The sequence below is a fragment of the Miscanthus floridulus genome, chromosome 8 (genome assembly GCF_019320115.1).
Source record: "Miscanthus floridulus cultivar M001 chromosome 8, ASM1932011v1, whole genome shotgun sequence".
In the NCBI taxonomy this organism is placed as follows: Eukaryota; Viridiplantae; Streptophyta; class Magnoliopsida; order Poales; family Poaceae; genus Miscanthus; species Miscanthus floridulus.
This window is the reverse complement of record NC_089587.1, coordinates 210,354,251-210,426,339: the sequence shown is the minus strand read 5'-3', so window position 1 is coordinate 210,426,339 and position 72,089 is coordinate 210,354,251. Positions and strand designations below refer to the sequence as shown.

The following is a 72,089-nucleotide window of genomic DNA, read 5'->3' as shown; positions in this document are numbered from 1 at the left end:
TTTAGATACTATCTATTCACACAATAGCTATGACACTACCCTATGTGAGTGTGCTCTCAAAGACTAACTAAAGAGTCACACCAACCAACCAAGCTCTCACAACTAGCTACACTAAAGAGCTTGACAACTAGTTTGCGGTAATGTAAAGAGAGTGATCAAGAAGGTTATACCGCCATGTAGATGAAGGAACCAATCAATCACAAGGATGAATAACAATGAAGACCAATCACCTCGGAATCAATGATGAACACAATGATTTTTTACTGAGGTTCACTTACTTGCCGGCAAGCTAGTCCTCGTTGTGGTGATTCACTCACTTGGAGGTTCACGCGCTAATTGACTTCACACGCCAAACCCTTAATAGGGTGCCACACAACCAACTCAAGATGAGGATCACATAAGCCATGAGCAATCCACTAGAGCACCTTTTGGCTCTCTATTGGGGAAAGGTCAAGAACCCCTCACAATCACCACGATCGGAGTCGGAGACAATCATCACCCTCCACTCGACGATCCTTGCTGCTCCAAGCTGTCTAGGTGGTGGCAACCACCAAGAGTAACAAGCAAATCCTACAGCAAAACATGAACACCAAGTGCCTCTAGATGCAAACACTCAAGCAATGCACTTGGATTCTCTCCTAATCTCACAAAGATGATGAATCAATGATGGAGATGAGTGGGAGGGCTTTGGCTAAGCTCACAAGGTTGCTATGTCAATGCAAATGGCCAAGAGTATAAGCTTGAACTGGCCATGGGGCTTAAATAGAAGCCCCCATGAAATAGAGCCATTGTACCCCTTCACTGGGCACAACACGGGCTGACCGGACGCTCCGGTCATATTGACCAGACGCTGGACCTCAGCGTCTGGTCGCCCGACGATAGCCACGTGTCCCGATCTCAATGGTCACTTGAGTTGACCAAATGCTGCGCTATAACTGACTGGACACTCAACCTCTAGCGTCCGATCATTTCCAGTAAGGTTCCAGAAATGATTTTCTTTGACCGGACGCGTCCGGTCATGCTTGTCCAGACTCTTTTAGCGTCCGGTCACTCTGTGACTTTTCACTGTGTTGTCCGACAACAGGACCGGACCCTGGACCTCAGTGTCCGATCAGTCCATGACCCAACATCTGGTTGATTGACTGACACTAGCATCTTCGCTGTTACAACTGACCGGACGCGTCGGTTCCTCAGAGACCAGCGTCCGGTCACCTTGTGGCCAGCGAGACTAACTCCTTTTCACCTCTAACTTCTTCACCCTTGCTCAAATGTGCCAACCACCAAGTGTATCACCTTGTGCTCATGTGTTAGCATATTTTCACAAACATTTTCAAGGGTGTTAGCATTCCACTAGATCCTAAATGCATATGCAATGAGTTAGAGCATCTAGTGGCACTTTGATAACCACATTTCGATATGAGTTTCACCCCTCTTAATAGTATGGCTATCAAACCTAAATGTGATCACACTCTCTAAGTGTCTTGATCACCAAAACAAAATAGCTCCTACAATTTATACCTTTGCCTTGAGCTATTTGTTTTTCTCTTTCTTCTTTCCAAGTCCAAGCACTTGATCATCACCATGGCGTCGCCATCTTTTTGTCATGATCTTCATTTTCTTCACCACTTGGAATGTGCTACCTATCTCATGATCACTTGATAAACTAGGTTAGCACTTTAGGGTTTCATCAATTCACCAAAACCAAACTAGAGCTTTCAATGGTGGAGGTGTAAGCACCACATTGAGTCTAGGACTCAGGAGTGGGGGCTTAGAGTCCAAGTTTGGACGGGGACCTAGACCCCTTGACAGGAGGGTGATGGGTTGGTCTTGTTTGTGCCTAGGGTACAAGTGGGGCATGTGTTTCAGGGTACCAGCTGGGATACATGGGTTCATGAATCGCCATGTGATACGATATGACTTGGCTATAGTCTAGCACTGTAGTAAGAACTAGAATATGAAAGATGGTAAAATGGTTCTGATTGCTTACCACCTGCTTGAAAGTAGCACAGGTGCTTACATAGAATGGTTAGTTAATGAACTAATGATGACTGCTAATGAAATTAAATATAAGGATACACGTTTAGTAATGCTTCTGTAGATGCAATAACCCAGAAGCTAGATAGCCTTGCATATCCTTGGAGTATTTTATTTTCCTCCTATCGGGTAAGTCTTGCTGAGTACATTTGAGTACTCAAGGTTTTATCCCCCTATTGTAGGTGATCGGGAGATACTTAGTGCTGACTCTTGTGTGGGGGAACCTCTTGGTGGGCTCAGTGAGGATTCTGTTCGCGCTATGACCATAGTGTTTATTTATAACCCTCATAAAATGTTTTTTATAAGAAAAGATGTAAAAACTGTTAGCATCTCTTGTATATAAATGTCCGCTATGTTAATACTCCACCATGTCATTAAATTAATCATGCTTCCTCTGTAGCTCTAATAACATTGTTATATTCTGCTATTATAATAAATTGAGGTATTATCCTGGTACTATAATAAAGTGATCTTAGAAATGACTTAAGAATGTTGTAAGCTTTATTCTCTCATTTATGATCCTAATGGAAAAATATGCATTTTAGAGTTCTCCCTTGGGGTGTGCTCGATGGAACTACGTAGCTTAGTGTTCTCTCTTGGGTACTTAGTGTTTAATAGAAGATAAGTACTCCTAAGAGGCATTAGATTATGCGGTTCTGCCACAGCTTGTGAAGAGGCTTTCCAAACCCTGAAGAAAATTCTTACCTCTGCTCCTATTAGTGCTCAACCAGATATTGATAGGCCATTTGATGTGTATTGTGATGCCTCTAGAACTAGATTGGGTTGCGTGCTTATGCAAGATGGACGTGTAATAGCTTATGATTCACGTCAGCTGAAAAAGCACGAGATGAATTACTCCATCCATGATTTAGAGCTGGCTACAGTGGTACACGCTCTAAAAATTTGGAGGCATTACCTGTTGGGAAATAAAGTACACATTTTTATGGATCACAAGAGCCTCAAATATATTTTCACTCAATCCGAGTTGAATATGAGGCAACGGAGGTGGCTCGAGTCAATCAAGGATTACAATTTAGAGGTTCATTATCACCCTAGAAAAGCTAATGTGGTAGTTGATGCTTTAAGTCAGAAGTCGCATCAGGTTGAGGAAGAATCTTTGCCCCTCACTCATTTTGAAGTGTTAGCCCATATTGCTCTAGTCTTGGATTTACTTGAGCAAATTATTGTAGAGCAAAGGCAAGATGCTTCAGAAATCCCTCATATCAAGAAGTTAATTGCCGAAGGGCATGGATCTCATTTTAGTATTGATGATCAGGGTATGGTGAAGTTCAAGAACCGATTGCTGGTTCCCTCAAGAGATGAGCTTAGGAGAAAAATTTTAGATAAAGCTCACAATTCCAAGTTATCCATTCATCCTGGAAGCAACAAGATGTATCATGATTTGCGTCACTTGTATTTGTGGCCAGATATGAAGCAGAATATTACTAAATAATCTCATAATGTGATATTTGTGGGAGGGTTGAGGCAGATCATATGCATACGCCTGGTTTTCTATAGTCCTTACCTATCCCTGTTTGGAAATGGGAGGATATTTCCATGGATTTATTGTGGGTTTGCCCCACACAGCAAAGGGGTATGATTCTATTTGGGTCATTGTGGATCGCCTCACTAAGTCTGCTCATTTTCTCCCAATGGATACAAGGTATTCTGCCAAGAAATATGCCAAGCTGTATTTTGATCCGGTTGTAACCTTACATGGAGTTCCTCTCACCATTGTCTCTGATAGAGGGTTAGTTTTTGTCTCTCGCTTCTGGGAGCAACTCTAGAAGTGCCTTGGTACTCGCCTCCTCAGAAGTTTAGCTTATCACTTGCAAACTGATGGTCAGACAGAAAGAGTTAATCAAGTACTTGAGGATATGTTGAGAGCTTGTGTCATTTCTTTTTCAGAAAAGTGGGATAAATGCTTGACGTTAGCTGAGCTTTCTTATAACAATAGTTATCAAGAAAGCATTCGAATGGCAACTTTTGAGGCTCTATATGACAAGAAATGTAGAACACCACTTCACTGGGTTGAAGTAGGAGACTGTGGTTATTTCGGGCCTGATTTTATTAAAGAAGCAAGAGAACAAGTCAATGTTATTCAGAGTCATTTGAAAGCAGCTCAGAATCGTTAGAAAACATATGCGGACAAAAGGAGAAGACCTTTGCAATTTGAAGATGGTGACTATGTGTATTTAAAGGCATCTCTAATGAGAGGTGTGCATTGGTTTGGAGTATGTGGGAAATTAGCTCCTCGCTATGTTGGACCGTACAAAGTCTTGGAACGGTGTGGTTCTGTTGCTTACCGTATCTAGCTACCGGAGATCTTGTCGGCAGTCCACAATGTTTTCCACATTTCCCAACTGAAAAAGTGTTTGCGAGTTCCCGATGAAGTGATGGAAATTGAAGGGCTTCCTCTCCAACCTGATCTTTCTTATATTGAGCACCCCATCAAGATCTTGTATGAAAAAGAAAGAGTGACTAGAAACAAAGTGGTGAAATTTTACAAGGTCCAATGGCAAAATTATTCAGAGGATGAAGCAACTTGGGAATAAGAAAGCAATATTTTTAAATATTATCCCCATCTCCTTTCTAGTTCACCAAGGTAATTATGTAAATTAAAATTTATTTCTTATCTCATTCCCACACTAGGCACACACATGAAATCTCAGGACGAGATTTTGTTTAAAGGGGTAGAGCTGTAACACCCTCGATGTTACACCCTAAACAAACCACAAAATCATGTCATGAGCATCATGTTTATGTGATAAAGCATGTGATAAGTGTGTAGATCAATTTCTTGTAACCTAAAATGACTAATAAAAATGTTAAATGAAAGTTGATTCAATAGCTGATGCATATCAAGTAGGGTTGAAAATCAATTTTTATTAAGCAAAAGTATTATAGAACATGTGTGTGACACCTAAATAAGGTTTGAAGTACAAACTTTGTAGATGACAATGCAACTCTTGCTGTAGAAAAAGAGCATTGCTAGCTCGTATTTCTAATGGCCTAAAAATGGAACCTAAAACAGAATCTAGCTCAAGACAGAAGATTTTTAAGTTTGAAAACAGGGTGACGACGTTATATTGGTGAATTAATGCTGTGCAATTTAGCTAGGCAGTGGTGTCATGTTTTAGCTCATGTTGGTAGTTTGATATGCCCGCTTTAGCATAGTGAAGGTGGCTTGGTCTCAACTTCCATAGTCTGATTGTTATTGATTCTTTAAAATTCGTACACGTCACCTGCTCGGTCTGTGTGTGCGGTCACCAAGCGCTTGTGCTTGCTATGGTCATCCTGGTTGGGCCACATGCGTGAGGCCGCATTGCTGGGCTAGGGTCACCCTCGGCCAGTCGTGGCTTGGCTATGGCCTAGCCGCTAATGGCCGCTGCCGCGCGGAGCCACTGCTGCTGCTCGCCTAGCCGTGAGGTGCTGCTGGCAGCCCCGCTGCTCCTATCGCACTGCTGCCCCTACCCTGGGCCATGGCACAGCTACTGCTGGTGTTGTCGCCTTGCCATCGCATCCACACCCCCTACACCTCCGCGCCGCTGCTGGCCTAGTTCGGTGCTTGCCACTGCTATGCGCACATGGCTGGGCTCACCGTCGTCTTGTCATTTATGGCACTGCGGCCACTCGGGGCATGCCCGATCATGGACGCACGCGGTTGGTCTGCAGTGTCTATGCACGTGTCTCCCCAATCGCATTGGCTGCGTCCCACCAAGACGAGGTCAAACTGAGCCCCACCTCTCTCTCTCTCTCTCTGCTTCCATGGCCAGCTAGGCCGCGCCATTAAATCCATTAGGGAGAGATCATCTTGAGTTGATTCGTCGTGTCACTGGCTTTGCCATCAAGTCGCCTGGCCACCCGACCCCACCCTGCCTTGGACCGAGCCTAGCCAAGCTTCAATTTGTGTGCGTCAAAAGCCAATGGCAGTTTCCCATCCAACCCCTCGTAGCCAATTCATCTGCACCACTAGCATCTCCTTGACTCCCTCTCCACCCTACGTGCGCCAGCAGAACCGCTACCGCCTCCTCGGCGCCGCTAACACGGTCATGTCCACTGTGGCTCATCACTGAGCTCGTCGCGCGCATGTGGCCAGCCCATTCCTAGCCTCCTCTGCTACAACCACCACACCGATCGAGCCTACGGTAAGTCCCTGGTGCTCGCTCGCTATCCGGTTAGGTCCTTAGGTGCCCTGGTCACACCCCAAAACAATCGTGCCACCATCGCGGATGGCCGTGCATCGCCGCAGCTTGCTCCAATGAGTCCCGCCGCCCCACGTTGCCACTTAGCGTAGGTGTTTAGGCCGTAGTTGGTGGTCGGCCGACCGATAGGCCTGTGTGAGCCTCTGGTGGCCGGCATAGCCCGCCAATGCCAATGCTCGCCATGCTACCATGCATGGGTTAGCCGGGTGTGTGTGGGGAAATTAGAGGAAGGCTACGGGGTTAAGTGAAGAGGTTAGAGAGAGAAAGAATTAGTAAACGGATGGGACGTAGTTTCAGAAAAGATCAGGGTCTCTTTTGAAAAAGAGTTGTGCCCGTGCAGGTTTCCCTCTTGGGCCACGTTGATGGGCCAGCAGACATGCGCGGTATGCGCGTTTGTGGTCGATTTCAATTTTTTTTTTCTTAGAAATGAGTAATAGCTTTCTATTTTAATTTCTGAGCTAGAATTGTATAATTAATATAAATTTGTATAGGTGTCCAAAAATTGTAAAACTAATTGTGTTAGGTTCCTAAAATCATTGTCTACCTAATAGTGTAGTTAGTCCATACATATTTGTGTTGATACTAAAGGCTATTAAATCATTTGAAAGTGCTTAATCTTATTAAGGTAATTATTGTAGGAATTTTTGTGGTAAATTGATGATAGCTTTAATCCTAAAATTTTTACAGTAGCTTTATTATATCATTATGTGCTCACTGTAATTTATGTAGCCTGAGAGTGGACTAAACATTAGGATAGTTAAATGTTCTATGTTTAAATATACATTAAATCTTTAATAGAAATAAAGGCATACCATTGAATTGCAAAACTAGGTGCTTGTTAGTTGAACTCAATATCTTGCTTGATGAAGATGATAGTTAGCTTAGTATCTTAATCATTAGTGCTAGCTTAGTAGCTTAACATGTGTATTCTTATTTTAAGAGTTGTTGCCTAAATACTGAATTGTTGCATCATCATCATCATCACATGCATATAGAGAACGAGTTGGTGGAGATTGTGACCACCGGCGAGCCCGAGTTCGAGGAGATCGTCGAGGAGTACGAGGATGAGATTCTCATGTAGCAGGAGGTCCCGAAGCTGCCATTGACTGACTCAGCTGACACCGTGCCTACCCAAGGCAAGCCCTAGTGCATAACTCCTATTTTTTATAATCACCGTAAATATATGTGATGTGCATTTATATTACAGGAATTCTATAGAAACCACACACACACACACACACACATATATATATATATATATATATATATATATATATATATATATATATATATATATATATATATATATATATATATATATATATATATATCCATCCTAAGAGTCCTACTAGTTCAGGTTCAAATAGCTGCTATGCTTAGGTTGTCGGTAGCGTGAGTAATCTGCCGTTACTCACAATAGATGATTATTATTACTTTCATAATAAAAAAAGATGAAGAAAAAATGGAGACTAGGTAGGGATATGGCATGAGTTATTGATGGGTGTAACAAGTTGTGTCCCGCGGCCATGGGGCTTAGCTTGGTTACACTATTTTCTCTGTCCGTGTCGATTGAGGACCGTCCGTTGCTGTGGATAGTAGTCAGGCCATAGATTTATTATCCTGAGCACATACTTGCTTATGGGAGCGAAAGGCTCGTTGCGCTCTTGTTGTGGGTTCCGGCTATTTCTGGACCGACTGATTGGAGGTGGGGAAAGGTGAAGGTCTAAGCACCATGCTAAGACCGGGTCTCAAGTGTAGGGCTTGGAGTCCAAGTTTGGACGGGGACCTGGACCCCTTGACAGGAGTGAAGTGGGTTGGTCTTGTTTGTGCCTAGGGTACAAGCGAGGCGTGTGTTTTAGGGTACCTAGCTGGAATACATTAGTTCGTGAATCACCATTTCCGTGAAACGGTACGACTTGGCTATGGTCTAGCACCGTAGTAAAAATTAGAAGTTGAAATATAGTGAAATGGTTCTAATTGCTCAACCATTTCTAGAAAGTAGAACATGTGCTTACCTAGAATGGTTAGCTAATTAAGTAATCATGACTGCTAATAAAACTTGACCCTAAGGACATACTTTTAGTAATGCTTTTTCGCAAACAAAAGAAAACAACAGACCCTATTGCCTATCATGTTCCTTGCGAGTCGGGAAACTATTCCCACTAGTCGGGTAAGTCTTGCGAGCACATTGTGTACTCAGAGTTTATTTTACCCTATTGCAGGTGCAGCTTGAGGAGTTAGCTCTTGTGTGGAAGATTCTTCTAGTGGGCATAGATGGATCCGTGTATCGTTTCTGCTAGATGATTATTACATTTCTGCTGTTTAATTATCGCACTCTAAACTTTGGTATTGTAATAAATAATTTTCAAGACTCTCTGTTGTATGAAATAGAATAAGTATTGTAAGCTCATACTCATTATTGGATTTTGGATGTAAAACATGGATTGTTTTGAGTTCTCTTTTGGGGTGTGCTCGACGAAACTGTCCGATATAGTCCACTTTCGGGGTGCTTAGTGTCTAGTGGAAGACAAGTGTCTCCGAAAGTGTGTTATTCTAGGCAGTTCTGCCACAATATCTGGATTTGTTGTTATATGTTGTAAAGCTTAGTTCTCATAGCCTTTTTTCTGCCAATACTCACAGATTGAGGACTATGACTTAGCCTACAAAGGGTGTAGTTTTAAAGCCATTCTAAACCAGACAATGTATCAATTGGGTTATGATTGGAAATATGCTCATGAATGGCCAACACTCATTACGGAAGGATTTCAGGCAAAGCTGCTTGTGACTAAGAGGGGAGACCCACCGACTTCTTGAGCACTGTTAAACGTCGTTAGTAGACCATGTGCTCGTAGTTGTGAAGGAGAGTGCACTAGTTAATGCGTTGGTCTTCATTAATGATATTTTTGGATACCATATCGGTGACCTACACTTCACCGAATTGAAAACACGAGAAAGTCAACTTCATTTGGTAGTAGTGATGACATACTATGTTTGCATGAACTTTGGGGAGTACTTGGACATATAGTGTGTAATGACTTGATTTAAATTTGTTATGGTTTGTATGAAATTTGATTGTGGGATGGATGATCATTGTAATATACAACATCTTACTTAATTAGTTTCACTCTTAATATGTGCGTACAATATTCAATGCAAAGAAACTATAAAAGAAAAGAAAAGAAAAAAAGGAAAAAAAGAGATTCATACCAACCAGGACTGGAGGGGTAATACGTGGCAGCGCCTGGGGCCCGGGCTGGAGCCGCCTTTACTCTCGATTGGTATTGACTAGAAGTCCCAAATCAATCCCGGTTGAGGGGACCGGGATTAAAGCCGGGCCTAACCGGGACTAGAGGGGATTTTTCAATTGGGACTGAAACCCACTCCTGCACTAGTGCGCGTCGGGGTCGCTACGCACCTCCGCGCCCACAGCCTGCGCCGCGTCTTCCCGCTCCACCTCCTTGTCCGCGCCCAGCCTCACTGATGCGTCCTGCTTGGGACAAACCGATGGGTCGCCAGCTTAATTTGACTTCATAGCACATGCGAGGAAGGACGCGTGGCGAACCGCAAGGAGTTGGCGCAGCGTGGTCTTGTCCGTCTCGTGCTCCGTCTGGGCGTTCGCCCTGTTCGCTTGGCTTATAAGCCGTACTTTTTTAGTCAACGAACAGTATTTTTCTCTCACAATAAATCAACCAACAGTACTTTCAGCCATGGCTTATTAGCCAAACAAACAGGGCAGTTGGCGTCCACAGCCACACGCGCCTCCATGGTGAGCCTGCCCGTCGACACCTCGGTTGCCACGCGTGGCTCGTCTCAACTGGCTGGTCGCCTCCACATATCATTATCTTAGTCCCTCAGCAGCGCCCACCGCTCCTCTTGGTGTGGAGGGTGCGTGGTGGACATGGTTGGGGCAGTCGTGCTCACCGTCGGCATCCTCCCATCATCGTTGCAGTCCTCAGCGAGGTGGAGCTCAGCGACGCCAAGCGGCTAGAGCACAAGAGGCTAGCATCGTAGGACGAGAGAATGGCATAGGAGGAAATTGAAAAAAATTAGAAATACAACTGAATTGGGGCAACATGGTCATTTCATCCACCTGGACACCATTATTGGTGAAATCGGATGAGATTGATCAGAGGACAAAATAAAAAAGTTTAGACCAGCCTGTGACCGGCACCGGGTAAGACTATCTCCAACAAGGGAGACCTAAATACAGCACCTATTCTAGCTTTTGGGTCTCCCACAGGAAAGGGTCACGCACCCGTAAACTCGCCCTCTCCAACAGCGACCGTGCGACTCTGCACTCGGCCGCCGCATCCTTCTCTCCCCTCCTCCGCCGCGCTGTAGCCGGAGCAGCGGGGCTCTCCTTCTCTGTGGTAGCTGCGGCGGTCGGGGATGGGCTCGCGCGCGGCGTACTCGGGCGCGGCAAGGCCGCTGTGCACCGCCACGGGCGGCTGCGGCGGACCGGGGCGGCCTCCCTGCCCCGGCGTCCGGATCCAGCGGTCCCAGGGCCGGATCCGCGTGGCGCTCGGGGCGGGCCACGCCTGGGTGGGCGTTGGGCGACACCCATGGCGGCGGCGGCTCCGGCCCAGTTCGGCGCCGGATCTGCAAGGGGCTGCGCCCTAGGACGCGCGCGGAGACGGCAGCCGTCGGCCAGGGGCGCCGGTTGCGGGGCTCTTCCTCTTCCTTGCGCTCGATGGTAATGGCGGCATTCGGAGCAGCGGGCCGGCGGGGCGCGCCCTTGCGCAAGCCGCGTGGGTCTCGGCAGGGCCGCCTGCTGTGGCTGAGGTGGCGCCGGCCAGTGCCCGTGCAAGTGTCGGGCGGCGGCGTAGGGGCTCCTTCCTTCCTCCTCCGCTTCCTCCTTTCCTCCTCGACCTTGGCAGCGGCGGCAATTTGCATAGGGAGGACAGAGGGGATACTTTTTTACGTAGCGTTTCAGCTATACGTCGTGGGTTTGAGTCGACAATGTTTTTTTTAGATAAAGACACCGTGAGTGACGTATTAGCAGGTCTCGTTGCTGGAGACAGTCTCGAAGCCTCTAATCTCCGCGCCGCACCTGTCAGCCACAGGCACCACCTATCCGATTCCCGTAGCTCATCTCGAAGCGGTAGCGTCACGCCGGCGTCGCCGCGATGCTCCTCCTCCCGGGGCGTCCAGTCCTCCCCTCGCCGGCGCTGCCATACTCCCCCTCGCCGTCTCCATCCCGTTTCCGCCCCCTCCCCTGCACCAGCAACGCCCCCACCTCTGCTTCCACCGCCGCGTCCGCCGACGCCACCGCCCCCTCGTCCTTCTCCGTCGAAGACTACCTCGTGAACAGGTGCAACCTCTACCCCAACGTGGCCGCGCGCGTGGCGCCGGAGCTCTCCGCCATCAGGTCTCCCTCGAAGCCCGACGCCGTGCTCGCCTTCCTCGCCGACGCGCTCGAGCTCTCCCCGCCGCTCATTGCCGTCGCAGTGGCCCGCGACCCGACGATACTCACCTGCAGCGTGCCAAGGATGCTCGCGCCGCGCGCGGACGAGCTCCGCGCGCTCGGGTTCACCACGTTCCAGATGGGCCTGATCGTCGTGCGCTGCGGCGCGGCCGCGTTCCGCTCACGCGCGCTCGTCTCCAGTGTCCAGTTCTGGGTCCCGTATCTGCGTGGTCGCGTCGACAAGCTCGTCGCCGCGCTCAAGGGCAACCCGGGCCTCCTCACCGCCGACCTCCGGACGGTCAAGTCCACCATCGCGCTGCTCCAAGAGGAAGGCACCCTCACGGATGGCGACGTCGGCTGGTTCGCCATCTCCTACTGCTCCAAGCTGCTTGTCGCGAGCCCGGACGAGGTCGACACCATCCTGGCCCGCGCCGACGAGTTCGGCGTGCCGCGCAAGACGCGGGCGTTCAAGGACGCGATCATCGCGGCGTTCAGCGCCACTCCGGAGCGGCTCGCCTGGAAGGCCGCGTTCTTCAGGGACGAGCTCGGGTGGACGGAGGCGCAGGTGAAGACGGCGGCTGCGAAGATGCCGACGCTGCTGACGGTCTCCGCGGAGCGGATCCGGAGGAACTGGGAGTTCCTGACCACGGAGGTCGGGATGGACGCGGAGCGCGTCGCCAGCTTCCCGGCGCTGCTGAGGTACGACCTGGAGGGGCGGCTCGTGCCGCGGTTCCAGGTGATGAGGGTGCTGCTGGCGCGGCGGCTGTGGCGCGGCAGGGACTTCAACAACATTGCGGCCATCACGGAGGAGGATTTCGTGGCCAAGTTCATCAGGCCGTTTCTTGTCAAAGTCCCAAACTTGGCCAAGATCTACGAGGCCGCCGTTATGGAGAAGGAAGAACGGTAGCGGATAGTGTATCAATCAGTGAGATACTGGACAAACGGAGAGCTGATGATCCCTGTAGATAGCTAGGCATCTGCTGATATGCAACTCCGGTGTAGAGTTCAGTTTTGATAAAAGGATTAGATGCCTTTAATACAAGATTAGATAAAGCATGAAACTGATGAACTGTGTAAACTGACAAATTTTTTGAACACTGGTGCTTCTATTGTGAACGTGTGGTACAATTGCCATTTTTCTATATAATTGTCTGCGTCATAATTTTATTTTTCAGCTACGCCATATTGATCTGATTGCATCAAACTTTACTTATTTCAGTTGGCATCAGTTCGATCACTGAGAAGGTTTAATAGTGCAATGTGGTTTTGATTAGTGCTTGATATCCCAATTCCCAACGAAGAACGGACTGGTTGATATTCTTCATATGAGCCCAAAATCAGGAGTACACATTGCAGAGTTCACTATTACTAATAGTACACTGACAGCAAAGCCGGCTTCCATTACTACAAATTGCAGATAAGCAGATTCTGTCAACGACTGTTAACTGCAAAATGGGGATGATGCGTAGCCAGGTTCAGGCTTTCAACCTCACACCGACTTCCTTTGGGGGGTTTCTGGTTTCCGTGTTTGCACAAAAGTGCTTTAGTAGCACATTCAGGGTTTTTTTTTAACTTCCCGTGAGAGCAAATTTAAGCTGGTTAAAGAAAATCCTCTCATCGACAAAGTCAGGATTCAAGGATTTCTCAGCCTGCAAGATTGAGATTTTCTACCTTAATGACAATGCCCTAGGGAGGTCATACCATACCCCCAGCAGGTCAAGTTTGTTTGTTTTTATAATGTGTGTGTGTGTGGTTTCCGTGTTTGCGCCAGCAAAGTGAAAATCAGTTGATCAAGTGAGCGGCTTTGTTGTTGTTAGTAATACATACTCCATAACGTGAGCACGGAGTTTGAGTTGAAATGTACACGTGGGGCAGTAATCAGTAGGTTATTACTTCCCGATGCCTTCTCACCTGTACATATAATTTCTGATTTGCAAAGTAACACGGTACACCAAACACTAAGCCAGGCTTGCCCAATTCATAATTTCATATTTCATATATGCATAAAACTGTTGACCAACCAAATGAAACTGGATACGACCTGGACAGGGCAATGGAGTCTGATGAGTTCTAGCATTCACTTCAGAATTACCAATACCATGACAAACAAAGCAACAGAATGCATTTCAAGCTCGCATGCCCTGTAGCTCAAGAATTTGCGGTGCAAGCGAAATAAATGAAAACAAAAGGCTACACCACGGAGATAAGTTACAAGTTTACAACGAGAAGAGTCGTCACATCACATAACGATGAAAGAGAAGGCAGGTGAAATGCTCGAGTTCAATCCCAACAAAAATAATAGGGACTTTGTCTGTCACACGGTTAATACTAAACCGTAGACAAGTAAGAGAGCACAACTGCGGCTACATACGTTAAATGGGACTACGCTAGCGGACCCTTATAGCATTAAAACATATAACATAATTACAATTCTCTAGATCTTTACTGAAAGAACAAAACAGCAGGGATCTTCTCAGATCTATGGAGCAGCTGCTTAATGTTAACTTCCATGTACAGCACAGGTTATATACCACATACTACAAGCTAAAAGAATTATGAGCAAGGACTGAAGCACTTCACACAATTTCTCGATCTCAGGTAGACAAGTAGATGCAGGAAGGATTACATTTTCAATCTAGCATGCTCTAGAGGCAATTACATATCTACATATAGCATTTCCCTGTGCCAGATGGCCAATAAGATCTTCAGTGATTCCTCAATTCAATAACCAATTAACCATATTTGTTTGGAAACACATCCAAAAAAGACAGCGAGGACAGTTTCAGTTTGAAACTAATGTGTAGAATTCCAACAAAAAGAAAGTGAATTAGACAATGCAAGAGTCGGTCACCTTGCGATGAAAGAAAAAGGAGTGAAAATTCTTCCAAACATATCCAAAATTCTTGAGTCCAGTCCAGCTCCACGAGAAACAACATGGGTGCTTTTGTGTCAAACTCAAAAAGAAAAAAACAGTTTTTTTTTCATAACTGCTGGATCAAGCCTCTGAGATCTTGGTCACTGAGCACTGTAGCAATTCCAACTCTTGCTAGTGCTGCAACTGTCGCAAAAGTTGTTTCGCCATAGCAGTGCTCTAGCGATACACATTCCTAGCTTGAAAGTGTGCAACGAGCAAGGGTGAGTCCCACAATCATGGAAGATGAAAGTCTTCCAAAATTATCCAATCTTCAGTCCAACTCCAGCCAGACAATATGAGATGTTTTTGGTCAACCAAGAGTTTGCTATACAATTAACAGTAGCAGTATGAAGGTAGGAGTGAGAACAATCCATTTTTTAACACAACATGTGGCTACAGAGAACATAAAACAAAATATGCTCACACACAATTAAACACCAACAGAGTATTGAAGAAGCAGCTTAAACAATCATCTCCATCATATTAGAATCCTTTAGATTTTGGAGCAGGAGCTTAAGATCAGAATTCAACACAAGCATTTGTTTCTCCAACACAGTGTAGGTGTGGTACAACAAGAATGAAACTGCTGGACTCTGTAAACTGATGAAATACTCTTGAACATGGCACTCCTATTGCTATTGGCGAAACCAGCACTTAGGTCTAGGGGGGAGGGGAGGGGGGAGATGTCAATAGGGGGCCATTTACTATTTAATTACATGGTAGATTAAAGGGTATAATATTAAAACATAAAACAGCAAAGTTAGGGGGGGGCTCCAGCCCCTCCCTTGCTTCACCACTGGCTATTGGTGGTGTAGTACAATTAAACTGAGGTATTGCCATTTTTACCAGAATTGTCTGCTCCAACTTCTCTGACATTCTATGTTGTTCTGATTGCATTGGAATTTACTTGCTTCAGTTGGCTTTAGTTCAATGACTTACAGGTTCGCTCTTGCATTTATGTCCGTGGCTAGTAATCCATACTCTATACAGGGGGTGAGGAATGAAAAAAAAGGTATACACTAAAACCAGGTGCTCAGCAATTGAACTATCAACCAGCTTCTCAAAGACAATAAACAGATAGCGCCAAGTAGTCATTCCATTGAAGAACTGAAACTAAACATATCAATTAGTGAGGAGTTAAGTATTTCATACAACTGCACACTAAAAAAGTTAGGCAAGCAACAGCATGAAAAAGAATTTCATAGCATGCACCTGGGGCAGTTCAAATAATTTCACTGTGCCAGATGATAAAATAGATTCTGTTGATACTGAGACAAATGGATAAGTTCGTTAGAAACAACTATGGAAAGAGGACAACTACAATTTGGAACTACGGTGAAAAGGTTCTGTTTCAACAAAGTATTGAGACCAGGCATGCCTATAACAAGATTGGAAGAGACACTAATTATCCAAACAAGCTGCATGCAAAATGAGTATGCCATGTAAAGAAGCGAAAGAAGAGCAGCAGATAGCCAAACTTTGGGCCTTCCAAATGCTCGTGATGCTACCAAGGTACAATCTTAATCATAGCATGATGAAACAATCCACAAGAAAACAAACTTAAATGAGAATGATTTAACATGTCAAAAGATGTCTCCATTTCAGGCAGTCATGGTTGGACTACAGGAGGAACCTGGCCTGCATAAGCAGCAGCATAAGCATCTGCAAGCCCCGGAGCACTGTCCTTGCAAGGATCAAGAAACCTCTTCATAAAATTTTTCTCAGCCATAACAACAGCTGAGAAAAAGTCAACATCTTTCTCAACCAAGCCCTTCGCCTTAAGAGCTTTTAGCACATAATACCGGGGCATAAGACGCCTTGGCAAGCTATAGCCGAGGATTGCTGGCCTACGCACTATGTACTTGGAATCCAGACCAACCTCCGTCTTCAGGAAATCTACCACACGAGTCAGCCTGCCCTCTGAAAAATTCAGAACGTTTGGCAACTTCCGCACAGCAGCGCCCAACTCAGCCTGAGAGCATCCAAGAGTCTTCTTCAAGAAATCTGACCTAGCATTTATCTTCCCAGGACTTATGCTGTAGATGGACACAAGGGCATACTTGAACATTGTTGAACTGCGTGGCACACCAAGCATTTCGGCACACAATGCAATTTCCTTGACACGGTCTGTCTCCAATGTGAATAAGCGTGGGGCGCGCAAAAGGAGGTTGGCAATATCAGAATCAGATAGACCAGACTGTCGCAGGAATGACACAATGGGTTTGACAACACGCTCGAGATTTTGAGTGGGCAGGTACGTACTCCTCTTGAGGGCGGTGTGTAACTTGTCGTAGGAGCCCAAGAAAGAGAGATAGAATGCGAGGCGATGGACCATACTAGGAGATCGGGAGAGATTGGGGGCGACGGAGATGAGACTGGAGATCTGGGGCGGGGAGAGGCCGATGTCGCGGAGCTGGGCGATGCGGGGGGTTAGGGTTTTGTCCACATTGCAGCAGAGGAGCCGCGGGTCCCGGGCGATTCCGGCGGTGAGGTCGGCTTTGGAGACGCCGATTCCGGCGAGGAAGGCCCGGACAGCGTCTGGATTTGCGGAGGACTTGAGGTGGGACAAGAATCTGGAGGCCTTGCGGGCCTGCTCTTGCGTCAGGCCGCAGCTGGTGGTGAGGTAGTCTTCGACGACGAACTGAGAGGCGGGAGCGGTGTTCTTGGTGCTGTAGAGAAAGAGGCAGTGGAGGCGGAGGGAGGATGCGGCGGGGAGAGACGAGGCGGCGCGGACAGCGGAAAGGAGGTGGCCTCGGAGGCGGAGCATCGCTGCTCGCCGGAGCCGTTTGGGTGCGGCGGCCGACGCTGTGGTCTGCGACTCTCCTCCGGCCAATGTGGTAGACGGAAGACGTTTCGGTTTTGTTACTGGGCCGGCCCAATCAACAAACTACAAAGTCCAGCCCATTTGGGTTCGCGAAACAGCGCCAGCGGCATGGAGAATTACCAACTCGGAACATGTTGTTGATGGCTACAAGGTGTTGATACCTCTGCCGATCTTGACGAACTCATGTCTAGCTGCTGCGGCAGCGGAGATAGTCGCCGCAAGACAGGTCTCGGAATCGAATGGTTTGTGTGTGCAAGGGGATTAGGAGCATGTTTGGATTGTGGCCAGGAAGCCATGCCAAAATTTGGTCAGCCAACAAAAATCGACCACCGTTTGCTTTAATGCCCTAGTTGGTTGGATCCAAGCCACTGAGCACCGTAGCAATTCCAACTCTTGCTAGTGCTGCAACTATAGCAAAGTTGTTTTGCCATAGCAGTGCTGCAACTGTGTATTGCCACTTTTGCCAGAAATGTCTGCTTTAACTTTTCTGTCGTTCTATATTGAAGTTCAATGACTTAACAGGTTCACTCTAACATTTGTGTCTGTGGCTAGTAATCCATACTCTACACAGGAGCTGAGGAATGAAAAACGCACACACTAAAAACTAGGTGCTTAGTGATCGAACTACCAATAAGCTTCTCAAAGACAATAAACAGATAGTGCCAAGTAATCATTCCATTGGAGAACTGAAACTCAACATATCAATAAGTTAGGAGTTAAGTATTTCATAGTTCATAAAACTGCACACTAAAAAAGACAAGCAGCAGCATGAAAAAGAATTTCATAGCATGCACCTGAGGCATTCCAAATAATTTCAGTTTGCAAGATGATAAAATATCTTCTGTTGTTACTGAGACAAATGGGTAAGTTCGTTAGAAACAACTATGAAAAGAGGACAACTACAATTTGGAACTACGATGAAAAGGTTCTGTTTCGACAAAGTATCGAGACAATGAACACCCTAGTGTTGCACAACTTGTCATTTCTTCTGATCCGATTCTCCTCTTGCAATTTGGATGGGTTTTCTAGTGGAACTAACATGATCCGATTCATAAAATTTGCAGCTCCGCATTCATTGACTGAATGAAATTGGCAACGGATCTGGGCACAAGGAGAAGTCTTATGAGCTCAAGCGTTCACTTCGTCAGAACGTTTAACATGAGAAACGCCGTGATAAAAAGCATGCCACCTTGAAGGCACTGTGATTCAAGAAACAACATCAAAATTAATGGAAACGAAATGCTATAGCATAGAAGTGAATTTCAGCAAGAACGAGTCAAGTCACGTGATGGTGAAAGTAAAACAAGGAAAGCAAAGTTTCTTGTGTCCAACTCCAACAAAAACAATGGGAACTTTTGTGTCAACCCCGATGAGGTTATACAGTAGACAAGCTACGTCACTGGAGCTAATTTAAAACATAAATTGAAATATGCTAGAACACCCTAAATTAATTACCAGAAAAATATAAAGTAACATATATATACTGGAATCGTTAGATCATGTTAGGATTGTCTAGTTTATTTTTTGGCTTAGAGGAAAAAAAAAACAGGACAGCTCCCAAAAGGCTTATGGGGCAGGTTGTTAATGGTTTGATCATAAAGAAAAGCATATCTTCAGTGGATCAGTGCATGTGCCAAGTAATCATTTTCTACTGCAGCATCAGAAGGCAGAAGCTAACGAACCGAAGGTGAGGAATTGAACACTTCATACAACTGCCCAAACAAAGGTAGAACACTAGAAGCACAAATAACTGACATTTTTCAATCCAGCATGCACGGGGAACTTTCAGTGCCCGATGACAAAAAATGCAGTTTAACAACTTCTAACAAAACAAATAAAAGGGAATTTCAGTTTGGAATTACGGTGAAACATAGGTGCCAACAGAGAAATTAAAATAACACAGGATATTTCTACCATTGGGTGATCAATTAACAATCATTCCTTTAACTATAAACTGATAAGATACAATATGAGGGATTCATAGCATGCAAAATAATTTGGCGGCATGCTTCTATCAAGACTGGAAGAAACACCCATTATCAAAACAAGCAGACAGCATAATGGGTAAACAGAGCAAAGCAGGAAAAGTATAAGCAGCAGACAGCCCAAGTTAGGTCTCCGAAGTCCTAAATACCTCGATGATGCAACCAAGCTATAAGGGCAATCACGGCATGGATAACATTTTGCCTTTTTAGCAGTCCTAACTCTTGCTCGTGTTGCAACTGTAGTAAAAGTTGTTTCACCATAGCATTACTCTAGAGATACACAGCACATTCCTAGCTTGAATACACTGCAATTCAAGAAATAAAGGACCAAATAAATGGAAACTATATGCTAAGCATGGAAGGGTGTAGGTGTGGTACAACAAAAATGAAACTGTTGGACTCTGTAAACTGATGAAAAACTCTAGAACATGGTACTGCTATTGCCAGTGGCGAAGCCAGGACTTAGGCCTAGGGGGAGGGGAGGGGGGCATGTCAATAGGGGGCCATACTGGCTATTGGTGGTGTGGTACAATTAACTGAGGTATTGCCATTCTTACCAGAATTGTGTGCTTCTACTTTTCTGACATTCTATATTGTTCTGATTGCATTGAACTTAACTTGCTTCAATTGGCTTTAGTTCAATGACTTGCAGGTTCACTCTTCCATTTATGTCTGTGGCTAGTAATCTATAATCTATACAGGAGGTGAGCAATGAAAATAAAAGGTACACACTAAAAACCAGGTGCTTAGCAATTGAACTATCAATCAGCTTCTCAAAGACAATATACAGATAGTATCAAGTAATCATTCCAATGCAGAACTGAAACTAAACATATCAATAAGTGAGGAGTTAAGGTATTTCATACAACTGCACTAAAAAAGTTAGCAAGCAGCAGCATGAAAAAGAATTTCATAGTATGCACCTGGGCCAGTTCAAATAATTTCACTGTGCCAGATGATAAAATATCTTCTGTTGTTACTGAGACGAATGAGTAAGTTCTTTAGAAACAACTACAAAAAGAGGAAAACTACAATTTTGAACTACGGTGAAAAGTTATGTTTTAACAATGTATTGACTATTGAAACCAGCAAACATATAGAATTAGGGCATCATCACGAGGGAGTGAAAATATTAGCAACCAATCTAGTACATCTAATAAATCGATAAGGAATTCATAAATCGAAACCAGCCGAATCTAAAGATTCAGCCAGCTAAAATAAAAGAATTCAAAAGCATGCCTATAACAAGACTGGAAGAATCACTATTTATTCAAACAAGTAGCATGCAAAATGAGTAAGCCATGTGAAGGGGCGAACGAAAAAGCAGCAGATACCCAAACTTTGGGGCTTCCAAATGCATGTGATGCTACCAAGGTACAATCTTAATCATAGCATGATGAATCTATCCACAAGAAAACCAAACTTAAATGAGAATGATTTAACATGTCAAAAGATGTCTCCATTTCAGGCAGTCATGGTTGGATTACAGGAGGAACCTGGCCTGCACAAGCAGCAGCATAAGAATCTGCAAGCCCTGGAGCGCTGTTCTTGCAAGGATCAATAAACCTCTTGATAAACTTTTTCTCAGTCAGAGCAACGGCTGTGTAGAAGTCAACATCTTTCTCAACCAAGCCCTTCGCCTTAAGAGCTTTTAGCACATAATGCCGGGGCATAAGACGCCTTGGCAAGCTATAGCCGAGGATTGCTGGCCTACGCAGTATGTACTTGGAATCCAGACCAACCTCTGTCTTCAGGAAATCTACCACACGAGTCAGCCTGCCCTCTGAAAAATTCAGAACGTTTGGCAACTTCCGCACAGCAGCGCCCAACTCAGCCTGAGAGCATCCAAGAGTCTTCTTCAAGAAATCTGACCTAGCATTTATCTTCCGAGGGCTAATATTGTGGATGGACGTGAGGGCGTGCTTGAACATCGCAGAATCGGCGTGGCACACCAAACAAGTCGGCACACTCCAAAATTTCCTTGACACGCCCTAGCTCCAATGCGAGCATGCTCGGGGTGGCCAAAAGGATCTTGGCAATATCAGAATCAGTTAGGCCAGACTGTCGCAGGAATGCCATATTGGGTTTGACAACACGCTCGAGATTTTGAGTGAGCAGGTACATGCTCCTCCTGAGGGCGGTGTGCAAATTGTCGTAGGAGCCCAAGAAAGAGAGGTAGAATGCGAGCCGGGGGATCAAGCCGGGCAAGGCTAAGATGGTGGGGGACGATGGAAATGAGGCGGGAGATCTGGGGTGGGGAAAGGCCGACGTCGCGGAGCTGGGCGATGCGGGGGGTTAGGGTTATGTCCACCTTGTAGCAGAGGAACCGCGGGTCCCTGGAGATTGCGGCGGCGACCTCGGCTTTGGAGATGCCGATTCCGGCGAGGAAGGCCCGGACGGCGTCAGGATTGTCGGGCGACTTGAGACTGGGCAGGTACCTAGAGGCCCTGCGGGCCTGCTCTGGCGTCAGGCCGCAGCTGGTGGTGAGGTAGTCCTCGACGACGAACTGAGAGGCGGGAGTGGTGTTGGCGGTGCTGTAGAGAAAGAGGCGGTGGAGGGGGAAGAAGGATGCGGCGGGGAGAGGCGAGGCGGCGCGGACAGCGGAAAGGAGGTGGCCTCGGAGGCGGAGCATCGCTGCTCGCCAGCGCCGTTTGGGTGCGGCGGCCGACGCTGTGGTCTGCGACTCTCCTCCGGCCAATGTGGTAGACGGAAGACGTTTGGGTTTTGTTACTGGGCCGGCCCAATCAACAAACTACAAAGTCCAATCCAACCACGATTTCAGTTGCTCAAAAAAAAAAGTCCAACCACGATTTCACTATTTGGGTTCGCGAAACACTCGAGATTCAGCGCTAGCGGCATGGAGAATCACCAAGGCCGTGTTTAGATGGTAAGTTTTTTCACTTTCTTTCCATCACATCAAATTTTTAGACACATACATGAAGTATTAAATGTAGATAAAAAATAACTAATTACACAGTTTGATTGTAAATTATGAGACGAATCTTTTGAGCCTAGTTAGGCTATAATTGGACAATAATTGTTAAATACAAACGAAAATGCTACCGTGCCAAATACTGATTCGTAACCTCAATCTAAACGAGGCCCAACTTGGAACCGAATTTCGACAACTGTACCCACGTCTCCTCTAGATGGCTACATGTTGTTGATAGTTGATAACCTCTGCGATCTTGACGAACTCATGGATGGTGTGGCCAGGAAGCCAGGCCAAAATTTCAGCCAATAAAAATTGGCCACCTTTTGCTTCAAAAAATACCCTAGTTTGTCAGGCCGATGAAATTCTGGCAATGACCATAGTAGTACGAAGGCGGGTAGGACGCGGGCGACCAAAATATTGGCCCTGATTTGGCTCAGGTAGTTTTGTGGTTAGATTTTAAAAGAATTTATATATTTGAATTTGAATCTAAATATCTCTCAAACATATTGGATTCGGGAACTGTTTACACCAAAATCAATTAAATAAGGCCTTGTTTAGATCCAGCGTATAAAGTTTTGGAACGTCACATCGGGTGTTACATAAGGGTGTTCGGATACTAATAAAAAAATAAATTACAGAATCCGCCAGTAAACCGCGAGACGAATTTATTAAGTCTAATTAATCCGTCATTAGCGCATGTGTTACTGTAGCACTTTATTGTCAAATTATGAACTAATTAGGCTTAAAAGATTCGTCTCGCAAATTAGTCGCAAACTGTGCAATTAGTTATTTTTTAGTTTATATTTAATACTCCATTCATGTGTCAAACATTCGATATGACAGGGTATAAAGTTTTGGGTGGGAACTAAACAAGGGCTAATATGCAAAACAAGATCTCAACTGACTATCTTTTATTAAAATAAATTTTGCTAATATACAGGTCTCACATGTCATACATATATATAAATTTCCCCTCTTTTGGGCCGCAATCCAAATATATATTTTGCTGCTTCTAATTTAGCCAAACTTTGGCTCAGCTACAATCAAACACAATTTTATTATCTCTGTTTTGATATAGCCCTAACTTGAACATGACTAAATTTTGGTGAGCCTTTTTTTCCACCAACCAAACAGCCTCTAGTCCCCGTAAGACATGGCTCGGAATCGAATGGTCTCGTTGTGGAAGCGGATTAGAAGCTCTGAGCGTTGCCAGGCAATCCGTGAGGTAGATGACATTCTGGATTCTGCAAGGGAGGGGGGGGGGGGGGAGGGGGGTGTCTGAGCCACATTTGCCGCCTGAAACAAAGGATAGAAAAGTAGCAGCACCCAACGCACACACACATAAGCCCCTCTGCCAATTATATATACAAATACATAATAACCCCTCCGACGAGTATAGATAGTGCACAAAACTTCTTCTATAACCAACAACCAACAAGGGGGGTGGGGAAGATCACGCTAGCATTTCGTCCAACTCGGGCCTTGTTTAGATGCCATCAAAGTTCCAAGTTTTTTCACTCTCTCTCCATTACATCAATTTTTAGTCGCTTGTATGGAGTATTAAATGTAGGTAAAAAAATAACTAATTACACGGTTTAGTTGGAAATCACGAGATGAATCTTTTGAGCCTAGTTGGTCCACGATTGGACAATATTTGCCAAATAAGACGAAAGTGGTACTATTTATCAGGTTGAAAAAAGTTGCAATCTAAACAAAGCCTCGCCTTCAATCCAGTGTGGTTCCATCTTTACAAAGCTTCTTCTAGTACCGAAGGTGTACATGGAGGGCTTTCTTCTAGAAACATGATTCCTTCCCAAAGAGTGTACCTTCGAACAACAACTAACTACGAAGGGAAGGTGCGTGGGAATGTGGTTGTGTGGGAGTAGAAGAGCTCAATCGTCCGGACACATGATTTATAGGCCTTTTTGCTTGAGTGCCTCCCAGGCAGCAGGCGAACCAGGCACGCATCATAACCCCAAATCGGACGCCTGGGAACGCTGCTCGCTGCAGGCAAGTTTGCCCGGCTGAGAAGCAAACAGGCCCTACGAGTAGAAGCAATGGCAGATGGATCTAACAGTGGAAAATAAATAAAATTGGTGGTCAGTGGATCCAATAGCACATAACACTATCGAGTCAACCAAAAACCTAGCAATGATGTCATAATGTCGCTACTGGGTCAAACCAAAAAGCGGCCGTAAAATACCACTACCTATCCCAGCTATCACTTCCGGTCGGTGGACAAATCCGGTACAGATATGTCACTACCCTGATGATAACGATCTCCAAACATTGACCGGTCCTGCACTTATGACCCGGCGGTGAAGCACAATCACTGCCGGCTTCAGCGTACCCGGCAATGATGGTTCGACGGTAATTTCCTATTCTGTCACAGTAGTGTAATTTTGTGCCAAACTAGAAATCAATATAGTTTAAGTGGCAGACAGGTAGAAACCAATTGTAGTTATATGGCTACAGATTAAACTATGATTGCACACACTCAGTCAAATTATCTCCGTCCTAGAAAAAAAATACAATTCTAGGTGCATACTTGGTTTAAGTAAATAATAAATAAATAAATAAATAAAAATATTAATGTTACGACACCAAATAAGTTACTATGGAAATATATCTCATGATAAATCTAATGACACTTGATATCATGAATATTAATACGTTTTTATATATAGTTGGTTAGACTTAAGATAATAAGGTACTATACTAGAATTGTATTTTTTGAGATTAAGTCCACTTTTAACCCATCAACTATTGTGTTGGTCTAATTTTAACCCTCAAGTACAAAACCGTCTAGTACTGGTACCCCAACTGTCAAAACCGTTCACTTTTAACATCTGGGCAGGGGCAAGGCTGTTTTGACCGAGGTTGAGCAGTTTTGACCACGCCTCCCTCCCCACGCTGCACAGCCTGACAAACCGATGTTGAGGCCTCTATTCTTCCCTGTGAAAGTGCGTCCAGCCCTTTAGTGGGTTTTGGATGATTCAATGACAACGTGAATTAAAGGTCTAACCCGTTTGCTAAGTGTGAACAGGTAATAAGGTATCTCACAGGCACTTAATAAAAGTCAAAATAATGTGTTGTTGTATAAACAATCTAGTTCAAGCACAAGACAACAATGCAAATGGAATTCATGTAAATGCTTATTTATTGTGGGATTTCCATGTACTATATGAAAGCAAGCTCATGAGTATTAGTTAATGAGACATGAGGGATTGCATATGGAATGGTCTCATATTTGAAGTTTGCTAAATTGAAATGAAAAAGATAACAATACATATGAATGGATGATTCAACACAAGATGTGACTTGGTGGCTTGAGATGGTGAAGATAGCAAGAAAAGGCTTCGAGGTACTAAGCAAGGGTGAAGGGCCAGCGACGGCTTGGCGGCCGAAGAACCTAGCTAGGGTGAAGAAGGAAGTACTTGCATTTAGTTCAGGTACTAATCAAGCTATGATGTTCATGTTTATGTGGAGGATCAAATCACTATTGGAGTGTTTGATGGAAGTGACTTGATACATTTGGGATTATTCAAATTTGATGAATGGAATCAAGTCACATGCTCAAGATGGCTATGCTCAAGTTAAAAGATCAATATCAACATGTTAGCACCCTTACTTGATGAAGATTGAAAGGGACGGCATCAATTCAAAAGAGATCAACTCAAGTGGTATAAATTCTTTTTTCCTTTGATCTTGAGTTTATTAAGTATGCCGTACTATTAAGAGGGATGCATCATGTTGATAGATAATGTTTCATAAGTGCTCAAGTCAACCCATGTGAGTTTTGAGTATTTGAGAGACAAAAGAGCTAACTGATTTCTTACTGGTCTGGCAATACCAGATGTGTCCAGTATTCATACCGGACGTGTCCGGTATTTGTCCAGCAGCTGTAAAATTATTGTTCTCGGGTTGGTTCATCGGGAGTTCCGACGTAGGCTGGGAGTTCCGACGGTCGGGAGTTCCCGCAATGGTCGGGAGTTCTGACGTCTCGCACTTTAACTGTCTTGTAGGGTTCACTGTCCTGGTCATACCGGACGTGTCTGGTATTCATACCAGACGTGTCCGGTATGCACAACCAGAGGCCAATGGCTAGTTTTCAAAAGCCTTGAGGGTCAGGAGTTCTGACGTGAGTTGGGAGTTTCGACGGTCGGGAGTTCCGACACCTCACTAACTTTAACTCAGTTACATGGTTTTCAAATTTGCTGAGGGTCGAGAATTCCGACGTGAGTCAGGAGTTCTGACGGTCGGAAGTCCCGACATTCATCGGGAGTTCCGACGCCTCACAACATCACTGTAACTTACTTACTGTTGGCGCATTGTAAGTAATATCGGACGTGTCCGGTATGCGGTATGGCAACGGCTATAAAACGGCTAGTTTTTCATTGGGGCTATAAATACCCCCAAGCCTCTACCTTTGGAGGCTGCTGATTCTGCTGATACACACATGTTTTTTAGCCTTGCCAACTCTCCTAAACCCTCTCTTAGTGAGTGTGTGATACAAATTGCAAAATTCATTTGTGGGTTAAGAGAGAATTTGAAAAAGAGAGCAAGCCACCACTTGAGCACTTGTGCATATTGTCAATCTCGTGATTCGCATTTGTTACTCTTAGACTCTTCGGTCCTAGATGGTTAGGCGTCGCCGGAGAGCACCCAAGAGATTGTGGTGTGCCACGAAAAGTTTATAACGGTCGATTCCGCTACCTCGGAATCATTTAGTGGAAGGAGGAAAAGGAGTTGGAAAAGACTCCGGCTAGAGTGACCTTCGTGGTACCCTCTAGGGCTGACCTTCGCTGGGTCGCCCGTAGCCCCCCTCAATGGAGAGTAGGACTCGAACGAGTCCGAACTTCAGCAAAACAAATATCGTGTCTCAATTCACATTTCATTTGATATTTGTATTGCTCCAGCTCTTGTGCAGGTTCTCTGTGTATATTGATATCTCTAGTAGGTACTTAAGAGTTGCGTTTGAGATAGAGGTCCCTGGAGATTGCGGCGGCGACCTCGGCTTTGGAGATGCCGATTCCGGCGAGGAAGGCCCGGACGGCGTCAGGATTGTCGGGCGACTTGAGACCGGGCAGGTACCTAGAGGCCCTGCGGGCCTGCTCTGGCGTCAGGCCGCAGCTGGTGGTGAGGTAGTCCTCGACGACGAACTGAGAGGCGGGAGTGGTGTTGGCGGTGCTGTAGAGAAAGAGGCGGTGGAGGGGGAAGAAGGATGCGGCGGGGAGAGGCGAGGCGGCGCGGACAGCGGAAAGGAGGTGGCCTCGGAGGCGGAGCATCGCTGCTCGCCAGCGCCGTTTGGGTGCGGCGGCCGACGCTGTGGTCTGCGACTCTCCTCCGGCCAATGTGGTAGACGGAAGACGTTTGGGTTTTGTTACTGGGCCGGCCCAATCAACAAACTACAAAGTCCAATCCAACCACGATTTCAGTTGCTCAAAAAAAAAAGTCCAACCACGATTTCACTATTTGGGTTCGCGAAACACTCGAGATTCAGCGCTAGCGGCATGGAGAATCACCAAGGCCGTGTTTAGATGGTAAGTTTTTTCACTTTCTTTCCATCACATCAAATTTTTAGACACATACATGAAGTATTAAATGTAGATAAAAAATAACTAATTACACAGTTTGATTGTAAATTATGAGACGAATCTTTGAGCCTAGTTAGGCTATAATTGGACAATAATTGTTAAATACAAACGAAAATGCTACCGTGCCAAATACTGATTCGTAACCTCAATCTAAACGAGGCCCAACTTGGAACCGAATTTCGACAACTGTACCCACGTCTCCTCTAGATGGCTACATGTTGTTGATAGTTGATAACCTCTGCGATCTTGACGAACTCATGGATGGTGTGGCCAGGAAGCCAGGCCAAAATTTCAGCCAATAAAAATTGGCCACCTTTTGCTTCAAAAAATACCCTAGTTTGTCAGGCCGATGAAATTCTGGCAATGACCATAGTAGTACGAAGGCGGGTAGGACGCGGGCGACCAAAATATTGGCCCTGATTTGGCTCAGGTAGTTTTGTGGTTAGATTTTAAAAGAATTTATATATTTGAATTTGAATCTAAATATCTCTCAAACATATTGGATTCGGGAACTGTTTACACCAAAATCAATTAAATAAGGCCTTGTTTAGATCCAGCGTATAAAGTTTTGGAACGTCACATCGGGTGTTACATAAGGGTGTTCGGATACTAATAAAAAAATAAATTACAGAATCCGCCAGTAAACCGCGAGACGAATTTATTAAGTCTAATTAATCCGTCATTAGCGCATGTGTTACTGTAGCACTTTATTGTCAAATTATGAACTAATTAGGCTTAAAAGATTCGTCTCGCAAATTAGTCGCAAACTGTGCAATTAGTTATTTTTTAGTTTATATTTAATACTCCATTCATGTGTCAAACATTCGATATGACAGGGTATAAAGTTTTGGGTGGGAACTAAACAAGGGCTAATATGCAAAACAAGATCTCAACTGACTATCTTTTATTAAAATAAATTTTGCTAATATACAGGTCTCACATGTCATACATATATATAAATTTCCCCTCTTTTGGGCCGCAATCCAAATATATATTTTGCTGCTTCTAATTTAGCCAAACTTTGGCTCAGCTACAATCAAACACAATTTTATTATCTCTGTTTTGATATAGCCCTAACTTGAACATGACTAAATTTTGGTGAGCCTTTTTTTCCACCAACCAAACAGCCTCTAGTCCCCGTAAGACATGGCTCGGAATCGAATGGTCTCGTTGTGGAAGCGGATTAGAAGCTCTGAGCGTTGCCAGGCAATCCGTGAGGTAGATGACATTCTGGATTCTGCAAGGGAGGGGGGGGGGGGGAGGGGGGTGTCTGAGCCACATTTGCCGCCTGAAACAAAGGATAGAAAAGTAGCAGCACCCAACGCACACACACATAAGCCCCTCTGCCAATTATATATACAAATACATAATAACCCCTCCGACGAGTATAGATAGTGCACAAAACTTCTTCTATAACCAACAACCAACAAGGGGGGTGGGGAAGATCACGCTAGCATTTCGTCCAACTCGGGCCTTGTTTAGATGCCATCAAAGTTCCAAGTTTTTTCACTCTCTCTCCATTACATCAATTTTTAGTCGCTTGTATGGAGTATTAAATGTAGGTAAAAAAATAACTAATTACACGGTTTAGTTGGAAATCACGAGATGAATCTTTTGAGCCTAGTTGGTCCACGATTGGACAATATTTGCCAAATAAGACGAAAGTGGTACTATTTATCAGGTTGAAAAAAAGTTGCAATCTAAACAAAGCCTCGCCTTCAATCCAGTGTGGTTCCATCTTTACAAAGCTTCTTCTAGTACCGAAGGTGTACATGGAGGGCTTTCTTCTAGAAACATGATTCCTTCCCAAAGAGTGTACCTTCGAACAACAACTAACTACGAAGGGAAGGTGCGTGGGAATGTGGTTGTGTGGGAGTAGAAGAGCTCAATCGTCCGGACACATGATTTATAGGCCTTTTTGCTTGAGTGCCTCCCAGGCAGCAGGCGAACCAGGCACGCATCATAACCCCAAATCGGACGCCTGGGAACGCTGCTCGCTGCAGGCAAGTTTGCCCGGCTGAGAAGCAAACAGGCCCTACGAGTAGAAGCAATGGCAGATGGATCTAACAGTGGAAAATAAATAAAATTGGTGGTCAGTGGATCCAATAGCACATAACACTATCGAGTCAACCAAAAACCTAGCAATGATGTCATAATGTCGCTACTGGGTCAAACCAAAAAGCGGCCGTAAAATACCACTACCTATCCCAGCTATCACTTCCGGTCGGTGGACAAATCCGGTACAGATATGTCACTACCCTGATGATAACGATCTCCAAACATTGACCGGTCCTGCACTTATGACCCGGCGGTGAAGCACAATCACTGCCGGCTTCAGCGTACCCGGCAATGATGGTTCGACGGTAATTTCCTATTCTGTCACAGTAGTGTAATTTTGTGCCAAACTAGAAATCAATATAGTTTAAGTGGCAGACAGGTAGAAACCAATTGTAGTTATATGGCTACAGATTAAACTATGATTGCACACACTCAGTCAAATTATCTCCGTCCTAGAAAAAAAATACAATTCTAGGTGCATACTTGGTTTAAGTAAATAATAAATAAATAAATAAATAAAAATATTAATGTTACGACACCAAATAAGTTACTATGGAAATATATCTCATGATAAATCTAATGACACTTGATATCATGAATATTAATACGTTTTTATATATAGTTGGTTAGACTTAAGATAATAAGGTACTATACTAGAATTGTATTTTTTGAGATTAAGTCCACTTTTAACCCATCAACTATTGTGTTGGTCTAATTTTAACCCTCAAGTACAAAACCGTCTAGTACTGGTACCCCAACTGTCAAAACCGTTCACTTTTAACATCTGGGCAGGGGCAAGGCTGTTTTGACCGAGGTTGAGCAGTTTTGACCACGCCTCCCTCCCCACGCTGCACAGCCTGACAAACCGATGTTGAGGCCTCTATTCTTCCCTGTGAAAGTGCGTCCAGCCCTTTAGTGGGTTTTGGATGATTGAATGACAACGTGATTAAAGGTCTAACCCGTTTGCTAAGTGTGAACAGGTAATAAGGTATCTCACAGGCACTTAATGAAAGCCAAAATGATGTGTTGTTGTATAAACAATCTAGTTCAAGCACAAGACAACAATGCAAATGGAATTCATGCAAATGCTTATTTATTGTGGGATTTCCATGTACTATGTGAAAGCAAGCTCGTGAGTATTAGTTAATGAGACATGAGGGATTGCATATGGAATGGTCTCATATTTGAAGCTTGCTAAATTGAAATGAAAAAGATAACAATACATATGAATGGATGATTCAACACAAGATGTGACTTGATGGCTTGAGATGGTGAAGATAGCAAGGAAAGGCTTCGAGGTACTAAGCAAGGGTGAAGGGCAAGCGACTGGCTTGGCGGCCGAAGAACCTAGCTAGGGTGAAGAAGGAAGTACTTGCATTTAGTTGAGGTACTAATCAAGCTATGATGTTCATGTTTATGTGGAGGATCAAATCACTATTGGAGTGTTTGATGGAAGTGACTTGATACATTTGGGATTATTCAAATTTGATGAATGGAATCAAGTCACATGCTCAAGATGGCTATGCTCAAGTTAAAAGATCAATATCAACATGTTAGCACCCTTACTTGATGAAGATTGAAAGGGACGGCATCAATTCAAAAGAGATCAACTCAAGTGGTATAAATTCTTTTTTCCTTTGATCTTGAGTTTATTAGGTATGCCGTACTATTAAGAGGGATGCATCATGTTGATAGATAATGTTTCATAAGTGCTCAAGTCAACCCATGTGAGTTTTGAGTATTTGAGAGACAAAAGAGCTAACTGATTTCTTGCTGGTCTGGCAATACCAGATGTGTCCAGTATTCATACCGGACGTGTCCGGTATTTGTCCAGCAGCTGTAAAATTATTGTTCTCGGGTTGGTTCATCGGGAGTTCCGACGTAGGCTGGGAGTTCCGACGGTCGGGAGTTCCCGCAATGGTCGGGAGTTCTGACGTCTCGCACTTTAACTGTCTTGTAGGGTTCACTGTCCTGGTCATACCGGACGTGTCTGGTATTCATACCAGACGTGTCCGGTATGCACAACCAGAGGCCAATGGCTAGTTTTCAAAAGCCTTGAGGGTCAGGAGTTCTGACGTGAGTTGGGAGTTTCGACGGTCGGGAGTTCCGACACCTCACTAACTTTAACTCAGTTACATGGTTTTCAAATTTGCTGAGGGTCGAGAATTCCGACGTGAGTCAGGAGTTCTGACGGTCGGAAGTCCCGACATTCATCGGGAGTTCCGACGCCTCACAACATCACTGTAACTTACTTACTGTTGGCGCATTGTAAGTAATATCGGACGTGTCCGGTATGCGGTATGGCAACGGCTATAAAACGGCTAGTTTTTCATTGGGGCTATAAATACCCCCAAGCCTCTACCTTTGGAGGCTGCTGATTCTGCTGATACACACACATGTTTTTGAGCCTTGCCAACTCTCCTAAACCCTCTCTTAGTGAGTGTGTGATACAAATTGCAAAATCCATTTGTGGGTTAAGAGAGAATTTGAAAAAGAGAGCAAGCCACCACTTGAGCACTTGTGCATATTGTCAATCTCGTGATTCGCATTTGTTACTCTTGGACTCTTCGGTCCTAGACGGTTAGGCGTCGCCGGAGAGCACCCAAGAGATTGTGGTGTGCCACGGAAAGTTTGTAACGGTCGATTCCGCCGCCTCGGAATCATTTAGTGGAAGGAGGAAAAGGAGTTGGAAAAGACTCCGGCTAGAGTGACCTTCGTGGTACCCTCTAGGGCTGACCTTCGCTGGGTCGCCCGCAGCCCCCTCAACGGAGAGTAGGACTCGAACGAGTCCGAACTTCGGTAAAACAAATATCGTGTCTCAATTCAGCATTTCATTTGATATTTGTGTTGCTCCAGCTCTTGTGCAGGTTCTCTGTGTATATTGATATCTCTAGTAGGTACCTTAGAGTTTGGTTTGAAGATAGAAATCGAAAGGAGCAAGTTCGGGGCTGTTCTACAGAAACCGTGCATACCGGACACGTCCGGTATTCATACCAGACACGTCCGATATTAGAGCTCTGTGCTAAAATATTTATTCGCAGTTCTAACTTTGTGTTGCAGGGTTATAGCTTCTAGATATATTCTTTATACCTTGTACACTATGTAGGCTAACTTGTGAGGGGTGGTATTACTCTTATTTGGAGTTTCCATTTTGGAAACTCCCTTTACTAATTGTTTTCCGCATTTAAAGGTGTTAATTTTCAGAAACGCCTATTCACCTCCCCTCTAGGCGGCATCCTAGGTCCTTTCAATTGGTATCAGAGCAAGGTTCTCACCTAAAGCTTCATCGCCGTGAGAAAAGGATTGTCGACGCCTATCGAGTTGGAGCCGGTGCTTCTCCAAAATGATGGTTCAAACTTTCTACCTTGGTCAATACATGTACTCAATGCTTTTAGAGACATTAGTCCTCTTGTTGAGCATATTGTGGATGCAAGCATACCTCTTTCTATAGTTGATTGGAGCAACTACAAAAATTTGTCAAAAGAGGAAGAGATATGCGTGCAACTCAATGCTCAAGCTATTAATATTATTTTGAGTACATTGAGTGTAGAGGTTCAAGATGAGGCAATCTTCAATGGACAACCACCTCCGGAGAGTGCTCATCTCATTTGGACTAGACTTTTTGATTTATATGGAAAATCCAAATGTGATGATGCACTTGAGATCGAGTCAATGGAAAGTATGTCCATTGTGTCATCATACAGCAAAGAAGCCTCACAAGACCTCAAGAGCACCGAGCCGGAGCAAGAAGTGCAAGCAGCTCATGACCTGCTGTCTGCCTGCACATACCGGACGTGTCCGGTATGCCTACCGGACGTGTCCGGTATGGCCGAGGCAGCAGACCAGCAAGCAGCTGTTTGCAACGATGCTCAAGCCCGGTGGCGACCAAGTGATGAGTCAACCTCAGTATCTCATGATACTCATCACTTGTGTCTCATGGCCAAGAAAAGCAAGAAAAAGAGTAACAAGAAAGATCAAGAAAAGGAGAAAGCACAAGTAGATGATCAAGATGAGAGTGATGTTGAAGTTGAAGACAACTACAACCTTGATCATCTCAACCGCAAAGACAAGTTCATCATCATGAAGATAGTTGAAAAGAATGATGAGCTTGAAGAAGAGATTGAGAAGCAAGAGCAATCACTTCAAAAGCAAGAATTGTTTCTCATCTCCAAGATGGAAGAACTAAAGGCTCTAAGTGAAAGGTATGAAAAATTGTCAATTGAGCATGCTTTAGTTACTAACTCCTCTTCTAGTGTTTCACAACTAGAGAAGGAAAACTTTGAGCTCAAGGCAAGGCTAGATGAACTATCAAGCAAGTATAATGTGCTACAAGCAAACTATGTTCATCTAAAGTGCTCTCATGATGAAGTAGTAGAATCAAGCATCATGCTTGAGGTGGCTCATGAGGTTGTGATTACATCGGTAAAATTTTCTCAACCTCTCACACATCCACTCACTAGTACACCATCTCAATTAAATGTTTCTTGTACTAATGAGTGTGCTCCTCAAGCAAGCCAATCTTCGATTGAGCTAAATCTCATAGAAAACATAGAGCTCAAAGAAGAGGTGAAAAGATTAAAGAAAGATGTGATTCGATTGAAGGGTAAGGAGAAAGCACAACCTTCTCAAGATAACCGTGATAACATGGTGAAGAAGCTTGAGAAGGGTTCAAACCTTGCTTCCTCCAAAACCCAACAAAGGAATCACATCTCAAGCAAGGCCAACACAACCAAGAGCAAGAAACATGGAAAAAGGATGTGCTATGGTTGTGGATTGTATGGACATGAGTGGGCTATGTGTCCACACAAGAGTTGGGCCGACAAGGTTGAAGCCGCCAATCAAAAGGCTTCTACCAAGGAGGCCAAGCAAATGAAGAGTGATGGACAAAGCACTTGTCTCATGAGCAAGAAGTTGAGGGCATCCTACCAAGAAATGCCCAATGTACAAAGAGGCAAGAAAGGAAGCCCAAGTTGCAACAAGAAGATGCTATGGATGCAATGAGATGGGCCACAAGGTTGATAGATGTCCATACAAGCAAAGCAAGCATAGAGCAAACAAAGGCCGCATATGCTATGCTTGTAGAAGAAAGGGGCATCTAAGCTATGAATGCCCAAATGGTAACTCCCTAAGCCGAACACATTTGTTTATAATGATATGCTTAGGAAGACCACAAATGGAGTTAGCACTAGCAAGGTGATGTGTTCACCACAAACTAGTGCTAAAGCCATTTGGGTGCCTAAGCACTTGTTGACTAACTCAAAAGGACCCAACAAGAGTTGGGTACCAAAGTGTGCTTAGGTTAATGATGTAGGTACTTGGTGATGAGATGAAGGCTTCGGGGTGGTTGAGCAAGCAATTTGACAATATTCACTCAATCTATCAACCAATTCTTATCATAATCTCTTATATGGTTGACCCAAGATAATTCAATGAATATATCATATATTTCATCCTCACCATTGGTAACAAGTACCTAAACCTTTTAGGATAGCCACTTTGTTCGTTTCGTGTTCTATAGCTCACAAATAGGTACATTTGTGAAATAATGAAAGTGGCTAATTAGATTCAATTAAAAGAATTTTACTTTGCCATATGATGCTTTTAACGGCTCTCTAGTAAACCAATTCATTTGTTGAGATGCAAGTTACAATAAATACTAGAGCTAAACGAAGAATCACAAGCAAGCGAATTAATTGGTTCTGTCCTGCACCTATCGGACGTGTCCGGTATTACTATCGGACGTGTCCGGTATGGCCAGGGACAGAAATTGAGTGTTTCTGTTCTGTGTATTCCGAACGTGTCGGTATACCTACCGGACGTGTCCAGGTATTGTAGGAACCAGAACACTAATTGGATAAGCAACTGAGTTCTTGATCCATATATTTCATATATCCTCAATTTACTCAGAAGCTTGTGGTTTACCAAATCTAAGTGGATTGTGAGCATCTCTTATACTCAAATTTACTTATGGCAAATTATTTGGTTGTGGTCAAAATAGGAAAATTGGCTCTCAAATTCTTAATAGAATAAAGTGCTTGTTGAAAGTCATTCAAATTACTTGAAGCACTTATTTAGGGGGAGCTAAATTTCTATTTTGCACCATTGTGGACTAACAAATTTATCTAGCATTCTTTGTAGTTCTTTGGATGAAAATGTATCTAGCATGATTATTTGGCAATTGAGGTCAACATAAAGATCATCATGCTATTTATCTTCTTAGTGGTATTCTTGTGGGCTCAAGGCAAAGGTATGTGTTTACATACATACATTGTAAGTGCATCTAAGGCCCTTTATATGTTAGAATGTGCATTTGTGTGACATAGGAGAGATGTTTTTCAAAACCCATAACTAGCATGTGTAGGTGGTGTGAATTTGAAAAACTATTTGAATCTTGGTCTTTGTGACCTAGCCTTGTCATGTGATGATTATAGCTCTCCTTGATTGTTTGATTGGCTAATCACACATGGCATGGCTTTCTTAAGTCCACAATCTACTTTGTCTCACTCTATCTCTCTCAAGTAAGCGAAATCTTGTTATATGCCAAATATTTGGATAAGAGAAAATCATTTTATGGCATTGGATAAGAAAAGTGATGATACTCAGTTTGGATCAAGATTATATACCTTTTTGGACTGAGAAATAACAGAAAAGGGGATTGGAAGAGAGAAAACACATTTTGGAATAACTTGGGCCAGCCCGCGTATACCGGACGTGTCCGGTATGCTACCGGACGTGTCCGGTATGAGCGGGGCTATAAAACTGAGCGTACCCCTTCGGCCCAGACAGGCTTGTCTCCTTCCAACCAACCCAGCCGCCGACTTCTTCCTCACCTAGGGCGACCGAGGACTTCACCAAGAAAAAGGAGAGAGGGAGATTGCATTGGAGAAGGCTTGCATCAAGGTTGAAAGCGCGGGGATTTGGATTTCACATCGCCTTCTCATCTCTCCTCTCAAGGTACCCTAATCACGGACCTCGTCCGATCTACATGGTCAATGCATGATTTTGAAATTCCTTCGGTCAATATGCTGCATTGGTGATATAGAAGCAATGCCCAAAGTTTGGAATTGATCCGTGATGGTTTGAATCAAGGAACCCTAGTTAGGGTTGCTGGGCGCCCATATCGGACGTGTCCGGTATGCTACCGGACGTGTCCTGTATGGCCCAGCAGAGCAGCTCCTCTGCTTCCTTTTGATTCAATCCAATATTAGAATTGTATGTTAGGCTTAGCTTCTTTTGTATCTTCGTTTTGCAAACCTATTGACAGTTGTGTGTCAAAGATGGATGTAAAACCATGGATCAAAGATTCTACGTCTAAATTGCAATTCGAGATTAAATTTTGGGCATGTATCTGAAATTTCTTGAAAATCTTTGGATACAGGACAGCAGCCATGAGTGGACGACTAGGAGCCGAGGTCCAAGCACAGGCATGATCCCGCACTTGAAAAGTACAAGAAGGCAAGACTAGGAAATGCATCCTAGGATTCAAGCCAACCAGCAGGAGGTCTACCAGAGCTGCCTCTAGTGCAGCAGCTCAGTATGCAGAGGGATCAGGGAGCTCTTCTTCTGACACTGACACTGATGAGTTCAGAGTGGAGTCTAGAGAAGAAAGAAAGAGGAAGAGCACTGACAGAGGATCAGATGGTGATAGCTCAGATGAGGAGCAGGAGATTGAGGAGGAGGAGCCAGTTCCTCTAGTTCAGCACCAGCCTGGTCAGGGTATGCATTATGGTCTCCTTGAGACACGTTTGCCCAATGTGCCCTCTTATGTTCCTAGAGTTGACTACAGGGGAAAGGGTATGACCAGGAAAGCTAGAGATGAGCGAAGGGTTGATCCGAGAGGCTTACCTAAGGTTAGTACTGATCACCGCTTCCAGACAGCTTTTCACCTGGACTTACTACTCTAGTGTGATTCTCACCAGGAACCCAGTGATTGCCAGGTCTCAGTGGATTGACTGGCAGTACATTAGAGAGTTGCAGAAGGCCTCAGTTGATCATGCCATTGCTATTTGCCAGCGCACTAGGGTTTATGAGATCATGGAGTTCTAGCATGACTAGGAACACAGAGGTAGTAGCTCAGTTCTATGCTACTCTGTTCGTTGAGGAGGATGAGAGGCGGATGCACTGGATGCTTGAGGGCCAGTGGTACAGTGTTGACTATGATGTTTTTGCCGCTCAGCTTGGCTTCTCAGAGGATGATCTCTAGAGGGACAGGATCCACACCGAGCAGGTGTTACCTCCTGAGCAGCTCGCCTATATGTATCCACCAGGAGGTGAGAGAGGAGCAGTGGGGAAGGTTCTAGGTCTTCACCCTACCTTACAGGATACCTAGGACAGGATGTTCAGGAAGACTATTGACTGCAAGGGTGGAGACAAGGGCAACATTGCAGATTACTCTAGGAACCTGCTCCACAGGATGGCACCTGATGCTCGGCCTTTCAGCGTATTTGACTTCATTTGGTCAGAGATCAGGAGTGTGGGAGAGAGGCCACTTAAGGGATGTGGATTTGCTCCCTATATCATGTATATGATTGAGCAGGTGACAGGGCACACATTCGAGTATGACAAGATTCACAAGGCCCTGAAGATTGTTGCAGATCTGCCTGAGACAGGGTTACCTCCTAGCAGGACCAGGAGGAGCAGCAGCAGCACCAGAGGCAGATGCACCTAAGAGTGGTGCACCAGCAGGAGCTTCACCTTCACCACGTGCTCCTTCACGTTCTACTTCATGCCGTGGCAGTCCTCCCTCGCCTATCCTACAGGCTTTTCAGCTCCATATTTGGGATGTGCCAGGGACATCCAGACCCGGCAAGCAGAAGGAGAGGGAGGCTAGGAGGAAGGATACTCGAACCTTGAAGCAAATTGCTTCTAGGCTTGAGCTTGATCCTCCTAGGTCTCCACTATCAGATGAGGCAGCTAGTGAGCATGAGACTGAGGAGCAGCAGCAGGCCAGATACGACAGAGAGTATGCTGAGTTCCTTCAGAGACAGCAGCAGCAGCAGGCACCAGAGCACCCTGACACTACCACTATAGGCTCGTGTGCCTACTCACTCTCAGCCACGTCCTAGTTCTATAGATGACTATGCTTCTGACTGGTGGAGTGACCTCACTGGTGGTGGCGGCTACTACGGGTCTGGTGGCTATGACCCATCTGGCGTAGGTGGTTCTCGTCCAGCTCGGTGTTACATGCTCAGATGACAGGATGCTGGGAGAGATGATGATGATGATGAGTGATGCCAGAGATCAGATACAGCTTGCAGCCCCTTTTGTCCTTAGTTTGTCATTGTTGGACCTTTGTGGTGATGGATGACAAAGGGGGAGAGAGACTGATTAAAGCTTCAGGATATTTGTTTCATTTGGCTTATCTTTGTACCTGATGCTATGTACTGCAGGCTGTAGTTTTCGTTTTTGAGCTTCATTGATGTATCTTGGGTTTGAGACAGTTTGTATCATGTGAGAGATGAGATTCACTTATGCTTTATCTATGTATCTCTTGAGACATGATCTTTATTTATATATCAGTGGTTTCTGGACTTGAGAAAATGTGTAATGAGTGCTATGTGTGACATACATGTGTTGTATTTATTTTCATAAGGTCTATGCATGTTAGAATGAAAATATTGATGTGATGCCTTTATATTTATTCTTGTGTGATATATCTTGTCATATGCATCACGGTTTCACTTTGTCACACACACATGCACCCCACGGATGCAATGATTTAGGGGGAGTCTCCTATATGTTTTAGTATGTGCAATTGACATTTGAGGTCATTTTGTGAATTCTAATCATAAGCACATATTAAGGGGGAGCCTCTCATAAATCATTGAACCCAAAAGTCTTAAATGTTTATATTCTTGTGTAAGCTTTAATCAAGTTGTCATCAATCACCAAAAAGGGGGAGATTGAAAGTGCATCTAGCCCTTTAGTGGGTTTTGGATGATTGAATGACAACGTGATTAAAGGACTAACCCATTTGCTAAGTGTGGACAGGTAATAGGTTATCTCACAGGTACTTAATGAAAGCCAAAATGATGTGTTGTTGTATAAACAATCTAGTTCAAGCACAAGACAACAATGCAAATGGAATTCATGCAAAGGCTTATTTATTGTGGGATTTCCATGTACTATGTGAAAGCAAGCTTGTAAGAATTAATTAATGAGACATAAGGGATTGCATATGGAATTGGTCTCATATTTGAAGCTTGCTAAATTGAAATGAAAAAGATAACAATACAATGAATGGATGATTCAACACAAGATGTGACTTGATGGCTTGAGATGGTGAAGATAGCAAGGAAAGGCTTCGAGGTACTAAGCAAGGGTGAAGGGCAAGCGACGGCTTGGCGGCCGAAGAACCTAGCTAGGGTGAAGAAGGAAGTACTTGCATTTAGTTGAGGTACTAATCAAGCTATGATGTTCATGTTTATGTGGAGGATCAAATCACTATTGGAGTGTTTGATGGAAGTGACTTGATACATTTGGGATTATTCAAATTTGATGAATGGAATCAAGTCACATGCTCAAGATGGCTATGCTCAAGTGAAAAGATCAATATCAACATGTTAGCACCCTTACTTGATGAAGATTGAAAGGGACGGCATCAATTCAAAAGAGATCAACTCAAGTGGTATAAATTCATTTTTCCTTTGATCTTGAGTTTATTAGGTATGTCGTACTATTAAGAGGGATGCATCATGTTGATAGATAATGCTTCATAAGTGCTCAAGTCAACTCATGTGAGTTTGAGTATTTGAGAGACAAAAGAGCTAACTGATTTCTTGTTGGTCTGGCAATACTGGACGTGTCCGGTATTCATACCGGACGTGTCCGGTATTTGTCCAGCAGCTGTAAAATTATTGTTCTCGGGTTGGTTCGTCGGGAGTTCCGACGTAGGCCGGGAGTTCCGACGGTCGCGAGTTCCGGCAATGGTCGGGAGTTCCGACGTCTCGCATTTTAACTGCCTTGGAGGGTTCACTGTCCTGGTCATACCGGATGTCTCTGGTATTCATACCGGACGTGTCCGGTATGCACGACCAACGGCCAACGGCTAGTTTTCAAAAGCCTTGAGGGTCGGGAGTTCCGACGTGAGTCGGGAGTTCCGGCAATGCGTCGGGAGTTCCGACACCTCACTAACTTTAACTCAGTTACATGGTTTTCAAATTTGCTGAGGGTCAGGAGTTCCGACGTGAGTCGGGAGTTCCGACGGTCGGAAGTCCAGGCATTCATCGGGAGTTCCGACGCCTCACAACATCACTGTAACTTAGTTACCGTTGGCGCAGTGTAAGTCATACCGGACGTGTCCGGTATGGCAACGGCTATAAAACGGCTAGTTTTTCAAGGGGGCTATAAATACCCCCAAGCCTCCACCTTTGGAGGCTGCTGATTCTGCTGATATACACACACGTTTTTGAGCCTTGCCAACTCTCCTAAACCCTCTCTTAGTGAGTGTGTGATACAAATTGCAAAATCCATTTGTGGGTTAAGAGAGAATTTGAAAAAGAGAGCAAGCCACCACTTGAGCACTTGTGCATATTGTCAATCTCATGATTCGCATTTGTTACTCTTGGACTCTTGGTCCTAGACGGTTAGGCAGTCGCCGAGAGCACCCGAGAGATTGTGGTGTGCCACAGAAAGTTTGTAACGGTCGATTCCGCCGCCTCAGGAATCATTTAGTGGAAGGAGGAAAAGGAGTTGGAAAAGACTCCGGCTAGAGTGACCTTCGTGGTACCCTCTAGGGCTGACCTTCGCTGGGTCGCCCGTAGCCCCCTCAACGGAGAGTAGGACTCGAACGAGTCCGAACTTCGGTAAAACAAATATCGTGTCTCAATTCGCATTTCATTTGATATTTGTGTTGCTCCAGCTCTTGTGCAGGTTCTCTGTGTATATTGATATCTCTAGTAGGTACCTGCAGTTTGGTTTGAAGATAGAAATCGAAAAGGAGCAAGTTCGGGGCTGTTCTGCAGAAACCGTGCATACCGGACACGTCCGGTATTCATACCGGACACGTCCGGTATTAGAGCTCTGTGCTGAAAATATTTATTCGCAGTTCTAACTTTGTGTTGCAGGGTTGTAGCTTCTAGATATATTCTTTATACCTTGTACACTGTGTGGCTAACTTGTGAGGGGTGGTATTACTCTTATTTGGAGTTTCCAATTTGGAAACTCCCTTTACTAATTGTTTCCGCATTTAAAGGTGTTAATTTTCAGAAACGCCTATTCACCCCCCTCTAGGCGGCATCCTAGGTCCTTTCACCGTGCCAGTTGCTCAAAACCGGTAAGTGCCCTGAATAAAGGTTGTAGTTCTAAGTGCAAGCTTAGGGCTAGTAACTTAAACGGGCCAGAGTGCCACAGTGAAATCTAAGAAACACGCACGCCAAAAATCGTGCATCACTTTGTTTCGGCCGATGTCCGCGGTCACCACGTCCGGTTGTTGAGGGCCGAGCGCCTGCTCGCCCTGCACCGTGCTGCCTCGCCGCGGCTGGATGAGGTCCTCCTCTCTGACGCTAGCGCCCTCATGCCCCGCGGCGTCGCCGGGGCCGATACGACCGAGAGTTCGCGTCCATCCTCACCCGCGACGCGCTGGCCTTTATGGCCGGCCTGCAGCGCGAGTTCCGCGGCGCCATCCACTACGCCATGGAGCAGCGCGCGGGAGGCCCAGCAGTGGTACGCCACCGGCGAGCTGCTGTGGTTCGACCCGGCCACGAGGCTCGTGCGCGACGGGGACTGGACGTGCACGCCCGTGCCGTCGGCCGTGGCCGACCGCGCCATGGAGATCACGGGGCCCGCCGAGCCGTGGAAGATGGTCATCAACGCGCTCAACTCCGATGCCAAGGTCTTCATGGTAAGCATACACACGCGTGCAAACTTGGCTCTAGATTGAGTACGCATGGGTGAATGGATGGATGGATGAAGCACATGTGATGTGTCGACCATTCTGAGCTGAGATGACAAGAAAAAAAATGTGGCAGGCTGACTTTGAGGACGCGCTGTCGCCGACGTGGGAGAACCTAATGCACGGGCAGGTCAACCTGCGGGACACCGTGGCTAGCACCATCAGCTTCTGCGACGCGGCGTGCGGGCGGGAGTACAAGCTCAACGACCGCAACTTCGGCCTCTACTTCTTCCACAACCACGCTGCCTTCCACGCCTGCCAGGGCGCCGGCCTCAGCCCATTCTTTTACCTACCCAAGATGGAGCACTCCAGCTACGTGCGTCGCAGTACATGCTGCACGCCCGGCCCATATGAACACGCGCCTCGGTGGTGCGTGCACGGTGCACCACACACGTCCATGTGCGCAGCAGTGACGTGACTCACTGGACGCTCGCTCATCGTCTCCTACAGGGAAGCGAGGATTTGGAACCGGGTGTTCCAGAGAGCCGAGAAAGCTGCTGGGATCGAGCCAGGGAGCATCCGGGCGACGGTGCTGGTGGAGACATTGCCGGCGGTCTTCCAGATGAACGAGATCCTGCACGAGCTGCGCGAACACTCGGCAGGGCTCAACTGCGGTCGCTGGGACTACATCTTCAGCTACGTCAAGACGTTCCGCGCTCACCCGGACCGCCTCCTCCCCGACCGCGCCCTCGTCGGCATGGCCCAGCACTTCATGTGCTCCTACTCCCACCTCCTCATCCACACCTGCCACCGCCGCGGTGTCCACGCCATGGGCAGCATGGTAAGCTCACCGTATATCCCCGGCGGCGGCGTCCACGCATGCGCGTGGTCGACGTCACGCGACTAACCGTGCAACGAACGAACTCAATCGCACGTAGGCAGCTCAGATTCCGATCAAGGACGACGCGGCAGCGAACGAGGTGGCGCTGGAGCTAGTGCACAAGGACAAGCTGAGGGAGGTGCGCACGGGGCACGACGGCACGTGGGCGGCGCACCCGGGGCTCATCCTGGCGATCCGGGAGGTCTTCGAGGGCCACCTCGGTGGGAGGCCGAACCAGATCGACGACGTCGCGGGGCACGAGGGTGCCAGCGTCAGAGAGGAGGACCTCATCCAGATCGGCAATGAGCGGAACCTCCGCGAGAGCCTCGCGATCGTGGACCAATACATGACAGAGGCCATCACGGCGTGCAAGGCGATGCCGTCGGACGACCTGCTCTCCAGGTTCATGAAGAAGCGCGACAGCAATGGCAGGGCATTCCTAGAGGACGTGCTCTAGTGGATCGCGCTCAACTTCATGCTCGCCACGGACCAAAGAAGCGGCGACGGCAGGGCGAGGCTAGAGCGGCTCAGCCACGGCATGTGCACGACAGTGGGTCGCCCAGGCGAACTGCTATGACAGCGCGGCGAGGCGCGGCGAGGCAGCACGGTGCAGGGTGAGCAGGCACTCAGCCCTCGACGACCGGACACGGTGACCGCGGACACCGGCCGAAACAGAGTGCTACACGATTTTTGGCGTGCGTGTTTCTTAGATTTCACTGTGGCTCTCTGGCCCGTTCAAGTTACTAGCCCAAGCTTGCACTTAGAACTACAACCTTTATTCAGGCACTTCCCGGTTTCGAGCAACTGATAGGGAAGAACAGAGGCCTCAACATCGGTTTGTCCTCCGCCCAGGTATTAAAAGTGAACGGTTTTAACAGTTAGGGCACCGATATTAGACGGTTTTGTAGTTGAAGGTTAAAATTAGACCAACATAATAGTTGAGGGACCAAAATTGGACTTAATCCTATTTTTTTGGGTCTGAGGGAGTATAAGCAAACTAAAAAAAGCAACAGCTTGTGGAGTAGGTACATCACATTGATTAGAGTTCATTAGATCTTTCAAGTTTTAAAGTTCTATCTCTAGAGCCTGATCTGAGGTTGGTCATCTAACCGAACAGACCCAATATTCTCTGTCACAATCCCTGTCTGTGCCCTATCCAAACAAAAGGATTGCTCTAACGCGCTCGTTCCACGCGCACGACGTCAGCGCCGTCTCCCTCGCGTGCACACACATGGACGGAGCTGGGGTGGACGGAGCCAGGCAGCCAGCGCGGACAGCTACGATCGGAGCCGTGGGCGGCCAGATCTAGCTCTCGAGGAAAATATTTAAAAAAATCATGAATAGTAAGAATTCGTATGCCGAGTGTTAATTAATTTTGAAAACATACAAATTGGATGTTAAAAAAGTGAGGTGCGCATATTCATCGTCCGTGGAGGAAGAACATATAGAGGATGACGAGCGGGACCTACTTGTCAGTGTCTCCTAGAATGAATTTAGGGGCTTAAAATTAGGTGCCGCTGCTAGAGTAGAAGTGAAAAATCGGTGCCATTAAAAATAAGGGGAGCACCAAATGAAAAGGGCTCTGGTTTGCGTGCCCCCCATCTGGAGTTGCTCTACGCTCCTAGCAACCCTGGCTCCCCAAAACCCGGCCCAAACGAGCCGGCTCAAGATGGCAACGGGTACGTACCCGATGGGTACTGGCCACCCGTATCCGCATCCGCTAAATCAAAATTTTACCCGTTGAGTTACCCGTACCCGCAGACAGGTAGAAAATTCATTCCATACCCACACCCGACAGGTAATTCTTACCCGACAATATACCCGAGTTCACACACCAAAATATAATAGCTTGCAGCAAAACAAATCAACAATAGAGCAGCAAAACAGAAATATGGGCCGGTGGAGTGGAGTGAGGATGAGGATTAGGGTTTGAGGGAGTTCTGGAATATATATACTCATATGCTTATATGGGCCAAATATGGGCTATATACTTATATGGGCTAAAATTGCAGAGGTTGGATATTATTTATGCGGGTTTTTTTACCCGCGGGTATGGGTAGTATACACCCACATCCGTACCCACATACCCGATGGGTACAAAAATTCGTCCAATAATGTATCCGCAGGTGCAAAATGTCTTCCATACCCGTCTCCTTATTGGGTAAAACCCGTCGGGTACTCAGGTTTCGGGTAGCCGTCGCCATCTTGCAGCCGGCAGGCGTTTGGGTTCAGACACACGCGAGCACGCCTCTGCGCGCGCCGCCGCCGCCGAAATGCTCCATCTCAAACAGCGCCTCCTCTCGGCTCTCCGCGCCGCGGTTCCGCTCCCATCCGCCTCCCTCCACCGCATCTGCCTTTGCACCACCGCCTCCGCCACACCGTCCGCCGGATTCTTCGCCGAGGACTACCTCGTCGCCAGCTGCGGCCTCACACTAGCGCAAGCCCGGAAGGCATCCAAGTACATCAACCACCTCAGTTCCCCCGTCAGGCCGGACGCTGTGCGCGCCTTCCTCGTCAGCATCGGCCTTACGGAAGCCGATGTCGTTGCCGCAGTCGTGAGCTACCCGATTCTCCTCTGCTACAAGGTAGACGAAACCCTAACCCCGCGCGTTGCCCGGCTACGCGAAATCGGCCTCTCACCTCCCCAGATCTCCCGTCTCATAACCGTTGCCCCTGAAATCTTGGCTAGCCCCGTCAAGATGTCTCGTCTCGCCTTTTACATCTCGTTTTTGGGATCCTACGACAGGGTGCATTCCGCCCTAAAGAACTGCTACTACCTGCTCCGTCAAGACCTTCAGACTGTGGTCAGGCCCAACATAGCATTCCTGCGCCAGTGCGGCCTAACTAACTATAATATTGGCCATCACTGTTTGCTGCGCTCGAGGATCCTCCTAGCAGAGTCACAGCGTGTGAAGGAAATTGCTGCGCGCGCTGAGGAGCTTGGGGTGTCGCGCAACTCTGTGGCGTTCAAGCACGCCCTGGTCACCGTCTACAGCTTAAATGCCGGGAGGCTGAATGCAAAGCTCAGTTTCCTGAAGAATGTTATTGGATGCTCTGAGGCTGAGCTGGGCAATCTGGTGTGCAAGGCGCCTACAATTCTAGCACATTCAGAGAGTAAGCTAGGTCGCGCTATGGAGTTTCTGAAGGTGGAGGTTGGAATGGAGCCGTCATATGTACTGAACAGACCGGCACTTATCAGTTATAGCATTGAGAGACGTCTAATGCCCCGGCATTATGTAATAAGGATTCTGAAGGCAAAGGGATTGCTGAGCAAAGAGATTGACTTTTATAGCGTGGTTTGTATAACAGAGGAGAAATTTTTGGAAAAGTTCATTCTCCCTTATAACAAGAGTTTTCCAGGGCTAATAGATGCTTATGCTGCTGCTTGCAGAGGCCAAGTAACCCTCGAACTATAACTGTGAGATGTTTACTGGAAATGTTGCAGGTCTATTCTGTCTCGCAAATTGATGTTGAATCTGTTTATGCAGCGAAAATGTTATCTTCTTTTCACTTCGGAAGATATCTGGTTATCTGATCACTCACATAAATATTTGACTTTTAGTTGTGGCCAACAGCCCAACCTTTCTAAATCGGCTGTGCTCTAGTGAAGGCAATGGAACCTTGGAAGAAAGTCTTGTTTTTAGTTTGCACAGAGTATATCACTGAGAAAACCATCACAAAGTGATGCTGTCTTCGATGCTGTGACATAGTAGACGTCAAAATGTATTGCCACAATTCAAGGTATTGGGCAATGGCTTGAACTGTGGGTGGTCCAGTGATGTCTCAGATCCATTGCTTGTCAGTTAGCGCTCCAGCAACAGTCCTTTGCTTCCTGGTTGGTGTTGGAATTCCTTTGCTTCCTGGTTGACATACTATAGATGCAATAGATGGACATACTATTAGATGCAATTTCTGGCCATCTGATTATTCATTCCTTTATTATGATTGTGCCTTGGTATCTCTGAAGAATTTGGAAGATCTAGCTTTGGTTCACAGCTAACTTATTATATAGATGATGAATCTATTATGTTTGTACAAGACTAATGTCATTCTGGTAGAGTCCTCAATACATCTTATGAATTAAGACGTGTGGCACTGCTCTCTAGTCTCTACTATATCGGTTTTGTTGAAGCATCCTACATTGGTATATGCGGTATTCTCATTACTTTGTTTTGGTTTTCATTATTATAAATCCACATGACAGCTACAGGAGCCATCGATAGGCACCAGCTTTGGTACACGTACTTGTTAGTCACTGTTAAGTGAGTTGATTCTGTTATTATATGTTTGGACCGTCTTTTTTTCTGGCAGTAGTTGGCATCGTTGTTGCAATTTATTTCTTCCCACAAATGCAAGGGCTGTGACAAGTTGGCAGGGTGCAGAGTTGATGCTGCCTGCTCACAGGCCCGGAAACTGTATTCTTGCTGTTCTTTAAGAGGAAAGTGCTTTGCTGCTCTGCTGTATAGTGTTTTGGCTATGTGTTCAGACTGAGCAGGGGCGCAGGGCTGTATGAAACTCTGCCCGGCTGCATCGGTTCATATTATTGTAACAAAATTGTAAAATCACGCGTTTTTTAACACGGATGCCGCAACGTGGAAATAGTCCTATCATTTTTTTATAAAAAAATAGTTCCACGATACTCCTTCCGTTCTAAATTATAAGTCGCTTTGGCTTTTTTTTTATATCTATTCTGCTATGCATTTAGATATAATAATATATCTAGACACATAGCAAAATGGATGAATCAAAAAAGTTAAAGTGATTTATAATTTGGAACGGAGGGAATAATAAATTGCTGTGCACCTGTGCCCCTCCTGGGGTCTGGCTGATGATTGATGAAGCGGTGACCTGAATTTTACTTTTATGGAGGACTGCTTTTGTGACCTGAGCTTTCCTTTCATGGAGGACTGCAAAAGCGGTGAGGGGGGCTATGGAGTAGTCGTTGATCGTTTGACAGGAGGCAACCAACCTTCACTGATTCACAGGACAACTAACTACTTCCGTGCGAATTGCATACCGCTGAGCATTCGATTTAATCGAAATCGTCTTCCAATTCGCTGCATTCACAATGAATTCCAATAATATTTGGTGGAGTTTGTTTAGACGTCAGAACTCGGCACTTCAGCGGCCATCACTCGATAGAGAGTCATCTCCTTCATATTCAGAAATCAGAAGGACGCTACCCATACGGAATGCTGATTGCTGAACCAAAACACCACCCCAGAGGCCCAGACCGGCCGTCGGCGCCTCGCGAGCGGCGCTTCCGCCTCAATACTCCGAACGCATCTCCTTCCCGCTCTCCGCGCCGGAGGCGCCTCTCTCCACCATCGCTTCCTCTACGGCAGCGCGACCGCCACGCGGCCCGCCCGATTCGTGGCCGAGGACTACCTCATCGCTAGCTGCGGCCTCACCCTAGCGCAAGCTCGGAGGGCCTCCAAGCACCTCGCCCACCTCAAGTCACCGGACAACCCCGACGCCGTCCGCGCCTTCCTCGCCGGCATCGGCGTCTCCCAAGCCCACACCACCGCGGCAATCGCCAGGCACCCGCCTCTCCTCACATCCAAGGTGGACAAAACCTCAACTCCTCGCGCCGCCCAGCTCCGACAAATGGGGTTATCGGCTTCCGAGATCTCCTGCCTCGTTACCATAATCCCCTCCATCTTTGTCAGACCCACCGAGATCTCCCGGCTCCCGTTCTACCTCTCCTTCCTCGCCTCTTACAAGAATGTGCTCGCCGCGTTCGCGAGGGCCCGCTACCTCCTTAACGCAGACATCGACAATGTGGTCAAGCCCAACATAGAGTTCCTGCTGCAGTGTGGCCTGACTCTTTGTGATGTTGCCAGTGTCTCTTTGCGCGTTGGGCTTCTGTTCACCATGGCGCCGGAGCGTGTCAAGGAAGTGGTGGCGCGTGCTGACAACCTCGGTGTGCCCCTGTCATATACCTACTGTACTGGATGGTCATGTTCGGAAGCCAATATATGCCTGATCTTTTACGGCCCCCCTCCCCCCCCTCCCCCGCGTCGCTCCCGTAGGCGACACGGGGGCTCCTTGCCGCGCCACCGCCGAGCGTCCTCCCTCCTCTCTCTCTCTCCTTGCCGTCGCCGGAGCGGGTGCCTGGAGGCGCAGGCCCGTGAGGAAGGCGGCGGCAGGGCACTCTTCGCCCGGGCGACGCGGGCGGTCGTTCGGGCGGCCGTCGTGTTCCCATCTCCGGCGTGGTGGAGGCTGCCCCGGTGCTCCGACGACCGGATTTGCCGTCCCCATGGGCGGATCCGTTGTTCCTGAGTCCGGGTCGGCGGAGGCGGCCAGCCGGGGCGAGGCGGCCTATTGAGCGGCGGTGGCGGCGGGGTCCGGCTGCGGTGGGGCACCGTTGGGCTGGATCCGGCGCCTCCTTGAGTGGATCCGACGGCCTCCCGGGTGGATCTACGCAGGGCTGGGCTTGACGGTCGATGGAGGAGGCGGGGACCGAGCTTGGTGCCCCCCACCGTGGTTCTATGGCGGCGTGGCTACGGCGGCGGCGAAGGCCGGCGCGTCGATGCGAGCGCGGCTGTGGCTACGGCTGGGGCCCGTGCGCCTGCAAGGGCGTGGCGGCAAGGCTACTCCAGCTCCCCTTCCTCCGGATCCGGCCATTCCGCGGCTGCAGCTGCTGCCGTCCATGCGGTGGCGTCGGCAGCGTCGACGGTGGGCGCTTGTGCCGACGACGGCTTCGGCGTGCGGTAGGGTGATGCGCGTGGCAGGGTAAGTCCAGGTCTGCATGTAGCCCGATCGGAGGGGGTGGCGGCCGACGCAGCTGTGCGGCTGCTGTGAGCAGCCGGCGCGTCGAGGACCCTCTGGAGAAGCTTCTGCGGGTTGGCAGTGACGACGACGGTGGCGACAGGCTACGGTCCAGCATCTTGGCTCGACGTATGTGCTAGGGGCACCTCGGGCGAAAGCCATGGCGACGGCGACGCCTGTGGGCGCCGTTTTCCTTGTTGGAGGCGTCGTGTTCTTGTGCCCCCAGCCTGGTCTTCCACGGGTGAAAACCCGGTCCTTTCCTGGACAAGCGACGGCGACGCATTCGGCGTCGTACCCTTCCTGAAGGCGTCGCTGTGGAAATTCGTCTCGGCCGTGATGTCTCCTTCGGCGGATGTCCTCTGCCTCTCGGCGCCCGGTTGATGCGAGACGGCGAGTTCTACATCGCGAAGTCGGAGCTGCTGCATCGGGGGATGTAGCTCGGCAACGATGACGCGTGTCGAACCCTCCTTCTCCGACGGCTGGGTTTTCAGCTTTAGAGGCTCGGCAATCGCCGCGGGCGGGGCGTGGGATCATGGCAGGAAGTCGGAGCTGCTCTTCGCGGGGCGTTTGTGCTCGGCAACGATGACCTGCTGCGGCCTTCTGCTTCGGGCCCGTTGGTCTGACATCTTATGTTGGGTTGTCGGTGTTTTGCCATGGGAAGTCGGAGCTGCTAGCTACTTTGCAACTATGCTCGGCGACGATGACTCATGGTAGAGTGTACTCTGTCGCGTTGCGTGGGTGGGTAACCTTTCGTGGTGTTTGGCGCCACACTTGGCTACCTTTTGCTTGTATATAAACTTCTTTCGTCTTAATTGAAAGGCAGAGCTCCTGCCATTGTTTCAAAAAAAAAATATACCTACTGTACTAAAAAATGGATGTCATAGGCCTTGTTTAGATTGAAAGTTTTTTTAACCTGATGAATAGTACCACTTTCGTCTTATTTGGTAAATATTGTCCAATCGTGGACCAACTAGGCTCAAAAGATTTGTGATTTCCAACTAAACTGTGTAATTAGTTTTTTTTACCTACATTTAATACTCCATGTAAGCGGCTAAAAATTGATGTGATGGAGAGAGAATGAAAAAACTTGAAATTTGGAGGTGATCTAAACAAGGCCATAGTCATAGAGAGATGTGGGCTGTTCCGTATACCGGGACAGCTATGGGCCTAAGAAGCAAGCAGATGTATTACAAAAGAGGAGGGACACGCAACAGAGGGGCGTTGAAGGACCAGATCACCAGACCCTGAACTGGCGACGGCAAGCGCAGGCTTGAGTCCCAAATCCAATTCAGTGATCGTTCACCGGCAAGGAATCCAGCGAACGCTCCTATAGACACGTGCGTCTCAACTGCCGTGCCTCCCCTCCCTGTGCGGTTATGCATGCGCTGATGTCAGCGCTGACATCAGCAAAAAAAAAATCAAAGTATTTATTTTCAAATTGCTAACTTTTGAACGGTGTATCCATTTTAAATTCCGTCTGTACCGATGTGTTCTACGTGACAAGGCGAACAAAACTAGACGCCCACTTGAATATGTTTTGAATAATTTTTTAGTAGCAATTTGTATATATTTATAATATATAAAATTGTATTGAATAACTTATGTACATAAGTTATGTTTGATAACTTTTGTATATAAGTTGTGTTCCATAACTTTTGTGTTTTCATGTTTTAGCATAAGTTACTATTTAATTTGTTCCATGTGTTTAATAAATTTTCGTGTTTTCAAGTTTTGGCACAAGTTATAAGTTAATTATTCCTTTGTATTTAATAGCTTTTGTATATAAGTTTTGTTTCATAACTTTTATGTTTCTAAGCTTTGGGATAAGTTATATGTTATAAGTTATAAGTAATAAGTTTTATGTATAAGTTATATGTTATGAGTTATTATACAGAAATTAGTATTACATTTTTTTTTCAAAACATATGCAAGTGGGATCTAATTTTGTTCGTCACGTCATGTAGAACACACCGATGTAGACGGAATTAAAAGTGAATACGCCATTCAGAAGTTATTGCATTTTAAAATAAGGGGCTATTGCGTTCTTGCCCCTATTTTGAACCCCAATTGTGATTTTACCCCCATTTTCTTTCACTTTATGTTTTTACCCCTGCTTTTCCAAAACGAAGGTTCAGTTTACCTCTACTCCGTGAACAGCAGGTAACGGTGTTAAAAAAGTTGACGGATGACAAGTTTGCCCTTCCGAATATTGCGTTTTTGCCCCTATTTCAAACCCCAATTGTGATTTTACCCCTATTTTCTTCCACTTTGTGTTTTTACCCCTACTTTTCCAAAACGAAGGCTCCATTTACCCCAATTCTTAACTCAGTTATCTACATCCGGATCAAAGCAATTAAAAATTAACAAAAGCCCTGTGAAAAGACAAACTTACCCCTTATCTCTCGGTCGTCTCTCTCAGGGTCGTCCCTCTCAACGCTAGCAGGCAGCGGGCGTCTGGGTACGGCGGCGGTGGCGGCGGAAGGGCAGCGTCGGGCCGTCGGACGGGCGCAGCGAGCGGGCGCGTGCGGCCAGGCGGAGGAAGCGGCGCTAGCGCGCGCGGCTTAGCCTAACGTGGGTGCGCAGCCAGTGCGGTGTGCGGCGACGGGGACGGGCCCGTTGTTGGCCTTCCGCCGCCGTCGCACCCAGCCATCCGCTAGAGTTGAGAGAGAGAGGCGGGTCTTCGGCTCCATGGTCGGCTGCTTTCATGAGACGCGCGCTCGAGATGCCGGCCAAGCCGCGTGCCTGGCTGCGCGCGCCCGTGCCAAGCAGAGCCGCGTGCCTGGCTGCGCGCCCACGTCAGGCTAAGCCGCGCGCGCCCGCACCGCTTCCTCCGCCTGGCCGCACGCGCCCGCTTGCCGCGCCCGCCCGACGGCCCGGCGCTGCCCTTCCGCTGCCACCGCTGCCGCACCCAGCCGCCCGCTGCCTGCTAGGGTTGAGAGGGACGACCCTGAGAGAGACGAACGAGAGATAAGGGGTAAGTTTGTCTTTTCATAGGGCTTTTGTTAATTTTTAATTGCTTTGATCCGGATGTAGATAACTGAGTTAAGAATTTGGGTAAACGGAGCATTCGTTTTGGAAAAGTAGGGGTAAAAACACAAAATGAAAGAAAGTGGGGGTAAAATCACAATTGGGGTTTGAAATAGGGGCAAAAACGCAATATTCGGAAGGGCAAACTTGCCATCCGTCAACTTTTTTAACACCGTTACCTGCTGTTCACGGAGTAGGGGTAAACTGAACCTTCGTTTTGGAAAAGCAGGGGTAAAAACACAAAGTGAAAGAAAATGGGGGTAAAATCACAATTGGGTTCAAAATAGGGGCAAGAATGCAATAGCCCCTTAAAATAAATATTTCTCTTTTCTTTTTGATTGAGTCAGCACTTCCTAACAAAGCACAGGAGGAGGGAGGCACGGTACCATATGTTGTGCACGCGCAGTTGGTTGGCCGGTTTGGTTGAGTTGCTGCCGTAAAGGGAAAGAGGGGGAATTTTTTAAAAAACAGTATGTCTGAAAATTGATCGCTGCGTTTTGTTTTAGATGAGCGTTCGCTATTTAGAGGCGCCGGGCTTGAGTCGAGGTGAGCGATTGCTCGAGGCTAGCTTCGGGTAGAGTTGTATCTCCTTCTCTCAATCCTTCTTCCTCCTCACTTGTACTGGTTCCCTTCAATAGAAACTTCTTAACCTTCTCGAAGCTTGTATTCTGGCTCGTATGCTATTTCTGTGTGTGCTATTGTTGAGTTGAGGATTAGGACGGTGACAACTAGTACCGGAGCTGATTCCGATCCAGGGAGTACTCCACCATCGTGCTGGAGTTCCAGAAATCATGACGACGGAGGAGATGTTGACTCGGATCATAGCGAAGCTGGAGGAGTGTCACAACCCGTGGCCGCCGATGAGATCAAGCTGATGACATAAGTAGAAACAGAGGATTGCAGAAGATCTTAGATACCAGGAGGAGCATTGGCTCCTTACTCGAGTACTCTTTTCTAAATAACTTGTTCGCCCCTTCTCCTCTACTGCCTCATCCCTTTTGTAGCTCTTCTCTTTCCCAAAGGTTGGCCCCCACATGGTAGTCTAATACAAAGGAATATATGTGATAGGTTGGCCCACATGGCAATATGATCATAGGGCATGTGTATGACATTATCCCCCCCTGTAGATTCAACTTGCCCTCAAGCTGACGCTTTTGTAACTTTAGATGTGTAGATAGCTTGAATTGTGACCGCCTAGGTCCCATGGAAAAGTCAACCTCAGTTTCTCCATCACTGAAGTTATAGAAATTAGAGTTTCCAGAATCTCATGTCCAAGTAGCACAAGACAGAGCTTAGTGCATTTATATATTGGACTTGTTAATACCTCAGTTTTTGCACCAACGAACTGATATAGGAGCATCTGTCCACCAACTTGCTCTAGTCTATCTTGAAATTTTTTGTTTACTTTAGACCTGAGCAATGGGATCAAAGCAAAAATTTTTATTTTGAAGTGTTGTTGCATACCATCTCTAGGGTCAAATACATTTATATTCCAAAGTGACATTTTCTCACAACAGTAGCAGACCAAATTAGATTTCCATGGGCTGAAATATTTATGCCACCACTTCATTATAGCCATGACCATTTAACAAGCTGCACTAATTTCCCACATATTCCCTGGTTGACCTTGTAAGTGATCTGTATGAATTACTACATGTTCTAGGAACAACAAAGGACCACCAAATAGGGCAAGTATGTTTTCTATCTCCTGATTAGCAAGCCTGGGCATCGTAACATCTAGGGTCACAATAAGCATTTCTGTAAACTCCAGATCATTAGCATGAACAGCAAGCTCCAGAATTAATGGCAAGTCATTAAGCTCAAGCGTCAATTTGGTCTTCGTGTTATCTGTGCACACCTCAGCGCATGTAGGTTGTTGTAAGCTGAGGTCATGTGGATGCTCCTCATTCCACACAGTAGGTAACTGCACTATCATCAACACAACAGCAGATATATGTAGGTTGTTCATTACAATACTAGGATCTCAAGGCCTTTCATCAGTATTCAGTTGCTGAAAATGTCCAGGGCCAAAACCACCCGACAGCTGGTCAAGCACTACACAACTATTTACCATCCTCAAATGTTGGAGATTGCAGACACCGCACTGCCATGACAAGTGCTCATCCCATACAAAGTCATGACAGTGCATTTCCTCAGGTACCTTGGGTATAAGTACAGTTGGCCATCCCCTCTGCAACAGTGGCATACCTTTTCTTTCCTCTCCGTCTTTGTCAGTTATCAACCCATCTGTATGAGGTATTGTATGTAGCACCTAGTAATAACTCATTTGACATGGCATTCCAACAAATGTCTGGTGAGTAGGACACATTGTAGATCCTGGCAGTTGCAACATAATGTGCCCATCTCCCAATATCAAATCACTGGGTGATGTTGAATGAAGAGGGCACCCCATCATTGTCTCCCTGCTGCCCATGCACTCTCCACCTTGAACGAGTTCATGCCATAAGCTATTGTGGTCATCTATGTTAGGTAGGACCTTATTCCATACACCATCTGAAGAAGCTATCTCATTGAACACTCTGAGAGCATCACACTCAGACAGTACATATGTCTTGAAATCGATCAGCTTGCAATGCGTCTGGTCATCTATCCCTTGAGCAATCTCCACTGTAGACGTAATCAAAACTCCATGAACACCAGACCAAGGGTTGAAACCATAATGATGCCATGGAAACATCATAATAAACACCAAGTGATCCCAGAGCTTCCAAGATTTCCAAGGACTGAAACCTCTTCTTTGCCATATGTCATCAAACATGGGATGTCCAATAGCGATTGGATCATGCTGCAGAACCAGCACGCCAAAGTGTGCCAGGTCATAGTTGTTTCGGTTGATGATGATAACAACCTCGATGATCTCCTCTGTGAGGTTCTGCACCTTGTTAGCAGCATCAATGGCCTTTTCTAGGCAAAGGTAGGAGCCTTTGACATTGGAAAGTACCAGAAAGTCCTTGGTGAGTGGCTCTACCACATGAGCTACATCCAAGTCCATGTCATCCATGGGTTCAGTATCATACTATGGATCGTCAGCCCACATAGGGCTTTCATCAAAAGACTCCTCTAAAACATCCTTTGTTGCCACCGAAGCCTTGCAGGAGATTGGCTCGGCAATTGGTTTGCTGTCCATGCAAACTGAACGCTCTCCATGAGCTATTAGCTCGAATAAACTATCCTCTGACCCAACACCTTGCACCAACTCATCATCCCAGATAATAGGCATATGTGAGTCTCCCTTTGATGTCACTGGATCCATGAACTGATCGTACTCAGGCATTGTTGCATGGTTATCCTCAAGATGTATTTCATCAGACTCATACACTGCTTCAATACCAAGCTCCACGAGACAGAAAAGACCCACTGACATGAGTGAGAACATCATATATGGGTGGCTCAGTAGTCGGCTTCTTCTCCTCACCAACAAAGTAATTACCACCTTGAGCTAGCTGCTTCAGCAAACCAGGATGGTCAAACATATGTTGCTTTTCCTCATCCCACAAAACCACACTAGGCATTTCATTGAGCACCTTCTGGGCATCACTGGTGGACAGAATTGGTTCCTTAAACATGGTGTTCTTGCACTCTAGCGGGTCATCCATCTCTCCATCTAACTGCTGTGGTTCCGCATCCCAAACCACTTCTGAATGAGACGACACATCAAACATTCGGTGCTGACTCTCTTGATGTGACATTCCAACAAACACCCCAATCACGTCGCCTACCTAATCAAAGAGAATCCGAGGAAGTATGCCGATGTCGCTTGTAGGAACTTGTGGTGGTCACCACCACCAGCTGTCGGGGCGCCTCGAGTGGAAGTCGGCCGACAGTCGAGAGTCTCCAACACCAGTACGCCACCGCTCCAAGCCCGCCGTCTAGCACCGCTGTCGCACACCACCGCCCACACGCCAGAATCCCCGCTACTCGCCACCAGATTCCACACAACGAACCCGTGTCACCACACACCACCAAAAGATGCGTCATAGGGAGGAGCCACTGCAGCACTCGCTTGATGAAGGAGTCGCCGCCATGGAACAAAATGGAGCTCGAGCCGAGTGCCGCCGGAGCCGAAGAAGATGGAATGGGGCCGAATCGATGGAGTCGCCGCGCTGGACCACTAGATTCACCGCCGATGCGCCAACAATCGTCGTCATCACTGATAACTAGCGTGGAGAAGAGTTGCGGTCACCCGTCGCCCCCCACGCCAAGGATACATCGTCTCCGATACCAACTGTCACAACCCGTGGCCGCTGGTGAGATCAAGCCGACGACGTGAGTAGAAACAGAGGATTGCAGAAGATCTCAGATACCAAGAGGAGTATTGGCTCCTTACCCGAGTACTCTTTTCTGAATAACTTGTTCAACCCTTCTCCTCTACTGCCTCATCCCTTTTGTAGCTCTTCTCTTTCCCAAAGGTTGGCCCCACATGACAGTCTAATACAAAGGAATATATGTGATATGTTGGCCCACATGGCAGTATGATCCTAGGGTAGTATGCTCTGTTGCATAGCTGCACTGAGCAACCGATGCCTCCCTCGCCTCCCTCCACCACCATGCACCTAGCCAACACCGAGGAACGAGAGGCGGCGACGATCTCCTCAGTGGTCACCATTTCTCTGACCTCGGCACCACCACAGGACGTGAATCACGGCTTCTAGTTTGGTGTCACTAAGCTCTTCACCGTCGGTGCCGGCTCCTCCTCTTCATTCTCTGCCTCCTCGCCCTGCTCCGCATCGCCGAGATCCGCACGCGTCACGGCCTCCGAGTACTCCCTCGCCATCTCTGACTCGGAGACCGAGGCCAAGCCTACCGCCACCTCGCTTGTCCCTAGATCCGTGCCCACCTACGTCTCCTGCCTCATCACCAGCGTCCACCGTGGGGACCCCAACCAGTGCCGCCATTCCATGCGCCGCCACTTCTGTGACTTCGTCACGCTCACTGACCGCCTCAAAAGATAGCTCCAGGGCATGCAGGCCATGGTCATGACGCTCTTCGGGGTCATGCCACCCGTGTAGGGGTGGAGCTAGCCTTTGCCATCGGGGTCAAGCGACCCCGGTAAATTTCTACAAATCCTATAGAGAACTACTGCTAATCACTGCTCACCACTACTGTTGACCCCATTGTGTAATACATAAGACCCCAGTAGCCATGGTGGCTGGCTTCACCCCTGTGCCCATGCCCACCCACATCCTCACCAAGGTGCCCCCACAGAAGGAGGCGTTGTTCCATAACCTAGGAGTCATCGAGCTCTTGGCCACCTTGCTCGCCAGGTGCTCGACGCTAGCTCCCTACCAGGCTGCCTGTATTCCAGTGTCCATAGTACCATCCTTGGCACTGTCAACAGCTTTCCCTGCCTCTACACTGCCCCCAAGAGATCGTGCTTGCCATCCCCATCGTGGCCACTATGACTGCAACCATGACTGATTCATCACTTGACATAGCCATGATGTTGATAAGGAAGCTGATAAGATCCTACAGGACAGTGACAACATCAGGAATGGTCGAGAATGTAGGCAACCAAAACCTCCATGGCTAGAAAAAAAGTCTACATAACCCCCTCACCTTTGGCACCATGGCTACTTCACCCTCTGAACTTTGAAATCGTCTAACAAGCACTTTAAAGTTTTCCAAACCATTTAATTAACCCCCTAAAGTGGTTTTGCATCCAGTTTTGCCTACGTGGCACTCCAATCTGCCAGCAAAAGACATGTTGGAGGTGGGGCCTAGCTGTCAGTCCCTTCTGCCCCCAAATATGCGTGGCTAGAGTCCTGGATGACTCGCCCTCACCCACGGCGCCGGATCTTGGCCCACCGCCTAACATCAAGACCAGGACAAGGAGTGAGTGCGCCCCGCCGTCGTCTTCGACTCCGCCGAGCAGGCCTGGGCATGGTGGCATGGCGCATAGTGCCCGGTCATCGAGGCACTTGGCGTGGCTTGAAGCATAGCGCCCGGGTCCATGGCACACGTGGTGTTCGGCAGCCTGGCCAGCACCAGCGGGCCGCGGGAAGATGCTGGCCGAGTGCAAGTGGTTGGGGCAGAGGGCCTGGCCAGCACTAGTAGGTCTTTCTTATGGGTGGGGCGCGGCACACTGCAGGTGGAACTCCGTTGCTTGCTCATGGTCCTTGTCGTCGTGTCGCTCTTCTACCTCTTCCTCTTCGTTGCCGGCAATAAGAAGATCGCTAGTGCGGCTGCTCCCATGTCCGTCGCGATGGCCGAAGGCTAGCGCTGTGGGGCCTCCTACCACTGGGCCTCCTGCACCTCCTGGGCGTGCTATCGTTTGACGCTGGTGTCCCCGGTGCACGCGCACAGCCCTGTTCTGTTATTCATGGGAGGCACCAATGTGAGCACTGAAAGTACTTCTAGGCATAGATCAGTGGGTAATACTTAGCTTAGATAGAAGACTTGGGTCATCAAGCGCAGTCGTGGCCATGGCGTTGCAGCGACGTGGCCACTAGTGTCAGAGTAGGGGAAGTCGTGCAGGCATGGTCCAGTAGCGGCGGTGAAAGCGATGGTGCTTCCTGTCGCTCACAGCGCGCTCTTTGGATCTATCTAGAGTTAGGAACCTCGGTGGGGCGCTAGCGGCTGCAGTGAACCTTGTGTCTTGTGCCCTAGCCCTCACCTTCCCATTTATAGCGCTGCGCGACGGGGGTCCATCAGCCAGGAGAACGGCTAGGCCCCTCGATCAGGGCATGGATCAAGAGCCCAATTGACCATTGGGTCAACTGATGGAGATCAACCTAACATTTTCTCCCTTGATATCACCTTATGACTTAAACTTAACTTACTTTATCTTTTAACCATTCCATCATAGATCAGTGCATAGATCGTGCCTTATCGTCACGGTCAGTTGCCATTAGATTAAACAGCTACAATGCACCTCTCTGTTTTGAAATAGATTCTCAACTAAGCCCTTAGTATTCAGAAATCCTAGGCTTTCCCATAAACCCATGTCGACTGTGTGTTCTCTGAACGCATTGGGTGGTTAGCTTTTGGTAAGCGGATCCACAAGTACTTGCTTGGTACTTATATGCTCAATGCTTTCAAAATGATTCTGGATTTTCTCCTTTACAACATATAATTTAATGTCAATGTGTTTGGCAGCACACTTGACCTGTTGTCTTAGGAGTTAACTACTTTAAATGGTTATTGCTGTTGACTACTATTGTTAAATTCGGGTACATATTCCTTTAACCACTTTTGCCTGTTCCTGAGGCCCTATGATAAGCTATACTATGGTATGCATCATTGATGACACCACAACTGTTTCATTGGAGCTTTTCCACAATAATACTCCAACTGTGAGTGTTAGCAACTTCTATGGATTTCACTATATATCTCGCCAAAACTTAACATTTGTACCCACAACTATTTGAGAGTACTTGTTCTTTCTTACTCAGCTTGAGGCCTATGATACTTTGCAAAAATTGCACAACATTCTTAACTCCATTCCAGTGATCTATATCTAGACTAGACTTCTGCCAAAATATCCTAGATATGGAAGCTACGTCAAGGTAAGTTCTTACTTGTACATTCATTAAGCTTCCAACAGCTGAAGCATATGGAACCATGTTCATTTGATCGATCTCATATCGGTTTCTAGAACACTGAAAGTTCCCAATTCTATTACCCTTGATTATAGGAGCAAGCATATGTTTACTCGCGTGCATACTTTATTTCTTTAGAATCTTTTCTAAGTATGCCTTTGCAATAGTCCTAATACCCCTTTTCGTCTATCTCGACGAATTTCAATTTCTTGAACCTTAGAGGCTTCACCAAGAACATTCACATTAAAACTTGAGGACAAAAACTTCTTCTCTAATGGCAGATTAACATTACCACTAGTGAGTAGGATGTCATCTATACACAGAATGTGGAAAAAGAATTTTTCTTTCTTGAACTTCGCATAAACGCTATTGTCCTTCTTATTTTCATTAAACCCAAACTTTCTTATCGTTTCATCAACTTCAAATACTACTGTCTAGAGACTTGTTTTAACCCATAAATGGATTTCTACACACGACATCCCATACGTTCTTTTTCTTCCACGACAAAATCTTTGGGTTGTGCCATGTAAACATTTTCATACAAATCCATGTTGAAGAATGCCGTCTTTACATCCATCTGATGTAACTCTAAATCGTGATGTGTCAATAACACCATCATGATTTTAAAAGAATCCTTGCATAAGACTGGAGAGAAAACTCTCATTGTAGTCTATTCATTCTCTTTGCGTAAAGCCTTTTGCTACAAGTCATGCTTTATATCTTCTCACATTTCCTTTGGAGTCACATTTTGTCTTGTAGACCCTTTCATAGCCTACTGTTTTGGCTCCATTAGAAATTTCTTCTAAGTCCCAAACATCGTTGGTATTCATCGAATTCATTTCAACTTCCATAGCTTCTTGCCATTCAAACGAGTAAACGCTTCTCATGGCTTCTTCAAATGAGGTGGGATGCCTCTCTATTTGAATTTCTTCACTAACATACACTTCATAGTCGTCAGAAAACCAGTTTACTAATTCTTTGAGACCTTCTGGGGCCTTAGCTACTGGCACTTTCATGTGGGACTGTTGTTGCTCTTCATTGCCAAGAGGCAATTGATTCTACAGGCTCCTGTATCACAAGATCCTTATTTACATTATTCATCTTCTTCGAAGAGCCAACAACAGGTGCTGTATAAGTCATACAACATCAACAGGTATCGAGAAATTCATTGTTTTGAATCACTGAAGTGGGCACGTAGTCCCCACTTCCCTTCAAGTCATATGTCTCTACATACCGTGCTCTCCCAGATCGTCCCATCTTTTATAAAGATAGTGTATCTTCCAATTTCTTATTTGGGTTCAATCTATTAAAACCTTATATGGTGCCTTAAGCACCGCTTTAATATCTTTGATGGTGACTATGCTATCTTCCTTTCGGAACTTTAAAAAATCTAGGAATTTAGCTGTTTCTCTATGGCAGAACCGTCTAATCTAATGTCTCCCAGTAGTGCTTGTCTTCTATTAGACACTAAGCACCTAAAGGAGAACACCAAATTACTCAGTTCCGTCAGGCACACCCTAGGGGAGAACCCAGAAATCCATATTTTTCTATCAGGATCACAAATGAGAGAATAAATCTTACATCATTCTTAACCATTTCTTACATCACTTTTATTACAACATCAGAGTATAATAGTTATTATTATAACAACGAAATATAATCATATTATCAGAGTTATGAATAATTTAATGTAACAGCGAGATATAAACATGTGATCAGAATTACAGCAGAAATAATTATCTATTCATGGCATGATGAAGCATTGATATGTAAACTATGATGACAGATTATAAAAACTTTTATTTACAAACACATTTGGTGAGAGTTATAAATAAAAACTATGATCGCAGCGTAAGGAAAATCCTCTCTGAGTCCATCAGGAGGAATCCACACACAAGGGTCAGCTCTAGCATCCACCTGTCACCTACAACAGGGGGAATAAAACCCTAAGTACAAAATTATACTCAGCAAGACTTACCCGACAGAAGGAAAGAAAAAGACTCTAAGGATATGCAAGGCTATCTGGCTGGTGGGTTTATTGCATCTGTAGGAGCATTACTATAAGTGCGTCCTTATATTCAATTTTTATTAGCAGTGCATTAGTTCATTAACTAACCATTCTATGTAAGTACCTGTGCTACTTTCAAGCAGGTAGTAAGCAATTAGATTTCCTTTTTCCATCTTTCATCTTTCAGTTTCTTACTACGATGTTAAACCATAGACAAGTCATACCAGATCGCCCGATGATTCGCGAATCAATGCCCCCAGCTGGGTACCCCGAAAACACACGCCCCGCTTGTACGTTGTGCGGTCAACTAAACATAGGGCTTGGGACATGATGTCCACTTAGGCTTTTACAATTACTCCCAACCACCTGCGGCTACCTTCCTTACTACTCTTCTTTTTCTTTCCCTTCCTTGTCCACCATGTGTACCAACCTCTGTATGAACTAAGAGCACGACATTCACACTTCCTCCAAAACCATGTTCTCTTGTTTTCTTTGAGAGAACATTATTGCATCAACCCATTGTGAATTTCCTGTTTGAACACCTGAATAATTCCAAGGAAATTATTTGTAGCAAAGGCGGTATGGCGGTGTAACTTGGCAAAGGTACTTGGTTAACAACCTCGATACCAGCGAGTGCCGAGCAGCGTCACCATGTGGCAGCTGTTCCACAGGGAGCCCTCGGTTTTGTCACGGCACCATAAGCTATTAAACAAGCAACTACTACCAACTTATACGCCATGAAGGCGGTGGGGTCATAGACCACAGAATAAGAGGCATATTGCAAGGGAAGATTCAAATAAGGGTTCCTTTAGCAACAAGGAAAAGGGAATTCAAATCCAACGGCGGATTTGATTTAAAGAGATTCAAGTGTTCTGCTGGGATATCCACAATTAGTTGATACAGTGTCCTATGTCCTCCAATTACAGCTGGTCTATTGGCATCCAAATAGTAAATTATCTTGTAACCTGCTTAATATCGCCTTTGAAAACTTTAGCACGGCTAGCGAAACTTAAGCTAGATGAACGCAACAAACATAGTGAAATAACAAAATGCATATTCCGAATGGTCTTATATGGGCACATCGTACATGCATTTAGGCTCCCATTCACGACACATCATTCACCTTTCCTATGACGACAATCTCAACAACTACGGACGAACAACATGGCAAGAGTACAATACCGGAGAATAGAGATGAAGAACACTACTACTATGGTTACAGCAATCCTATGGCAACTAATCTACTCTAGGCCACACATCTTCATTCCCAGGCTTGGTAGATTCTTCTACCGCCCTGGTTATGGATCTGCATCTTCTCATAGCAATGGTTGAGTGAGAGGAACCAAGGGCTCGACTTCTGACACTTTCGGGGGTGGAGGTGCTGACAACATTGCAACATCGGTTCTCCTTCTTTCTGGCGCGTGGATAGGGACCCCTTCCAAGATCAGGGCATCCTGCCTTTCAGCAGTCAACGTCCTCCGCTTGGCCCTGGTGACAAGATAGGCCTCCCATAGCTGATGGACATACCGATCTTTAGCCTCCTTCAGGGCTTCTGACATGGCAGTCTCCCGGCTCTCCGTAGCTACAGCACTAGCATGCGCTTCGGCGAGCTGCACCTGGAGCATCCGGGTGAAGATCTTGGCTTCCTCCACTCGCCGGAGGCAGATCCTCAGTTCTAAGGCTTGCCGGTCATACTGCTCATCTAGAGCAAGTAGGTACGTGGTCAAGTGCACCACGGTAAGACTATCTTCTTGCACCTCCTGCCCTTGCAAAGCCTCCATGTGAGCCCACCATGCTTGTTGATTCTTGTCCAAAGGTGGAAAGAACCTCATGGGGGTACAGGCAATGGGCTCTTCATAGAACTGGCAGAGGTACCGTAAGGCTTTGTGAGCCACAACCTGGTAGGTGTCGATGAAGCTAAACCCAGTTGCGGTCACACTCCAGGCTTCAGTGAGGTCGAGGAACTCTTCACTCTTCCTGATGTAAATGGTAACCTCCCACCGCTCAGTGCCATGCTCCTCATACTCACGGCCCTCATACTCGGGACGATCTTTAACTCTGAGCTTTTGTAGGGTGGCATGCAGGATTCTAGGAAAACCCTCAACGTTCAGGCAGTAACTGCTAACCAAGGCTCCTACCATATCTGGCAGTGGTTGCAAGGAAGGTTGAGCGAAAAGCTTGCTTAAAGGAAAAGCTGGACTAGCTAAAGTGCGCGGAGTGGTGGTATCAATGGCTAAGCCAGGCTCTACTTATAAAGGCGGAGCGTTCAGTGGTCCTGACGCGGTTCACTAGGGTTCCTACGTGGGATCACTACGACTAAATCGACGAAATTCCACACGTTCGAGGCGAGCAACGTGCGATGCCATTACTAACTAGTACGACTGCAGGGCAAGGGTCCAATAAGAGCGCAGAAAAAGGGGTACGGGGAGACATGGGTCACGACCGGCGTGAACCACAGGCGAACACGAAACACGAAGCCACAGTGTAGACCTAACTCTAGAACAGGAACGAGGCAGTCATGAACAATACGACACGCATGACGCCTATGGAGGGCGTATCTACAAGCAATACGAGCGCTACAATGCACAAACAGGATATGCATGAATGCTTGTCCTATACATCCTTCCACTATTGCCAACATATAGGGCAACCGTTCTCAGAGTTTTAGCACAACGTTCTCTTCTTGTAGCTAATCGATACTATCAAAACTATGCTCGAGTCAGTGTACCTGTAGAAAAATTGATTAAACTTACCTAAGTCAGCAGGGTGCCATCTATCCTGGATATATAACTATAGTAATTGGGCTACTTATATAACTTCGCAGTTGAACGCCCTAACTTTTTGCAAAAATGGGTTGTCAAATTTTAGTTTAGAAAAGGTTTTCGAAGCTTTATTTCCTCATTTATGCTCTGATATCACCTATAGCAGAACTGTCTAATCTAATGCCTCCTAGGAGTGCTCGTCTTCTATTAGACACTAAGGACCCAAGGGAGAACACCAAATTACTCGGTTCCGTCGGGCACACCCCAGGAAAGAACCCGAAAATCCATATTTTTCCATCAGGATCACAAATGAGAGAATAAAGCTTACATCATTGTTAACCATTTCTTACATCACTTTTATTACAACATCAGAGTATAATAGTTATTATTATAAAAGCGAAATGTAATCATATTATCAGAGTTATGAACTATTTAATGTAATAACGGGATATAAAAATGTGATCAGAATTACAGCAGAAATAATTATCTATTCATGGCATGATGAAGCATTGATAGGTAAACTATGATGATAGATTATAAAAACTTTTATTTACAAACACATTTGGTGAGAGTTATAAATAAAAACTACGATCGCAGCATAAGGAAATCCTCTCTGAGCCCACCAAGAGGAATCCACACACAAGGGTCAGCTCTAGCATCCACCTGTCACCTACAACAGGGGAAATAAAACCCTAAGTACTCAATTGTACTTAGCTAGACTTACCCGATAGGAGGAAAGAAAAAGACTGCAAGGATATGCAAGGCTATCTAGCTGGTGGGTTTATTGCATCTACAGGAGCATTACTATAAGTGCGTCCTTATATTTGATTTTTATTAGAAGTGCATTAGTTCATTAACTAACCATTCTATGTAAGCACCTATACTACTTTCAAGCAGGTGGTAAGCAATCAGATTTCCTTTTTTTATCTTTCATCTTTCAGTTCTTACTATGATGCTAAACCGTAGACAAGCCATACCGGATTGCCCGACGATTCGCGAATCAATGCACCCAGCTGGGTACCCCAAAAACACACGCCCCACTTGTACCAAGGCACAAGCAGGACCAACCCATTGCCCTCCTGTCCTGGGTGTCCAGGTCCCCATCCAAACTAGGACTCTAAGCCCCCGCCTCTGAGTCCCGGACTCAGTGTGGTGGAAGGACCTCCTAACCCAAAAACCACCCTGACAGTCGGTCCAGAAAGTGCTGGATCAACGACAAGAGAGCAACAAGTCTTCCAAGTGCCCATACCCAAGTATGTGCTCAGGATAATAATTCCGTGACTTGTCTAGAGCCTTATGCAATGACCGGTCCTTAACCGACACAGATAGGGAAAACAGTATAACCAAGCCATGCCCCGCATCCACGGCGACACAACCTCTTACACCCACCAATACCCAAACCATATTCCTGCCCAGTCACCATTTTTCCTTTCCACCAATTATATTTTCCAAGTGATAGTAATACAGTAATATATTTCCTATCTCTCGCAAGTGACAGACAATCACTCGACTTTTATCGGAGTCCTGTAGCATAGCAATCTACACGATCCTGTCATACTAGTAAGACTCATAGGATAAAGATATATATGCAAGTGGGTTTCATTCAACTCCTTAAAACTTAATGCACAAATATAATTTAAAGTGCAGAAAAGTAGGGGTTATGCACCGAGGCTTGCCTGGGTAAGATTTAATCAGAAGTTAGCTTTCCATCATGGCGACACGATCTTCAAAAGCACCATTTCTCCAGTAACTCCCGATGACTCCGCGATCCATCGACGTCCCTATTATGATATGCAATGCGATGCAATGCAATGACGTAATTAATCAACTGAAATCGTGACTCGTAAAATACGACTTATGCCTCTCAAGTTACCGAGCTAGTTCTAACGATAACCGTACTTAGGCTACATATCCATATTGTCGAATACGACGTTATTTCCCAATAATTATTTTAGTTATATAAACCCAAGTTGTTTCTTTATTCTATTCTATCAATTTAATCTTTATTCATAATAGGACATCATTATTAATCTAGTAAACTAATTATTCTGGAGCTACAAAAATTACAGTGAGTATCTAATATTGCTAGGAGCCTACTGTAAAAATTTTAGATTCAATACTATTACCAATTTATCACAACAATTTCTATAAGTTTATATTTTTACAATATTAAGTAACTCAAATTAATTATATAGCTTCCAAGAACATTATCAAACTATGTGAACAAAATATACTAACAGGTAGATCATGATTTTAGGAGACTAACAAAATTAGCTTCACCATTTTTAGACACCTACACAATTTTATTTTGATTTTACAAATTTATTTCTGAAACTAAATTAGCTAAATGTTTTAGAAAGCCAAAGGGGCCAACGGTCACCTATTCGGCCCAGCGGTGGGCGCGGCATCAGCGAGGCCCACGGCGGGCGAGCTGGTTTGGCCCGTAGGCGCACAGCGCACGCGCGGCCCAGCGGCGCAAGGCTGGCCCTGACAGGGCGCACGCCCGGTGGCCCAGGCAGCAACGCCGCAACAACACGGATAGCCCAAGCAGCTGGCAGGCCGTAGCTCAGCAAGCCGACCCACGGGGAAAACCCAGCGGCGGTGGTACTTTTGTGATGCGGTCCCTGCATGTCTCTTAAATCACTCCGTAGGACATACACACTATTCATTTGAGTCACGTAGTTTACAATAAGAACCTCGTACAATTTTTCTATTCAATCCTTACCCTTCTCCCCTTCCTCAAAACATAGGAGGCACGGGATGGACGCTCTTAGCAGCAGGCGATGGGGGCGGTCATGGAGTCGAAGGAGGCGTTGGAGAGGGACAGCATCGTGGGTCACACGTGCGTGGTGAGGGAAGACAATGCGGGGCAGCGGCGAACCATGGTGCGGCCGGGTGCTGCGGCACAGGCGGTGAGAAACCATGGGACCGGGGCGTGGGCGCGCTCGCGTGCGGAGGAATGAACTGGCGACGGGAGTGGCCGCAGGTGCTGCCGAAAGGTCGCTCAGAGCAACGGGCCGCGGGCGTGATAGCTCGGGCGACTACGGATGATGGCAGAGCACCGGCATGGCCGCGGCGCGTAGACCATGGAGGAGGCACTCGGAAGAGGCAACGCCATGGAGTCAGAGGTCTGGCACAGACGTGAGGCACGCGTGCACGCGCGCACACACGACAGCGACGGGAGGCGCGGCAATGGCGTCCCGGCGTAAGGGTCCAACAGAGAAAGAGAGAGCGGAAAGAACGAGCTGGAGCTGGGACTATGACTCCAGCGCAGAATCAAGGGAGCTTCACGCACTCACGAGGGGAAAGCCGGCGACATCGGCGTGCAGCGGTGCTGGCCGGGCGGCTCTAGGCGACGCGGCGTGAGGCGCGTGGCCACAGCGGGGAGCTACGACAATAGCGCTGGGGCACAGCGTGGCTCGGGCGCTGGGCAATGGAGATTGAGCGGAGTAGCTCGGCTCGGCACAGGGGCAGGCAAAAGTAAGGAGAGGCAACCAAAGACAATCAAGGCCGATAGACAGAGGCAGAGACTAGGAGAGTAAAAGGGAGCAGAGGTGAGGAGGAAAAGGTCTATTGTGGCAGTGAAAGCTCGTCTGTTTGTGCTATAAAGTGCGCTAGCTTGATCTCGACGCGACGCGACTGAGCGGCACACGTGCTGGCACTGCGGACACGTCGGGTGCTCGGCACAAAGGCAGACAACAGCGGCAGGCAAGGCAAGCAACAGAGACAAGCAAGGCAGACAAGGACAAGCAGAGACAGAGGCAAGCAGAAATTGAAAAGGAAGAAAGAAAGCAACGCGATTCGGCCAACTCTCATTAATCCAGGAGCAGCGCGGCAGCAGCAAGGATGACACATGCTCCACACGCTACGGCACGACATAGAGGCAGCGACGAGGCTTGGCGTGCACACATGCGTCCACGAGTGCGTTGTGTACATGCACGGCGTGCGTGTGTGTTGCCGTAATTTTTAACATGCCTAAACCGAATCAATTTCAATAACTACGTATTTCATACACTAGTTCATACGTCATACTGACTCATAGAAACAAAACATCTGGGGACTAATTAATCCGTTGTTCAGTATAATTCACTAAAATTGACACCTTGAAATATAAGTTAAAATTTTAAAATCTGAGAAACTCATTTTGGTAAATCCTGTTAGGTCTAAATCTTGGTGCTAAACGAGCTCGTAACACTAGAGGTGTTACATTCTCTGCTTAGGGGTATCATTGTTATGACCGACGGTCACATTCATCAAAATCTTTATCTCACTCAGTTTCTTATAAATATGTATCTCACTCTTAATGAAGAGTACACATTCATCAACATCTTTATCTCACTCTTAATGAAGAGTAGTTTCTTAATTGATCTTAATTCTTACTCTTAATTCATCTCACAATTCTCCCTCTCAAAATATGACATGAACTATACTGCCATAATTTCGAGAACTATTCAGAAAACAGTAAAAGAGGAGAGACTTATGACTTACTTCATTCACATGATTATGCTATGCAAATAAATTTATTTCTTGATCCGTATATAAGTACACTTTCCTCATTCCACTTCAAGAACTCGTTTCTTGTCCTTTGATTAGTATTGACTATGACGGTACATTTCTATTATGCCATGGTCAATACTAGGATAGCATAACAGCTACCCTAACTTCTCTCGCTATGCGGGATACAAAAACATATGAGTCATCACAAAACTTCTCCCAACATATAGGATTGACTAGCATAAGTATTATGCCAAACTTCTCTCCATGCGGGATAAATCTATATACAAATTACCGTAACAAAAAATTTAGTCATGGTAAGTAAAATATTAACTTATACTCTATTTTTCAATTAAATCTTTCCGTTGATTCTAATTTAATCAAAAAAATTAGTAACTAAAAAAACTGTCCTGAACTAGCTTGACTCAAGCCTTTTCATTCACATACCCTAATATTGCAGCCCATTGACATACAACCGAGTGATCACGTCGGTTAAAAAATAAAAACTTCCAAGATGCTTCTGCATCAATTCTACATCACCGTTGGGCAGAAAATAGAATTAATGCATAAAACTCATAAATTAATTTAAAAGACATATAACTACTCTTCAAAATTAAATTCTCCCGTTGGTTCGAATTTAATTTGAAGATAATCAACATTATTGCTGTGAAACACGATAATAAAATATATTCTATTAGTTCAGAAGTATTCTTGGTCTTTATCCACTCTCTGAAAAATTAACCATGTTGGTGTAAAATTTATCAGAGATTTAAACTTCAACCTTAAACTCATTATAATATTGTTATCATCAACGGTGGTCAGAAAATAACAATACCATAATTTAACATAAACAAATCAGACTACTCCTCTAATTTACATTTTCCCGTTGATTCTAATTTAATTAGAGAATAAACATAATCATAATTTACTGAATAAATATAACTGTTCTTCAATTAAATTCTCCCATTGGTTTGAATTTAATTAAAAGATAATCAACATTAAACTTGGCCAGCGGAGGAACATAAAAAATTATTTATCTACTTTTCAGAAGCATTTCACTATACTCATCTACTCTCTAAAAAATTATCCCGTTGGTTTAAATTTTAACAGAAATTTAACTAGACAAAAAATCATCAAAATTTGCTTTTGAATATGAATAAACATGACTCGGTATGTACTCTTCATTTTGCCTAGCCCGTTGAAACAGTACGCAGCCCAGCAGCGAAACACCGCCCGCGCGCCGCGCTCGCGGCCCAGCGACAGCCCAACACGGCGCGCTCGCCCGCTCCCCCGCGCTCAGGCCGCAACCTGGGCCAGGGCTGAGATTTCCTCAACCCGCCTGGGCTGAAAGCTGATCCAGCGAATACCGACCGTCGATCGCAATCGGACGGTCGTCCATTGTTCTCGGCAGATCAAAAACTCTCCGCGACCGGCTCTCCCCTAAACCCTAATTACATTTGCTCTTCCCATTTCTCTCTCTACGCCGCAGCGCACCAGACACAGGAGCGATAGCGACTCAAGGCTGCCAGAGAAGAGAGTGCGGCGCCACCGTGGGCCCCTCGCCGAAGCGCGTGCTCCCTAGTGGGTGAGCACGCCGCCGTCGAGTGGCCTCGCGTTGGCGCCCTGATCCCGCGCGCCGGTGACCCAGCGTCGAGCGGCGGCTCGTCCCGTTCTGGCCCGCGCGATGACGGGTTTCTTCCCCCCCACCACCCGCCGCGAACGGTGGTGGTGACGGCGGCGAGAAAAACCGGTAGGTTTCTCCCTCCATGTCCCACTTTCTTCTAGGGTTAGGGTTTCGAT

The 72,089-nt window shown here is 46.2% G+C and overlaps 3 protein-coding genes and 1 pseudogene across 3 annotated transcripts; 3 read left to right on the top strand and 1 right to left on the bottom strand.

Annotated features, from left to right (window-relative positions):
- The first annotated feature begins 11,263 nt into the window (after positions 1–11,263).
- On the top strand, positions 11,264–12,787 carry LOC136474809 (transcription termination factor MTERF8, chloroplastic-like). Its single transcript, XM_066472375.1, has one exon. It carries the CDS (start codon positions 11,366–11,368, stop codon positions 12,548–12,550), a length of 1,185 nt encoding a protein of 394 aa, XP_066328472.1. The 5' UTR covers positions 11,264–11,365; the 3' UTR covers positions 12,551–12,787.
- Positions 12,788–15,914: 3,127 nt separating this feature from the next.
- On the bottom strand, positions 15,915–17,410 carry LOC136474808 (transcription termination factor MTEF1, chloroplastic-like). The gene is made up of 2 exons (XM_066472374.1): positions 16,820–17,410; positions 15,915–16,684 (listed from the first exon to the last, which is right to left on the bottom strand). Exons 1-2 carry the CDS (start codon positions 17,322–17,324, stop codon positions 16,167–16,169), a joined length of 1,023 nt encoding a protein of 340 aa, XP_066328471.1. The 5' UTR covers positions 17,325–17,410; the 3' UTR covers positions 15,915–16,166.
- A 20,881-nt stretch (positions 17,411–38,291) lies between these two features.
- Positions 38,292–44,125, top strand: LOC136470576 (malate synthase, glyoxysomal-like; annotated as a pseudogene).
- Positions 44,126–45,877: 1,752 nt separating this feature from the next.
- Positions 45,878–48,229, top strand: LOC136474807 (transcription termination factor MTERF2, chloroplastic-like). The gene has a single exon (XM_066472373.1). The coding sequence runs from the start codon at positions 45,942–45,944 to the stop codon at positions 47,082–47,084; it is 1,143 nt and encodes a 380-aa protein (XP_066328470.1). The 5' UTR covers positions 45,878–45,941; the 3' UTR covers positions 47,085–48,229.
- The last annotated feature ends 23,860 nt before the right edge of the window (positions 48,230–72,089 follow it).

What these genes read in the sequence shown, in the direction of transcription:
- LOC136474808 (XM_066472374.1), bottom strand. Translation starts at nt 17,324, where the DNA reads ATGCTCCGCCTCCGAGGCCACCTCCTTTCCGCTGTCCGCGCCGCCTCG. An exon ending in ACACACCGCCCTCAAGAGGA is followed by an intron (nt 16,685 to 16,819) that starts GTACGTACCTGC and finishes CATTGGAGACAG; the next exon opens with ACCGTGTCAAGGAAATTGCA.
- LOC136474809 (XM_066472375.1), top strand. Translation starts at nt 11,366, where the DNA reads ATGCTCCTCCTCCCGGGGCGTCCAGTCCTCCCCTCGCCGGCGCTGCCA.
- LOC136474807 (XM_066472373.1), top strand. Translation starts at nt 45,942, where the DNA reads ATGCTCCATCTCAAACAGCGCCTCCTCTCGGCTCTCCGCGCCGCGGTT.